Genomic DNA, 72089 nt, shown 5'->3' on the forward strand with positions numbered 1-72089 from the left:
CTTTCATCTAGCCTATAACTTTCATGAAGCCATCCTTGTCGGTCAGACGCTTCGAAACAGTTCTACAAGCGGGTTAGTTGCGGGCGTGCCCGCTTCCACTTTCTGTCCTCAGCACTGTCCGCTTTCTGGGTTGCTGGCGGATGGCAGCAGCATAGTCACGTTGAGGAGTTGACGTAATAACAGCAGGCGACACCTCCAAGTACATTACCGCTTATACGTGCGGGCACAGCGGCCGGTGTCGAGTCGAATTTCGCTGATTCAAAACTCGCTGGCAAGCCCTACGTCGTGTGTTGATGTTACTGGCCTCTATTGATCTACTTACAACTGTATTGTTACGCAACGTCGCAACTTCAGCTTGCAGGTCCCTGATGGTGCTCTGAGATGCCTCTAATTTCAACACTTCTGCCAGGCCTGCCTTGAGGTGTGTGATGTCCTTCAGCAACCTGGTGACGTCGAAGGGTCGAAGGTGACGGGCGGTAACTTGCTCAGGTTCCTTGCCACAAAAGACGGTACGTCGTCAGGATCAGTTACCTTCAGGAGATTTATCATGTCCTGAAGACTTCTCTCTCCCCTTTCTTCCCTCCTGTGGGACGGCATCTGGTCTGTTTTCATCAACACCTCGTGCAGGAGCGTCTTGGCGTTGATGATCTCCTCTCTCTTGAAAGTGGATGATACTGATCTCGTCCATACTATCAATGGCGTGCTGAAGGAATGACATCAATTCATTGGCTATGATTTTTACGGAACTCATAGTCATAATAGCGGTTGCTGTGCAAATCGCGAAATTAAATTATATTTGTAAGTTCAGTGAGCATGTACGTTACCGAGTGCGCTCGGAACTGAACTGGTAAAATGTCACATTTTATGACGATATGGTATATTGACCGGGATTTACTGTGTGAAGTTGTCTATCGAAGCTATAATTTTCAAAAGTTATAAATGGAGGCCCATTAAAATATGTTATCTCGCGTGTGTACGTAGCCTTGCGTACTATTAATGTACATTAGGTGGTATGTTTTATTTATTTGTGAGAGTCTGTCGGGAAATAGTTGCATTAGTGCCGAATTTTCACTTCACGCTTCGTGCTTGGTAAATAAATATAATCTGAAATATGACTTCTACAATTGTAGAATGCGGTGAGAATACTAGATGCTACTCATGATTTTTCCTTACATTCTTGAAATATAACACTTTTTGGAGAGGATAGTTACTAACCATTAGAAATTTTATTTTTATTAATTCTATTACACTTTAAATTAAATGAAAACAGTGATGAAAATTCAATTATTAGAAATCGTCGGACTTCTTCGGTCGAAGCGTAGCGGATACTTCATTGTAAGTGATCACCGACTACGATGTTTACTCGCAACACCAGATAAAACGCATGTGTCACAAAATATAGTTAGAAGTATAAAAAAATGGAATTTCGTCACTAAAACTTATAACAGAGTTATTCAGGCACCTTGCTGATTCGACAGGTGATCCACAGTCTGATACGTACGTCTGTCAGAGGATAAGTTTGACCATACAGAGAGGTAACGTTACCAGCTTCATGGGCACCTTACCTGCAGGCTGCTTTCTAAATTATATATACGGTAAATTTATAAGTAGGCGTTATTTTGCTGAAATCCATAACTATCCAAATGTTTTGAGTTTTCTTGAGTGTAAATTCACCTAATATTTGTCTTCAAACTATTCGAAACGTGTACGCCTCTACACGAGACATCCTTGGCGGAATTAACACACAAGAAAACTCAAAACCTTTGGATATTTACTGTCTATAATATATTTATTTTTATAATTTAATAAATTAAATTTTATTTTACTTAACATAATAGTTATGTTTAGTTAACATTATTATTTGTAATAAGTAGTTAAAACAAGAAAACTGTTAATTTTGTCTTGGTGCAGAAGTAGTAATAAGTCTTAAAAATCCACTGAATAGTATAACAAGAGCTCTGGTTAATTTGAATTTCAAAAGAGATTCCTTGTATTTTAGTTTCGACTTATATTACTTACCCGGAAGAAACCTCGCTGTTGAAAACTTCATTTAGATATAAACTTTTACTTCGAGAATCCGTCCGGATATTGAAATGAAACTCTCTAGTTTAAATATTGCTATAAAAATTCAAAGCTTAAGTAAGTTGATAAGATTTTGTCGGGATTCGCTTGATTAAATATTTTCTGTCTTCTTATACTCTGATGCGTTAGTATAATATGATAATGTCGATGTCTATTAAGCTGTGGGTTTGACTCCAGTGACATTGCATTTATCTACGTCTACGCATATCTACCAGTGGGACGCTCTTTTGCAAAGGAAGCCGGCTAGATTATGGGTACCACAACGGCGCCTATTTCTGCCGTTAAGCAGTAATGTGTAAACATAACTGTGGGCGTCTGAAGGGCGCCGTAGCTAGTGAAATGAGTGGGCAAATGAGACCTAACTTCTTATGTCTCAAGGTGACGAGCGCAATTGTAGTGCCGCTCAGAATTTTTGAGTTTTTCTAGAATCCTGATCGGCACTGCATTGTAATAGGTTGGGCGTATCAATTACCATTAGCTGAACGCCCTGCTCGTCTCGTCCTTTATTTTCATAAAAAAATATGTGTGCATGACTTCAGAAAACTGACGACTTTTTAAATCATTATACACAGGATTCTGCAACAGAAATGACTCAACAAAAAAACACAAATTTTTCCATTTTATTTAATGGAAGAGGAGGACAAACGTCATACGGATCACCGCCGCCAACATTATCTTGCAACACCAGAGGAATCACAAGAGCGTTACCGGCTCTTAAGGAAGGTGTATGCGCTTTTTTTGAAGGTACCCACGTCGTATAGTCCTGGAAACACCGCACAAGGAAGCTCATTAAACAGCTTTGTAGTACGTGGAAGAAAGCTCCTTGAAAACCACACTGTGGATGACCACCACACATCCGATATATGATATACTAATAAATGGCGTGTCGTGCGAAGCAAACCACTTATTTCATCAATTTAAAAACAGCATAACATGGTGGTATTAATAACAAAAATGTAATTATTTTTACATTCGTTACTAGTGATTCTAAAGTGCTCTATGTAAAATTAACAAAATAGCTTAATAAACAAACAAACATTAATTCATTAAGATAAGATAGTTATAATGATCATGTGGAAACAGCAGGGTGCCGCCATCAACGTTATAATGACAGTCGAAAAGCTATATTCATACTTATTATACTTTCATTGAATTAGAACAAGTAATTTAATTTTAATTAATGATTCACTCACATTCAATTACCCAACAAGGAAGCTAGTCGCGTTAATTTATTGTCATATTATTCAGATGCACTTTTTAATGCCAGTTTTCAATGGACGAGTGTTGGACTTCTTAGGTTATAAGTGATCACTTCAACTTATCAATAAGATTATATTTGACTTCGAGTTTTTGGGAGCTTCAAAAATTATGGGCATACTTACAAAATAATATATTGATAGCTCTAATGTCATGTGCGTGACTTAAGTTGGTCGTATAAAGGCTTTCATTTCAATACCAAGTAAACAACATAACTAGTACTACAAAAGCATTTTACGTAAGCGCAATTAAGCTGAAATAAGAATAGGGAGCCAAATTAACCAGATCATCGTCGTCTACACTCTTATAATATATATTACAGATACATAACAAGAGTATTGTATTTGTTGGCGGTTTACTTTAGTACGATTTTTTATCGAAGATATCCATGACACATCGACTTGGAAACACGTATAAAATTCATCTTTGGTTTGGTTAAAGATGCATCATAGAATGTGTGAAATATTTTGTGCAGTAACTTAGTTTACTTTTGCAAATGTAGGAGCAAAAAGGATTCAGGTATGGGAAGCTGCGTGTCGGTGCAGTATCGGCAGTAGTTGTTACGAATAATCAGCTGCTTTCAGTAGCTATCTTTATTATTTGTTTTCGCAGACAGAGCAGTATCACACCTATATCTGCAGCTGATCTGTCTATCTGGTTCTGCTTTTGGTGCAATGCAATGTGGTTTGGAATTGATACAAAATAAAACAAGAAATTACTCTGGAAAAATTTACTCTGACTTACCGCACTCACTTTGTTGACGAGATCAGTCTCATTCAGTACCCACAAAATAAAGTACTCAGGGCATATAAATCGTGTTTATTCAAAAAAATATATACTCTATCTTGTATTTTACAACAAAGTATAATGTAATAGTTATTTATGCAACTGTTGTGTATTAAACCCTTATTAAAACACGAATGTGGGTATATGATAATAGTATCACACAGGTGTTTTAATATCTAATTAGTGTTTTAATATTATCAACAGTTGCATACAAGACTTTATCTACACCCATAATATGAATCCTCTATAAAAGATTCTGAAACATACAAATGATTTAAGTTTTCTTAAGTATTAATTCCGCCAATATTTGTCTTTAAAACAATTCGAGACGTGTATCAATTGGTATAATTATGGATTTCCGCAAAGTGACGCCTAATTCAATAAAAGATTCTGAAACAGTTAGCTTACTGCAAACGTTAAAAAAGCCAGTCCTAGTAACCATAATATCATCCAAAGGAGTGTTATTATGAAAACGGATGATATAATGTTGTACTGAATTTCATTACAACACTCGATTGGATGTTGTGATGGTTATTAGGACATTGGGTGTTTTAATGTTGGCAATAAGCTGTCATAGAATCATTAATAGAGGATTTAAAGCGTGGGTGTAGATAAATTATATACTTATACTATACGAGTATATCTTTGCATTACTTGAATTATGTCACACATCTGTAAAGGCTTGACTCGTTGACCATGGGGTAACCTAATTAGGAGTCCCCTGTGTTAATGTTGTTAACGCGCCATGGTTTAATGCATGTGTCTCCATTAGCCAACCCTCAGTTCAAACATTCTGTGTAAACTCACAGTTTGCTAAAATTGATTTGTGCGTTTGCTCTGTTAGTACCTCACACGCCAACACGCGGTGAGAAGCTTAAATATATTTTTCTTAAATGTCGATCGAATATTATTGAAGTTACTTAAGATACTTTTTTGGAAGCGTTATGAAAAAAATGATGAGAGTGAAATTTTAAGATGCGCGCGCATCACTGTTGTAACACAAAAGTAACATAGTGAAGTTGTTTCCTAAAATTTTCTGACGTTTGCGACATTTGTTATTCTTTTTGGTTTCGTCGTCCATTATTAGGATAGGTAAAAGGTTCAAGCCCGTACAGCCGTATTCGTTATTTAATAATTAATTGTCAAAGCCATCGTTGCAATATTTTTACAATATTGTTCTTTCTGCAAGTGTAGAATAGCACGAGGAATAAATAATTTTAATGATTTTTGCTTTGTAAGGCCAAAGAAATATAACTTCTTGCGTGCATACATAAGTACACACACACTTTTTTTATATACGAGGGGACAAACAGGCAAGAGACGCGACGACAAGTGGTGAGGTAATCACCCATTGAGATCTGCAACACCAGTGTCAAGTGATGTGTTGTCGGCCTTTAAGTTGGGAGTATGCTTTAAGTTTATTGTATTCATGCTGGCTAATGATTAGACGAGCGTGGTCGAACGGTGAAGAGGAAAAACTATTAGTCGCCATTTTGTATACAACAAACATTCTCGCCTATTTTCTTCTTCATTTTTATACGAAGATCAACATTATTTCCAAATTAGATAAATACCATAATTATTATATTTGTCTCTCTGATTTGCTTTTTGAGACTTTGATTTTTATACTACTATGTTCAACTTCTGCGATCATAAAAGTTTAAAAACATATCATAGTAAAACATATTTTACATGAGATGAATAAATCTGAATTAACAAATTAAATAAAATTAAAATCGAAAGTTACATACAAAATATTATATTTGACCTAAATGAAAAGACAGAAGCAGACCACTATAGCGATGGATACTCTGAAGGAGGCTTTTACTCAAATTAATAGAGGTCAAAATAAAATTTGTATATCTAAAAGGTCTATTTTATTTGCATTCTTAAAATAGAGTTTATTAGATATACAATAATATGTGTATTTAAATTTATATAGTTCATGTTATTCATAAGATATATTTAGGGTATAATTATAATAAAAATAATATCACAAAAAGGTTTCTTCTTAAAATAAAATGAATTGCTTAATAAATTATGTGAATAACGTAAACTTTATACAGTTGGCATATTTTGTTCTGAACTGAATTAATTTCTCATTATGATGATAAAAGTAAACACACAACATGTTACTGATGTGGTTTTGAAAGTACTATAGGTGCCTTGATAGAGATAGATCAAAATTATTTCCAAATTAGATAATATTTGTCTCTCTGCTTCTCTTTTTTTGCTTTTTGAGCCTTAGATTTTTATACCCATAATTTTTTTAAATTATTGTGATGGGTACTCACGATACATATTTTATTAATTTGTAGCCAATATTTCAATCCAATTGCATGGATCACGTGACATCACCTCCCACATGACCTCCATGAAAACTATAACCAGGAGGACCCCACAGCATAAAGATGTTGAGACAAGCCCAGAATTCGATGAAAGAATTGTCTGGACATCTGAGGAGATTTGGGAAAAATATAATATCTTGATGAAAAGTTGTCAGTGACAGAACGAGACGGATAACAAATGATGATTAGGCAAAGATACCACAAGCTTGTATATACTTATCACTTATTTTTACTAAATATTAATACTAGGTAGTTGATGCCTTTCCCCCTCTCACTCGTGAAGTGTAAGGTAACATGAGTCTCGTTGACACCGCCTGCCGTCACTGTTACTGTACCAGCCGTCCGGGAAAGATCTCTTGCGATGATTCCCTGAAAATTCAATAATTAAATGAAATAACACTATTTTATATATTTTATTTTATTTTATTTGGAAAACTTACAGTGTTACAATAACTTAATTACTATACAATAGTGTGAACATTTTACACCATTTAATAGTTTTCGCATATTGTTTCTAATAACACATAGCATAATACAGGTGTATCTTCTTTTTTTTTATACAAGTATTATTTAAAATATGTTAATAATTACATTGGTATTACATTTATTATGTTCAAAGAGAATTTAAACACTACGTTCAATTATGTTTATAGTAACAGTTAGGGAAACACATTAAACCAGTTTATTGTCATTTTTGATCTGATAGAAATTGTGGATGAATTAAACAGGTCAAAATCAGGAAAGCCTTAAAGATTATTTATCTATCTATCTGCACTATCGTTAATTTTAATTGGAAATCGTTGAGCTCTTCTCAGTTTCCGTTAATAAGGCAGCCCCACTGCGGCTTTACGTCTGTAACTATTTACCGCTAGCGCCTTTGTGGTGTTATATATATCTGTCCACTACATCAATTATGTATTCAGGGTGTAAAATAACTAAATCCTAAAAGTGGGGGGGTTGTATTGGATCATGATTCTGAATATATTGGCACTGAAAATCTATATATATATATAAATTAATTGCTGTTCGTTAGTCTCGCTAAAACTCGAGAAAGGCTCAACCGATTTGGCAAATTTAGGTCTTGAATTATTTGTGGAAGTCCAGGGAAGGTTTAAAAGGTGAATAAATGGTGAAAAATGCTGCTAAATTAAATAAAAACAACAAATTTGTTTTTCCTTTGATGTGTCCATACATAATAAGAGAATTTATTGACGCACGGTTTGACAGTTCTGCTGTGAAACAATTTCATTACGACAGCAGGGTGCATATTTTACGAAGTAATTTTTGATGTTATGATATATTATTGACAAATACATATAAAAACATTATTTAATTTATTATATAGACAGAACAACGTCTGTCGGGTCAGCAAGTTTCCTACATAAAAAAATATGTAATAAAGATTACTTTAAATTCTTTTACAATTGAAATCCAACGCAGACCCTTATTACGTAGAAACTATACATTGCATTATATTGCTGGCTAAAAAGTTTACAGTAAACTTTGAATTTTTTTTTCTGTAACTAGAGAACTTTGGTGCTAAAATGCCAATAGCTTTTATTCAGTAATTGGGAACTCTAGCTAGCTTAGTTTAGCTCTATGGAACCCTTCTGTATTCGGAGGTTGTCTGGTTACACCCGGTATATTTCAATATCTTTAGCAATATAAGTTCAGTCGTGAAAAACATTTAAACGTGAGTTATCTGACTATATTGTTTCAAAGTTTTTATAAAACACATGTCTGAAATTGTTTGTTATGTGACAGTGATCTGTAAAAGTGTGTAATCATAAATTTTGTGAAGAAGAATAAGTACTATAATGTGTATGTATGTACTGAACATGTAAAGAACGGCGGATAAATAATTACATCATTTTATGTTCTCATGTAAGTGACAATATTATGTTTTTAATGAGAAATAAATATCTTTAAACCTAAGTGCACACTTTTTTGCAGATGAAATAGGTGATGTTATAGTACTGCCCGGATCAACTCTGCATTTTGAAGTTATACTTCTTTTGGCGCGTTATGAAAAAATTATGAGAGTGAAATTAACACTAAATGAACAGGGTGAAGTTGGTTCCTAAAATTATCTGACGTTTGCGACATTCGTTATATTTTTTTGGTTTCTTCGTCCATTATTAGGAGAGGCAAAGGATTTAAGCCCGTAAAGCCGTATTCTTTATTTAATAATTAATGGTCAAAGCCATCGTTGCAAGATTTTTACAATATTATTTACAAACGTAGAATAGCACGAGAAATAAATAATCTTATGGATTTTTGCTTTGTTAGGCCACAGAAGTATAACTTCTTGCGTGCATACATAAGTACACACACACTTTTTTATGATAGAGTAGGTACGTTAAGGTAGAGGTAGGAGGTAGATAAATGAACGTACTGGTCAGTGATCACCACCACCAAGAACTCTCTCGCTACACCAGAGGACAAAACTGCATGAAAATTTAGTTCTACAACTAAAAATCTTCTCATATTATAAGATGCATTAGCAAACACCAGCATGCCATTTAATTGATAGTTGCTTCGGCCTGCCCAATATAACACAGAGACACAAAGAATTATTGAAGGCCCCAAAATTCTAACCATAGCGCTTGTCACGCGTAACCACTTTTAGATGGATATAATCCAGCGTTCTATCAGTGGTCAACAGTGGTGTTAAAGGTAATGGCTCAAAATTTGTCCAAAAACGGATAAGAGGAGCAGGACGTTCGGCTAATGGTAATTGATACGCCCTGCCCATTACAATGCAGTGCCGCTCAGGATTCTTGAAAAACCCAAAAATTCTGAGCGGCACCTCAATTGCGCTCGTCACCTTGAGACGTAAGATGTAAGGTCTCCAATCGTTAATCCAAGGACGATGAAGGTCATATTAATATTTGGATCGCATTAAGCAAGGTCTCCCCGGATTACATCCGTCTAGAAAAGGCCTTACGCCGAGTAATTTCACATGCTTGCACAAAGATCTTTTTTTATACAGGAAATACTCTATGAAAAAAACCAATAGACTGTCTTTAATTAAGTAGAAACAAGATCAATTTATTGCATCCGATGTTATTTTTGCATGTAAATTAAAGGTCAGCCTATCATAATACCAAAGGAGGATGTCTGAAGGTTACACTCAGACCGTCTGATTCTTTTTTTTTTTTTTATATGAGAGGGGGCAAACGGGCAAGAGGCTCAGGGGATAGGGAGAGGTGAGGCAACCGCCCATGGACATCCGCAACAACAGGTGTGTCAAGAAATGCGTTGCCGGCCTTTAAGGTGGGAGTATGCTTTTTTCTTGAAGGTCCCTAAGTCGTATCTGTTCGGGAAGACCGCTGCCGGTAGTTGATTCCACAAAGTGGCTGTGCGAGGCAAGAAATTTCGAAGAAAACGCGCGGTTGTGGAATGCCAGATGTCTACGTGATGCGGATGGTACTTTGCACGTAATGTCCGATGGTGGAATTCGGCCGCTGGAATCAACCCGAACAGCTCCTCTGAGCACTCCCCGTGATAAATGCGGTAGAAGATGCAGAGAGAACCCACATCTCTACGCAATGCTAGAGAATCAAGCCGATCGGAGATGACTTGATCGTCGATGATTCGAGCCGCTCTTCGTTGAATGCGGTCAAATGGAAAAAGCTGGTACTGGGGAGCACCCGCCCAGAGGTGAGAACAGTACTCCATGTGAGGCCGAATTTGCGCCTTATAAAGTTGCAGGCGGTGGCTTTTAGTGAAGTACTGTTTCGCCTTACTGAGTACACCAAGCTTTTTAGAGGCCAGTTTGGCCTTCTCTTCCAAGTGACCACGGAACTGAACGTCGCTCGATATATCGACGCCAAGTATGCCAATACAGGCTGCGGCAGTTAGAGGAGTGATCTCGAATCGAGGGGATACGACAAAGGGAGACTTTTTAGTGGTGAACGCACAAACTTGTGTCTTCTTGGGGTTGAATTGGACTAAATTTTGTCGGCCCCATTCCGAGACTTTGCAAAGCATAGTCTCGATTTCAGACACAAGTTTGATCCGGTTCTCGTCGACGCTATCCCGGGACATGTTGGCACGGCCGGTGTAGGAAGCATACCCCGTGCTGTCCTCCGCAAAGCAATGAATATTGCTGATTTGCAGCATGTCATTGATATGCAGAAGAAACAGCGTAGGGCATAGCACACAGCCTTGCGGGACACCAGAGTTTATGGGTTTTAAGTCGGAGCATGCACCGTTGATAAAAACCTTGATGCTCCGATCAGCCAAAAAGCTAGTGACCTATTTGCACAACTTCTCGGGAAGCCCATAGGATGGCAGTTTCGCTATAAGCGCTTTATGCCACACCCGATCAAAGGCCTTCGCTATGTCCAAACTCACCGCCAACGCCTCTCCCTTCGACTCAACCGCTTGCGCCCATTTATGGGTGAGGTACGCAAGAAGATCACCAGCTGAGCGACCCTGACGGAAACCGTACTGGCAGTCGCTGATCAGCTGGTGCCCCTCTAGGTATCCCAAGAGCTGGCGGTTGATGATCGACTCCATTACTTTGGAGAAACTGGAGGTGGCAATGGGGCGGTAGTTGGACGGATCTGAGCGTACACCTTTCTTAGGGATCGGGTGCACTAAAGCCGCCTTCCATAATTTCGGGACTACGCCTGATGAGTAGGAGAGCCGGAAAAGAGGGGTAAGGACCGGCGCCAGTTCCGGAGCACATGTCCGCAGCACTATCGGGGGAATGCCATCGGGCCCGCTCGATTTGTGAATGTCCAAGGTGAGAAGCGCCTTAAGCACGGCACCATGCCGGATTTTTACCTCCGGCATATAAGAATCACACCGCGGAATATGCGGTGGTGGTGCACCTTGGTCATCCAGAGTCGAGTAGAACGCGAAGAGGGAGCCCAGGAGATCAGCTTTCTCTTTCGCGTCATGGGCCAGCGAGTCATCATCCCTGTGCAGTGGCGGAATCGCTGGCTGGCAGAAGTTTCCTTGGACAGCCTTGGCCAGAACGCACGAGTTCCCGAGGGAAGGCGTGCAAGTCTCTCGCCAATTTTGCCAATGTGCTTCGACTCGCGTCAGCAATAACTCTTTTGAAGGACCTGGAGGCATGATTGAAGTGTTTTTTAAGTTCGCTGGTATTCACATCCTTAGATACCACCGCATTGACCCAAGCCTGATAGCACTCCTGCTTTCGGCGAGAGGCCATTTTGCAGGAGCGGTCAAACCATGGTTGGGACCTGCCACCGATAGGCACAGAGGAGGATGGAATGAAGAGTTCCATACCTTGCAGTACCACATCAGCATCTCCCAGCGAAAAACAGATCTGCCTCCACGGCTAGCATGCAAAAAAGCACCGCATCTCGTCCCACTCTGCTGACTTATAGTGCCACACGCGGCGACAGCCTAAGAAGCGGGGCCGTGTTAGGCGCGTGATCGGCACGGTGCTCCGGATCAGGCAGTGGTCCGTCGATCCCAGAGGAGGGTCAACGGAAACTAGGTAGCCGTCCGGATGTGAGGTCAACAGAAGGTCCAACAGTGAAGGTGTATGATCTTGCACATCTGGGATTCGCGTTGGCGCAATAACCAGTTGCGTCAGACCATATGCTAAGGTGAAGTCGTGAACAGATCTCACTGCATGATCGGTGGTACGTGAGCCTAGCCATTCGGCGTGGTGGTCGTTAAAATCGCCAAGAAACACGATCTCTGCAGTGGGGATCTGCTCCAACAGGGAATCTGTAGCCATTTGGATGTGTTCGAGGAGCCGGTCAGTCTCTGCGTTACCGCTATGGGACCTGTACAGGCATGCGTAGATTCGCGGATGGTCATCGCAGTCTACACGCAGCCAGATGATGGATAGGTCCTGTCCTTCAAGAAAACTCAGGCGTCGAGAACAGACATCCTCCCTGACGTAAACGCACACGCCAGCCCGTGGTATAAAGGACTGTTCCAAATTATACCCCGGGTAGGAAAGGTAAGATGAATCAGCCAGGGAGGATATCTGTGTCTCGGTTAAAAAGAGCAGGGCCGGCTTCGCCGTCTCCAGGTGAAAGTGGACGGCATTTAAATTTGAGCGAAGCCCCCTGATATTGCAAAAGTCCACAGCGAGTGTGGAGGAGGGTGGTTTGAGCCTCCTGCTCTGTTTGCCCCGAGTCAGCGCAGATTTGCCCCCTCCAGAATACGCGGGGCAGCCTGGGCAACCACTGTTAGGTACAGGCGCTAATTGTGGACGCCCAGGGACGGATTCTCCAGGGCTGCATAGCCTGGTACCGTCCTGGAGTAGTCTCGTTTTAGTCTGTGCTGCCATTTGTATTTGGAAGGGGGGGTGTAGGCCTCCGGATACACCACTCACCGGACGAAACACAGCGGCATAGCCGCTATTTCACGCCGGTTTCGAGTGGGGGAGTGGTATTTCTCCGGGCGTGCCGGCCCAATTCTGTTGTGTCCGTGAGGACCCAACATGGCACTACCACTCCTACTCTTACTAAAAGTAAAGCCATAGAATATTAACTATAGGGTAAAATGTGTTTGTACGTGTTTTTTGTCATAAATAACGTAGAAATAAACTAAAATGCCTTAATTAGGTAAGTAAATATAAACTCAGAAATATAATATACTAGCTGACCCAACAGACGTATGTTCTGTCAATAGGAAAAAATATGATGTAAGTATTCGGGTATACAGCGTAAACGTGTGTAATATTATTTAATTTGTTAAAAATGAAACTAAAACGTATTTCTGAATGATCCATACCCTTCACTCTTGTTCCTTGTTTGTACTTTGTAGTACGCAAGACGGTGCGCGCGGGGGTTCGTATCACATCAAACCATTATTTGGAGTAAAAGATTAAAATATCTAACTTGTTTAAAATGATAAGGAATAATTTTGTATTTGTTTAATCATATGTTATACTTAAGTGATAGACGTATGCCATCGCGGACTTTTCTATAGTCCTATATATAAGATGTTCTACCATACATTATTTTTTTATATCCCAAAGGGTTTAGAGAGCGTTTTTATTTAAAGCTCCCCGACGGCCTACTTTTTATGCGAACCTCCAACAAATATCCTTTAAAAAAATGTTATACAAAAATAAACAAATCATATACTAAAACGTTGTTTTTGAGTTTATCGTGAACAGACAGACAGACGTGGCGGAGGACTTTGTTTTATATTAAGTAGTGATAAAACGAATAAAAAAAAATTACATCCATGGATCATGAGGAGAGGTCATATCACTTCCGAATTGGTTTGAAACTGTGGTTATAAAATCTCATTTTCCAAATTGAAGAATTTGAATTGTAAAAATTTAGTATTAAATTTTCATGGAACTGTCCATTCTGCGGTCACACACAAAATATATTAACTAATCCTTACTGCCTACCTTTATAATCCGTTGTTTTGGGTCCGTATACTTATAATCCTTATCCCGCTTTATAAGCGGTATTCCATTATAGAGAACTTTCTCTGTAGATATTAACAGATTATTCACTCTAGAACCGACTACTAAGTCGTAGGCACTGTTGATGTAAATACAATAGACAAAAAACGCTAAACACAGCACACTTCTCATATTAACAAGATAATACATACATCTTCAGCTTAGCAGAGTGACTTAGTGATTGAACTAACGTAAGCAATATACATTATACATAGCTGTTCAACCTTGTAGGAATATTATGTAAATATGTCTGAGATGTTTTGTTTTTATTAGTCAGATCGTAATAATATATACTATATCTTGAATTTGTATATCTTTATATTATATGTACGACGTGACGTGTGGCTTTATTCTACATCATAATTTTTAAGTGAATATATTTTATTTATTTCTCAAGCCTGTGTTCGTATTAATGGTGCCTATACGGGCTGGTTTGATATCTCCAAAGGTGTCAGACAAGGTTGTGTAGCGTCGCCTTGATTGTTCAACCTATTCATGGATAGATGCATGAATGATGTGAGAGAAATACAATGTGGAATCAATATGGAAGGGCTGTGTGTTAAGTGCCTCTTGTACGCCGATGATCAATTCATTTTTTCATCATCGGTAAATGAATTGCAACAAATGATGGACTGCTTGAACGGGAGCTTTAAAGAGAGAGGTTTGAAAGTAAACGCAAGAAAGATGAAAGTGATGGTATTTGAGAAGGATGAAAGGTTGACTGAGTGTACTATCACGATTGAAGATGAAAGGGTAGAACAAGTTACAGAATTCGTATATTTGGGTAGCATGTTTACAAGAGACGGAAGATATGAAGGTGATATTGAAAGGAGAGTGACTGCGGGAAACTGTGTGAACGGAGTGCTGCATGCCTTTATAAACAGTCAGACTGTGCCAATAGAAGCGCGAATGGCTGTACATAATGGATTGCTTGTCGCCACGTTAATGTATGGAAGTGACAGTTGGGTATGGCAGAAGAAGCATAAAAGCAGAATTAACGCAGTTGAGATGCGATCACTGCGTAGTATGTGTGGGGTAAGACTGACTGATAGAATTCCGAATGCGGTAATACGAGCGTGCTGTGGTTTGAAAGAGGATGTTGTGACAAGGACTGAAAAAGGAATGCTGAAATGGTTTGGACACGTGGAGCGAATGAGTGAAGAAAGAATGACGCATCAAATATATAAGGCAAGTGTGTGTGGGCAAGTCGGTCACGGGAGACCTCGAAGAATAGTCGTCGACCAAATTGGGGACGTTTTGAGAAAAGGAGAGGTCCGAAGCACCCGCAATTGGCGAGCATGTATGAAAAGAGTAATGAATGTAGAGGAAGCGCGTAAGTTTTGTAAGGATAGAAGCAAATGGCATTCTATTGTCTCTGCCTACCCCGACGGGAACAAGGCGTGGGTGTGTATGTATGTATGTATTTTATTTAAACTTTCCATGGAAACGTTCTCAATTGATTTATATTGAAGAACTGTAACATATCATACTGCTTTTGTTTTTTACTTGGTTTAGGCCATGTATATGTCGCAGGGATATGATAAAAACAGTGATATGTTCATATCTCATAGGATGTTGAAATAACAATACGGATTTATTATTTCTCGAAACAAATGTAGTGATTTGACCAAATGCCAAATTTTTTCCGTGAAATGACTAAAAGTAATTTCTTTGTTTATTTAAAAGGTGTATTTGGTAAGACTTAGACATAATTTTGGTAAAAATATAGTATCGTGTTGCGTTTTTAATGGTGGAGGGGGGTGAGAGGGGAAGGGGGGGGGGGGGGGAGGGAGATTCTCTTGAAAATCAAATTAATGTAACCTTACCTCAAAACAGGTAAAAGTTTCTCTTAAGGCCAAGTAGAAGGCCAATATTATTAAACCTTTCGTGGTTTTCGCTTCGTGTCGCTCGCTTTTACATCCTAAGTTCTTCTAGTCGCGTCACTTATTGTCATGTCACGGAACCAATTCTGGCATTTGATCAAATCACTAGATTTGTTTATACAAATGATAAAATCGTGTTGTTCTTTAAACATACTCCGTGAATTGACCAAATCTCTGTTATTGTCATTTCCCTGCGACATATTATATACCGTTTAAATCTGTTTTCATTGGAAACTCTTAACATACAACACTATAACTGCAACCCATTCACGTGTTACACATTCAATTAATTGTAATTCCAGTTTAATAGCAACATTGCGACCATTTCCTATTAGAACATGTATTTAATTATGATTGTTATCACTATCGTAAATGGTAACATAACAAAATACCTTAACAATGGCCAATGTCCTTATACGAGCTAACAATAGGGCAGGAATATAAACTAAGCACTTAATTATTGCAACATAGTTTTATTACGTGAGTTTACATTATGTTGACACTGTGAGCTTTTAGCAAAACCTGTCACGTATGAGTCTCAGGCAAATGTGCATTTTCCTCCTAAATATAAGATGGCAGCACTAACAACCATTTATATTGTGATAATATTTCAAAAGTATGGGGTTTTAAGTTTTTTTTTTTATATTATTTTGATTATGTAGTAGAAATATTTTCGAGTCACCTGAATTTAAGTGTTTAGCGCCTAAAAAAATTACTAATAATAATAATATTGTCACACTCTTACACAAATAATCTTGCCCCAAACTAGGCATAGCCTGTACTATTGGTGTGCAAGACATCGATATATTTAATACAATATACTTACTTAAACATACATAAATATCCATGAGTCAGAAACAAATATTAATATTCATCATATAAATGTTTGCAACCGGGATTCGAACCCGGGACCTCAGCTCAGTAGGCTGGGTCACTAGGGGTCACAATAGGGGTCGTCAATTAAGAAAACAGAAGAACTACAAGAACAATGCCGGGTTTTTAAAGTAGACACACTTTTTTAAGTTAAACATCATATTATGAATGGTGCATTCTAATACAAGGGTGGAAAGTTGCTTATAGCAATCGAATCACCATTAACAAGCCGAAGGCGAGATTTAAATGTAACAAGTTTGCAATAACCTAAACACCAGTTTACCACACAATGTTTTTAAATACAATTGTGAGAAATATTGATGGCGACAAACTTTCAGAAAATGGCGTATTTTTGCAACTTGAATTTTTTGCAACGAAACTAGGCAACCGTAAGCGTATACAGCCTATTCGGTTTTTGACAACTATTCCGACATCGTCTATTTAGTGTATAAGTATCAATCTAGTATAGTGTAAAGTGATATCTATATTCAAGATATTCATTTAGCAAATAACACTGGCGTATCTCGGCTAACAATGGCTAAAAATATTCAAAGAGTGACAAGAAAATATTATGTGCTACGGGAACGATGTCTGGTCTTCTTTTTCCAAACATAATATAGATTCAGTACATTAATATTATTCAATCAGCAATAACATTATATTATAATCAACAACTCAACTATATTGCTATCTTGCTTGCATGCATGCTTTCTCAAAAATACAAATTGAATTTAAAATTCATTTGAGACAAAAATACGCATATTTGCAATTCATTACATATTTTTTGATATAAATTACTAAATTTAGAATTCACAATAAGTGTAAGTGAATATTTTTTGAATTCACTAAAAAAACAGTTTTCAATGTGATTAATATCAATTCGTTTTTTTTTTCACCAAATCAAATGCTTCTTTTTAGTACCGACTGAAGTTGAAATGAGATTACTAAATCAAAAAGAAGTCTCACTGTAACTACGAAAACGTCCCTAAAATAAATTAAAAACTCATCTTGTACTAAACCATTCGTATTCAATCTGATAGCTCCATAATGTAATTCACCAATGCATCACAGTCATCCCGGTGCCACGTCATCGCTTTGATCTTCCCCCGACTTTTTGCACATGTTTAATGTGACGACAAATATCTCATGCATCTCTTGTTTGATTTTATCTCGAGCACGACGCACTTTAACGTTTAGATGTGTCATTAGTGAGATCACCCGCAGGATGTTACAGACGCGAGCTCTGTGTGCTGTTATTGTTCAATGCTTTATGTTTGGGTTCCGTATCTCCAAAAGAAAAAAAAGGTTAAAATATAGTAATAAGAATATTATTGACACGCTCTTACACAAATTAACTTGTCCCAAACTAGGCATTGCCTGTACTATGGGTACAAGACAACAATGCAATATACTTACTTAAAAAAACATCCATGACTCGGGAACAAACATTAATATTCATCATATTATAAATGATTGCACCTATCGGGATTCGAACCCGGCACCTGTAGCTCAGTCGGCAGGGTCACTAACCACTGGGCTATAGGGATCGTCACTATGCGTACTTCATAAAGGCGGAGACGACATTCGCGTCTGCCTTATAGCCTAAACACATGATCGGATTTGGTATGGCCATTAAACGGCGTCTGGTAGCGGACCATATTCGAGATATGTCGCACTGTCCATCGCACACAATTATTATTTACTAGCTGACCTGACAGACGTTGTTCTGTATATAATAAATAAAATAATGTTTTTATATCAATTTGTCAATAATATATCATAACATAAAAAATTACTCCGTAAAATATGCACCCTGCTGTCGTAATGAAATTGTTTCACAGCAGAACTGTCAAACCGTACGTCAATAAATTCTCTTATAGAAATTATGTATGGACACATCAAAGGAAAAACAAATTTGTTGTTTTTATTTAATTTAGCAGCATTTTCCTATTTATTCACCTTTTAAACCTTCTCTGGACTTCCACAAATAATTCAAGACCAAAATTAGCCAAATAGGTCCAGCCGTTCTCGAGTTTTATCGAGACTAACGAACAGCAATTCATTTTTATATATATATTTAGATAAGATATAAGATAAGATATATAAGATAAGATAAGATACCGTCCGGACCGTACCGAGTAGGACGCCGGACCAACTGGTGCGAGGCGCCCAGCGGATCATCCGATGCTCCGGTCGTACCAAATCGACAATGTGTTTAGCTAACTTACCCGAGCGAGTGTTTCTAGCCGAGTTTATAAATAAATAAAAGAATTTAAAATTAACATTAAATACTTAATTACGTCTCTTGAAGCTGTAAAAAAAATCAAATTTTCAATTTAATAAGTTTTATTTAAACTTTTCGTTTTCTAATGAGTTTCTCAATATAACTGATTCTATTGAGTAACCATTAATACTAAGTTTCTTTTCTGTCTATTTATTCCATTGTTTTTTCTTCGCAATACACATTTTTACTAATTAATTTTAATATATTAGTCCAGCCTTATTATTAAATACCCATATTGACATCGTGACATCCAATTTAAATTGGATTTATGGTGATATTAGCTGACCCAGCAAACGTTGTATTGCCGATATTAAAATCGCGATACAAAAGTAACTGTTGATCGTAGATGGATGAAAATTTGAAGTTGTATGTATTTTTTAATACTGACAAATATAAAAAATAAAATAAAAAAAAAGTTTACCGTGGACCACCCTTAACATTTAGGGGGATGAAAAATAGATGTAACACCGGGACATGAGAATTTTATATACTAGATGATAACATAAATTTGCCATCAGATCATCCTTTATTCGTATCAATCTACCAACAGCACGGGTGTTAAATTCAATTAAGTTACATTTGACCTCACACAAGATTAATAAGACCATTCAATAGTGAACATTTTAATAAACCCAATCAAATAGATACGGCGATTTGAGCTTTCTATTTTATCACGTAAATCAAAAAGTGATCCCGAAATTCAATGAGTAGGTCACAAGTTGTCACGGTACAAGATAATTAAATATTCAAAATCGTGTGGCATGTTAGTTATATTACAAAATTAGACTTTTCAATATATTCAATGTTATTTCTAGTAAAAAATATATTTTTTTGAATTTCAATAAACTATTAAAATATTCAATGTTTAATTAAATTATTTGGTAGGTACTAGATAGGCCCCTCCCATGTTATTTGAGAAAAGGTTCAATCTATTCAAACAAACGTACGCAAGCGACAAGGTATCCGCTTCAAGTCAAAGATAGGACTTGCAAAATTGTAAGTTAGAACTGCAGATTGTTATTTCACATACAACACACATTATATATGCCATGGAATAACTCACAGCCTATATCGACCGTCTAGACCTTAATACAGCAAGTGAAGTGAATCGGGATGCGAAATTGAGTAAAACTCATACGTCGCCTGCAGGCTAGAAGCTTCTATTTGCATTGATTGAGTCAAGAGCGGGCTACACAATGCAATATCAGATGTTGAGACGAAAGGAATTCATTGACAGGTAGAGATGTTTGAATAATCCAACATGGCTGTCGATATCCTGTCTACTACTCCCTTCATTTCTATTTAGATAACAAGTTAATTCGCTATATCTTATCTATTTACTATATAATAAAAAAATACAAGTATATACATAAAAAAAAACTAAAAAATACGCTTTAGTTAAAAGATAATGATGATACATGAAAAAATTATATAAATTAACAAAAATCTTATTTTTCAAATTGAAAAATGGAATAATTTTATAACATTAACGTATTGTCATCGGTCCTTGATAAATCTACGAAGTTTGAATGAAATATGGCCGTTTAAAGTGGGTCGAAATCGCGTCCAAATTAGTTTGGTTACACACAAACATACATACTGGTGAAGCTAATAAAAATCGTAAAAAATATTCATTTCATACCAATGTGAAAAAGAAATTAAATCTTATTTGAAAGAAATATGCTTCCCTGGTACTGAATTTTAATAAAACATTACCTGAGACTTTAAAGCATACGAAATGTTGTGATAAAAAATGGTAATCGGATATTGTTTAAATTCTATTATCACGCGAGTTTTAATTGAAAATTAAAATGTTATTATGTTTAAATTAATGCTTCTGAATCGACCCAATCAGTAAAGGCGATCTTTTGATAATATTATCACCTCACAAGTACGTCAACACAATATGTGAAAGACTTACTAGGCCACACCGAAAGCAAAGAAAAAATTTAAAAAATTGATTTTTTTTTTTTGTTACATTTTAAATATATGTTAGAATGTAACGTAAGGCTTGGCTCCTATTGAGCTCCTACAATAATATTGATTTCAATGAACACGAGTGAGAAGATCGCCAATTCCATGGATTTACAATAAAGAACTAGACTACATATTAACTTATACAAATAACATTAAAAAAAACATTCAAATTAACACTTTATTTGTTATGTTCAAAAATTCGATACGCTCATTAGAAGTAGTAACACTAACGAGATGGACTTAATTTAAAAGGGGTACTTACCTAAAATACGACACTCCATCCTGTTTAAGTTTGGATATTATGCTGTTATTTGGACAGTTTTTCACTGAACACTTTTTCATTGCGTGGCGTTGCATTCAAAGCGCGGTCGAAACACAATTAAACGAAAACTAGTTTGAGTAGAAACCTAGTAGAGTTTTGCTTCAGACAATTTCTGAGCGTGATTGTGAGTCTAGATAGTCTAATGGCTTCGACCGCCTAAAGAAAACAAAACGATTATCTGCTTTTTGCCTACAGATTTTACCACCGTCTAAACCAAAGCAGTAAAACACAGACCATTTATATAATTGAGATGATTCTGAACCCAAAACAGTCCCCTGTATCTAAAAGTGAATTGATATTTCCTTTTTCCGTCCAATACATGCTTAATTGCGTTTCCGGCGGTCCCTCATTGTTTGAACCTCATACGTGATGCATTTGCATTCTATTATTAAATTACAATCACACAAATGTACTACTAACTAGATATATTGCATTGTACGATATATTTAATGTGTTTTATATCCTATCGATAATAGACAATAATTTATAAAAAAAATTTATTGAATTAGGCGTTACTTTGCGGAAATCCATAATTATACAAATTATTTAAGTTTTCTTTAGTGTTAATTCCGCCAATATTTGTCTTTAAAACAATTCGACACGTGTTTCGCCTCTACACGAGGCATCCTCAGGACGTGTTGTCTTCTTCTTGGCACGAGACTCGTGCCAGATTTTGGCGAAATATTGGCGGAATTAACACTAAAGAAAACTTAAATAATTTGTACAATAATTTATAGTTAAATCATGAGTGTTGATATAACTTGGTGTAGATGTTATTATGTTTTAAATTAATTAGAAACTTACTGTTACCCGTGACTTCGCCCGGATTTACCAGTGTACTTGCATTAACTTCTGCTACATGAATATAATATAAAACTACTAATATTATAAATGTGAAAGTTTGTAAGAATGTATGGATGTCTGGATATATGTTTGTTACTCTATGATGCAAAAACTACTGAATGGATTTTAATTAAACTTTACAATAATATAGCTTATACATTAGAATAGCACATAGGCTATAATTTATAAAGATATAGTGTGAATTACCAAAAAAATAATACGATAAGTGTCAGTAAGTAGGAAAAAAATCTGCAATTTGCGAGGTATTCAAGTGGCACAAAAATTTGTAACAGTTACAAATATTATAATGTATAATTCAGTTGTTTTTCACACTAATATTATACAGGAAAATGTTTGTTAGTGTGTGTGTATGTTTGTTACTTCTTCACTTCTATTTAAAAAGAATTTGGTATGCAGGAAGCTGACATCCTGGATTAACACAAAGGTTTCATATGTGTATATACATTATTTATATATAAAAATAAATAAAATCAAATATCGTTTTCTTGGTGAACGCTGCGAAAACAGTTATAGATAGAACAATAAAATGTTGTAAGGAATTATAGAACTTTAAAATATCTAATAATATCTGAGACACACATATTTATTACGACTACTAAGCTACAGAAACTGCTTTTGTGTTTTAAAAATTAATAAAATGCAAGATTGTTTTTAGTTGGTTTTATTGACAGTCACTTCTTCTCACTAAATTTAATTACTCCAACATATAGAACACTTAATGTACATAATATTTGTGCCTTAAATCAACGTAATTAATTGACGTAAAATTTTCAGAAGATTTGAAGTAAAGTAATAAAGTTATATATTAATGACAACTTCTCAGTATTTAAACTACTTAAAAAATACGTATTACATGAGCGCTTAACACGTTAGGATTTATCAAACTTTTTTAATACTCTACACAGTAAATATTTTTCTAGATTTTCGTACTTTCTCCATTTTCTTACTACCAAACTATGGAATGAGCTTTCACGTTTCCTTCAATAAAAGTACGTGAAACCTTACCGGGCTACACACCACGGCCTATTAAAAGGTGATCACTTAACGATTTGTCAACTGACCCGTACGTTTGTATAAAGAAGTCCCCTCTCACATAATAATAAAGAAACAAATATGACAATGATTTATTACACCTATAAATAATGATTGAAACTGTAAAATATGTTAGCGTCGTAGAGCAAAAGCTATTTGTAACCGAAATAAAATAATTTTTTAACCTTAAATTTACAACTGATTCGAGTAAATTGAACGCATTTCGAATTGTTATTCATTATTCTGTCGCTGTCCATGACAATCTGTTTCATATTAATACATACTTTAACTGAATACATTTATTAAGATATGTTGTGAACTTGACCTGAAGTTTTATTTATTTCGGGACATGAAGATAAGTATTATAACTTAGTATTTCTTTCCTCTTTGATAAGTATTAAAATTTTTGATAAAAACATCAAAACATTAAAAGCATCAGTGGTGCAGTTTTCTTAAATGAAAATAAGGGACGAAACGATCAGGACGTTCAGCTGATAGTAATTGATACCCTGCCCATTACAATGCAGAGCCACTCAGGATTCTTAAAAAAACCGAAAAAATCTGACCGGCACTACAACTGCGCTCGTCATCTTGAGACATAAAATGTTAAGTCTCATTTGCCCAGTAATTTCACTAGCTACGGCGCCCTTCAGACCGAAAAATCCTTCGTAACTTTGATTACAATCTAATATTAAGTTACAAAACACCATCCAATTTTGTAAGCCCATACTGGCTCTCATCTTTCCACTTTGTTCATCACAGAAAATATGTGCTGTGTATGCTGATAAAATATAGCAGTTTCGCCTACTGTATTATATTTTAAAAATAATAGATAGCCTTGAATAGTAGGATACTATATTAAATAGTAGTGTTGACAACCCTAGTGGTGCAATAGATAGAACTGTTGACTCTCACCAAGGAGCCCCCGGTGCGATCCTCACCTGCCAAAATCCAATGTGTTATGTTTATTAGATGCTCTTGTGATTCCTCTGGTCTTACAAGTATGTGGTGATCACTTTCTATCAGGTAACCTGTATGGTCGTTTGTCCTCCTGCCCCATAAAAAGATCTATTATTACGTATCAAAACAATTCAAGAGCGAGTCGCATTAGAACGCGAAGGGTTCCGTTCATCTAGAAAAAATATTATGGTAATATAGTGTTATGGTTATTTGACATTTCAATTAGTACCAACATTTAGTAATGATAATATTAATAGAATAATTTATAACCTAAATTTATCATATTTTTATTTTGCCCAAACAAAGGGAAAGGGCTACCCTACGACGGGAGGGAGGTGGTGAATGCTCACGCATACCAACGCAGCCTAAGCCTGAGTTTCTTGCGCCCATTCTTCTCAGGTCTGAGGCAGTCTCTTTTGAATGGGTGGTAGTTTATGACGTTCAATAAGTGATTTTAAATCCTATTTTCAATAAAAAAATATTTGAATTTGTATTTGAATTTAAGTCTGCGTTGGTTATGTGGGACTCACGTAAAACCTACGTGCCTACCCACTAAACACCACCTGAGGTTGGTTTTGGGCAGGTGCCCTCTAAGCCTTCATCGAAGGCGACCTTCTCTTGGGGAGAGAGAGGCGCAAGCGGCACTTCCTATGGAGTATCCGCTGAGATCAATATATTTCTAGTAAGTGTAATATTATATAATCACATGCAAAGTCTTAGTGATGTCACTTTATTATGATGTTGGTAGCTTTGTATTATTAAGGTTGGTAGTAGTGTAACTGTTACGAATTGATCTCAGCTATTGGGCACTTCTTGTTGGGCAGTCGAAAGTATCGGACGTGCTGGCTGCCGGTCACCCGACTGCCCTATTGTTATAAGTCATGGAGTGTTACAAGTTGTTGACTATAGTTAAATTATTGAATATATATTCTATTCAAGTGGTTCGTAAAAGTGTTTTATTATACTAGCTTATACGAACTTATTTTATTTAGGAACCCTTTGACTACTGTCACTACGTAGGCACTGAGCAAAGTTACAGGCACTGAATAGAAGCATGGCCGTATTTACAAAAATATAAGCGCGTATGCCCGTATGATATCGTATCCATGCCTCGTTATTATAATTATAATTCTTGAATTTAAATATCTAAAATAAAACAATAATGAAAACGAACATAAAACTATAAAGATTATTTACTACGTCGCGTGCAGGTAACATTGGAAAAACCAATTTTATTTTCACTAAAGCAACGTGTTTGCGATACGAGACCGCAGTTAATTATATCGTTAATTTTAACGTAAAACTCATGTTTTGTTTTATGGGTGCGACGAAACCAGCAATGAAAATCAATAAGTAGCCATTTAAGTGGAAAAGGTGCTTTAGATAAAACTGTTGTACGATTTTGTTTCTTGATAAGTTGTTAAGTTATTCTATGAGAGTTAGATGAGATTCATAAAATCAATATTTACATTCCTCTATTACAAATATTGAAATAACAAGATTTATGACCGATGTGTCACTCGGACGTTTGGCTGAGTTGGTAAGAGCGCTTGGATGCAATCCGAGAGACGCGGGTTCAAGTCCAGGATTATCCATTAATCTTGGTACAAATTAAATTTGTATATTTATCCCAGAAGTAAGGGACACCACTTAAAAAATAACAAACTCTTGAGATTAATATAAGTTTGCAAAATCATATACCAGCGAACGGATAGTTTTTTGCCGGCAAATATTTTTAATTAGCAAGTTGACCTTTCCGGATATCGTCTTCAATTTCGTAGATTTTAATTTTAAATTGTGTGATGAAAAGATTCCCTAAGTTACTCCGCAAAACGTGAGGTATCTGTCACCTAAAGTTCCGTTAATACCAGTCCATTAGTTTTGAAGATAAATCGGAACAAACAGATAGATTAAAATTTAAAACACTGATATTCTGGTCGAAACTAAATTCATATTCATTCTAAACATTTGAACTTCAGACATATGCAATCTTCGATATGACTGTCTGATATTTGAGAGGAGACTAAAAACGGCTATAACATTATATACAAACCAAAATGCGTTCACTGATATAAACCAAAACAATAACGGCCGTTTTCAATATCCTATCTATCCTTAGTTAAACTTACTAGAGGTACACAAATCTATCGTTTTACGCTTACTTAAAGTTCAATAACGTATATGGACTATAACTATATTGGACATAACTATGGATAGATAAGATCTTGTCATTAAACGGTGACAGCAATGTATCTGTCAGTTAAACTAAGGATAGATAGGTTATTGAAAAAGGCCGTTAGTCACATTAACCATTGTGTATGTGATCAATTCCTGCTTTTCATTTGCAATTCTATATATTATCACTACTCTTAAATTCAGGTATTATAATATTACTAGCTGACCCAGCAAACGATGTATTGCCGATATTAAAATAGCGATACAAAAGTAACTGTTGATCGTAGATGGGTGAAAATTTGAAGTTGTATGTATTTTGCTATTATTAATGCTGACTCAAAATCAAACAAATTTAAAAAAAATGTCAAAAAAGAAATAAAAAAATATATTTAGTGTCTACCCTAATTAAATAACCCTTAACATTTAGGGGGATGAAAAATAGATGTTGTCCGATTCTCAGACCTACCCAATATGCACTCAAAATTTCATGAGAACCGGTCAAGCCGTTTCAGAGGTGTTCAAAGTTTAACACCATGACACGAGAATTTTATATATTAGATATTCAAGGCCAGCTAACCTCAAATATTGCCCAAATGAATATAAAAATAATACATTTACCTCATATCAGATCGTCAATTATTTATTTCCGTGAAAACTGCCAGAGCTAGCAGTATAAACTCTGATACATAAATAGATCCATTTCACAGTGGTTCCTTCCACAATAATGCAAAAAACTACTCACAAAAATATAAAAACTTATAATCTATATTTGTTTGTAAGCGTATTATTATACTGCCGTCCTTTAAAGAGTAAGTTACACCGCGCAGGTGATAAAGCAAATCCACGTCAAGATATCGCTTGATATAAAACCTTTCCTGTTTACACAAAAGCAAAATTAATCCAGCTATTGTAAAGGTATTAAGCCTTTGTTAATCGTATTACAATGAAATACACGCGACTGAATGTTATACTTACAATATATAACGGAGCATGCAAGTGTAGATTTTATTCGATGGAGGATAGAGGCCTTAATTGAATATAGTGAATATTTTTATTGATGTCCTGAAAATTCGCGTGGCTGTAGTCCGTAGCAACACGCGAACCGGGAAACTATAATTTCGAGTCGTTATAGTTCCGATGAAGGTATTGTTTAACAGTAAGTTATGGTACTTTCTATGTTAAGTTATTAACTTACATAGTATCTTGCAATAAAATTAAGGTAAAAGTTATACCAAGATTTACCAAATGTAAATGTTTCTGTTTTAAGTTATATTGTTGAATAACCACGATTATTTGTGATTCCTAATTTTTTTTTAAATTAAAATATTGTGAATTACGTTTAATTCCAAATCTTATTCGATATCAAATCGAATCAAATCAAAACAAATTTATTCATGTATGGTCACGGAAATGACACTTATGAGTGTCAATAAAAATAATTTTATGTTGATCTAATGAGAAGAAGTAGCAATAAACTCATTGCCACTCTTTTAAATCAATATTTATATTTTCATCATTTTACAAATTATTTCAATTACAATATAGTATGTAAAGTGATGCAACAAAGATACTAAAACGTCAAATAGTCAATGCCTTACATGAGTATGTCAAAAAAGTAAATGTAAATTTATACAAAATAAAAGTACAAAATAACTTTTAAGAATCTGAAGCCGAGCCCCAGGATCATCCAGCCTCCACAAGTAGCGTCCGTTCACGAGCATGACGCATGAGCCAGCCATCGCCTCCATCAACCATATTTTAGGGAAGGGGACGACCCGTCCCATGTCGCCGCCACAAGCAGTGACATTTAAGCGAGCATGACGCTTAATATATTGCTTTTGTAATGCAGTATGACAAACAAGAAAAAATCCCACAAATATATAAATCATATATTTGTTTGTTTTATATATTTTAATAACCAAATTTAATTTCACTTGTACCAGAATTATGAAATATATGGGATTAGCACCCGCACCCTTCAGGCTACGCCCCATCACTTTAACCACAATGCAAACCCTCCAAATGACGCATTATCGAAATCTCAGTATGATTGTTCAACTCTCGAATTGTAATAATATCCACGTAATACATTCTTATAATAAAAAAAACGATATTCAATTTTCGTGATGGCAACCGACTGAACACTGAAAATATATTACATTTAGAAGAATGTACTTGCAGTCTTTAAGAGACACTCAAAGGTTATGGCTATATACTTAATGACAATATTATTTTTTATGGTATGTGCCAACAAATTCTTACATCGTAAACAAGACATGTAATGGGCCGTCATTTGGCTTCGCTCTTCGTAAACGGCCAAATACGATATTCAAATTTAGAAAAAGTTGCTTCTAGAATAATGTCGCAAATTCTAAAAATAGTCTTGTATGTGAGTCAGCAAATTACAAGTAGGGTTCACTTGATGGCAGATAAGCATCCATTGTGCTCGAGAATTTTTAATGTGGTCTAAATCTATACTTAATATTATAAAGCTGCAGTGTTTGTTTGTTTGTTTGAACGCGCTAATCTCTGGTACTACTGGTCCGATTTGAATGATTCTTTCAGTGTTGGGTAGTCCATTTATCGAGGAAGGCTATTGGCTATGTTTTTTTTTTCAAAATTAGGGATCCGTAATAAAATTGCTATTTTGTAACACAAGGTGTAAAATCGAAAACCTATTTTTGCGTGCGCTGCAAAAACTATTGACAATAGAACAAAATGATGTACAGGCTATAATCTAGGCAATATTTTATTACTTATAAAACTATCGCGTGAATTATACTTTATATGGCAAAACAACGTTTGCCGGGTCAGCTAGTTTATGAATATAGCGAGATTTGCACATGCAGCTATAGAATGTACACCTCTGGCATTCTAACGCAAGCTCTGTTATTAATAAACGCGAACTAAAGTTATACCAAATTTAAAACTTGTCGACTATAGAATGAAATCACAGGGAGAAGTAATTTTAAACTTGGAGTAACACTTTTCACTGTGTTTATTAATAAGACAGGTTGGGGTCTTAGCATGTTTATTCGACTCGCCAATTGTGGCGCCATCATCTAGATCAGAAAATAACAGTACCAGTGAACAAAAAAAACAGCTTATGTGTATGAAGCTTGTTGAGATATCAGAAACATATTACTTTTTTAATAATAATTTTTTTTCGGTTAATCTAAATTTACGCCTAAGAATACTGAAAATTTATTGAATTAAGCGTTACTTTCGGAAATCCATAATTATTCAAGTCACGTGTCAGAATTTCACGAGTCAACATCTCCTGAGGATGTCTCGTGTAGAGGCGAAACACGTGTCGAATTTATTGAAGGCGAATCTTAACGAAAATTACACCCAAGAAGGCTCACAAATTCAAATTCAAATTCAAATATTTTTATTCAAAATCGGATTTATAATCACTTATTGAACGTTAAAATCTACCACCCATTCAAAAGAGACTGCCTCAGACCTGAGAAGAATGGGCGCAAGAAACTCAGCGGGCTTTTTTTTATATAAAATATGGATTACAATGTAATATCGTACAATAAACATTAATAATTAAAGAACCTGAGGGTGTTCGCTTTAATCCCAGTCCGTGGTGTCATTAAGAAAATCGTTTATGCTATAATAACCTTTCCCACACAAACGTTTTTCAACAATTCTTTTAAATTTCGTAACATATTTGTTTTGTACATTTTCTGGGATCATATTGTAGAAGCATATACATCGCCCAACAAAAGACTTACTAACTCGACCCAACCGAGTAGTAGGCATAACAAGTTTATGTTTGTTCCTTCACAACAATTGGATACTAATAATATTGTTTTATCATGGTGATTTTGGTTTGGATACAAGGCCAAAATATCACATTGTTATGGGTGTGCAAAATTTAACGTTTCACGTTAACAGACACCGTTACATAAAAAAAAGCATGCAAGCAAAGAAGTATAAAAGTTAAGGAAAATTAATCTTAATCTGCAAACAGGCAAGGCAAGTACACCATCCTGTAAAACAATAGTGAATCGGCTTAGTTTATTGAGGCTAAAACCGCACCTAACATCGCGAAGGCGAGGCGGTATTAGCGAGTCATTGTTTTGTTTACATTTACACGTCAGCGAATATTTGCCAAGTAATTTAAATAACATCTATTGAAGATCATTTAAAAAGTAATATAAACACTGCTTTATATATATTTTATCATAAATTACAATTCGATATATAAATTATAATACCCGAAAACAAATAACTAAACTTTAGCTTAGCAGAATGTATGTAACGCATAATTTGCACACATATGAAGGACCGAAGATTTAAGAATATTTTAATTACTCCGGCCTATTATCCATATAAAGATCACTGGATAATTAACGCATTAAAAAGTAAACATTTCTCAGAGCTCGTACTACTATATGACATAGCTACACTAAAATTGCATTAATTGTCAGTGAAATAAAATGTTAGAGCTTTTTTTATGAAAATACGGGACGAGACGAGCAAGTCGTTCAACTGATGGCAATTGATACGCCCAGCCCATAACAATGCAGTGCCGCTCAGGATTCTTGAAAAGCTCAAAAAATCTGAGCGGCACTACAATTGCGCTCGTCACCTTGAGACATAAAATGTTAAGTCTCATTTGCCCGTAATTTGTTTTTCGTATTGTTTTGTGGACCTTTTATTGTGGATATTTAGACCTAATAAATACATATAAAACAGAATAAATTCGGTACAGAGTAGGCAATCGTTGTTATGTATGATAATTATACTTATTGATTCAGCAAGGTTTAGTCTATGTAAGCCTGTCACCAGTGGGAGGCTCCTTTGCACAGGATGCCGGCTAGATCATGGGTACCACAACGGCGCACAGTAATGTGTTACAGTACATTACCGTGTTCCGGTCTGAAGGGCGCCGTAGCTAGTGAAATTACTGGGTAAATGAGACTTAACGTCTTATGTCTCAATGTGACTAGCGCAGTTGTAGTGCCGCTCCGAATTTTTGAGTTTTCCAAGAATCCTAAACGGCACTGCATTGTAATGGGCAGGGCGTATCAATTACAATCAGCTGAACGTCCTGCTCGTCTCGTCCCTTATTTTCATAAAAAGACGTTCATCCATTTATTAATCTATAATATATAGATGAGCTCCAGCGAAGCCTTTCCGTGGATAACTTGTAAGTTATAAGTATGATAGGCAGTTTTAACCACCGTGACGTGGCTACTCTTCTCACTACTCATGTGGCACTCGAGGTTCGCTCCTAATGAGGGAATCCCTCAACGGTTAAATACACAGACATTTTAAAGAGGGTTGAAAGTCATGAGATGGGTTTAAAATCAAATCAAAGTATTTGCTGAAAAAATACCCAAATAAAAATATAAATAAACTGTAATATTTTTAAATTGTAACAAGATTAAAATAATGATCGATTTTTTATCGAATGAATGTTTTTTTTTATGTTTCTTATCGATTGATGCAGTGCTAACTCATTCATCTAATAGATGAGTAACATTAAACTAATAAAAACCATAAGAAAGTTGAAATTAATTTTTTGCATTCAAGTACTTGATAGAAACGCTTCCTTCGATAACATTTGTTATGATGAAAATGAAAATTTAATAAATAATAGCTTTGACATTAATTTTTCAGACCATAATATTGGCGGAATTAACACTCAAGAAAACTCAAAACATTTGGATGTTAAAATTTTAGAGATGGACGTTTTGTTCGTTAAGCGTTATATTATATATTATGAGGACTAGATTTACACTAGCTTTTGTAATTATATTCCACTTTAATATGATAATAAAAATACTTTCAATATTAGAAAATTATTCGCATCTAAGACTATGTTGTCAGAAAGTACTTTGTCAAAACTACTTTTCTCAGGAAGTGTCATTATAAATTAACTTTCAAAAGTTCCCATATTATTCGGATTATGACAGCGCAATATACAAGAAGTGACTCGTCAATATTGTCACTGATAACTCAGATTTTGTTGTTCATAAATAGTTATCAATTTTTTTCCTTAAATATATAATCATTTTATAATATCTTAAGTTATAGTTTAGCTGGGTTGACATAACTGTTGTTGATTTTATGTATTTCTGATTTACTTTATCATATAATAGAGATATATCTCTTTGGTGATTTGCATAGACAATATAATTTATTTTCATCGATAGGGAAGCTGTAAATGTTGAATTATAAGAGTCGAAATGAGCCTCTCTTTCCCCTTATGTAATGCTCAACTATTCAGATTTGGTGGTAAATGGTATAAAATAATAATAATACTTCAAGCCGGCCCACATTCTAGCGCTCTACAAAGCACAGGTCCGGCCACACATGGAGTATTGCTGTCATCTCTGGTCTGGCGCACCCCAGTATCTGCTCGATCCATTTGACCGCGTGCAACGTAGAGCAGCTCGAATTGTCGGAGACTCAGTGCTCTGTGAACGGCTGGATCTCTTGGCGTTGCGTAGAGACGTCGCTTCATTGTGTGTCTTCTACCGCATTTATCACGGGGAGTGTTCCGAAGAGCTGTTTAACCTGATTCCTGCCGCCGAATTCCACCTTGGCACGACACGCCACAAGTTAGGATTTCATCCCCACCATCTGGATGTGTGGCGGTCCTCCACAGTGCGGTTTTCAAGGAGCTTTCTCCCTCGTACTACAAAGCTATGGAATGAGCTTCCTTGTGCGGTGTTTCCGGGACAATACGACATGGGTACCTTCAAAAAAAGAGGGGAAACTTTCCTTAAAGGCCGGCAACGCTCTTGTGATTCCTCTGGTGTTGCAAGAGAATGTGGGTGGCGGTGATCACCTAACACCAGGTGACCCGTACGCTCGTTTGTCCTCCTATGTCAAAAAAAAAATAATAATATAAAAGTGATAGAAATGTATATTTTGCGGGCTAAATAGTATTTAACTTATATTTAATATCGTGTTATAAAAATACTAGAAGAGTAGCTTAACAAAAAGAATGAAAACTATTTTCTATTATCCCAATGTGCGAAAGTTTTCTTGGACTCATATTCCATTGCAGTACCCAAGCCATTGATTCTCGACAAGTGTCCATCAATTTTGCCTTTTTAAAGTAGGTTTACCCTTAAGAACTGCCATTATCCCTTGAGTAGTGCGAAATATTACCCGGGAACCTATCGTAAGCGCCAATATGATATAGTGGACCCTTTTATCGGCATTTCGAAGTCTCGGAAGTTTCGATTTGAACAAGGGTAGATAAGGAAGGAGGCTCATAATATTCAAGCAAGGGAGCGTGAAATTTTGTAGATTCGTTCGCTTCAGATCTCTGATAATATAATGTCTTATTGCTGCCTCTTCAGAAATCCCCAGGGGTTGTTTCTAATCAATTTAGATTTTAGGATGCCGTCCTATTTGCTATATACAATTTTTTATGTAATCTTTTCAAAAATCATCTACGTGGTACAAATGTAAGACACATTAAAAAAGTTCTTGACATTTTAACAGCATGAAAGAATGAAGAAACTTTTGATTGCTAAAAATATTTGGAATTAAATATTTATAATAGCATAAAGTACGAAAAATTAACAGAAGTACGTCAAGAATTAAAATTTACCAGAATATATTTAACAGAATTAAAAATTTAAAAATTATGCTTCAAATTCTCTAATTGTCACACCTATACTATTTATGAAGCAGATTTTCATAAAATAATTATTCAAGAAGTATACCCAATTCAATTTATATCTATTTATTATAAATAATCATAATCTGCAATATCCAATGATATATACGAAACATAAAATATTATTATAACAACGTATTCATTTGCAACAAATGGAGTGACATTGAAAGCTTTCCATTCCCCTGGGTCCGTCTGGTTTCGCTTTTATCCCCAAATGCACCAATTAGTGGTCTGAGTAAAAATGTAGCAGAACTATTCACCTCTAGGGGACGGGAGTGTGGTCCCATGTGGTTTCTAATGGCGTTTCTTTGCTTAGAGGGTAACTAGCTTTAGTTGCACATGGATCGCTTGTTATATCTTGGAGTGGTGTAAAACTATGGACGTGCGAAACAAATGGTGCCCAAAAACTCAATGCTGTATTTATATTCTTCTCTTATTTTGCATTCTTATAACACAATTTACGTGGTCTATCTAATACTAAACGAGTTGGGACTGAAAAATATTAATATTAATAATATTAACACACTTACACAAATTTTCTTGCCCCAAACTAGGCATAGCCTATGGGTACAAGACAACGATATATTTAATACAATATACTTACTTATACAAACATAAATACATGTAAATATCCATCACTCGAAAACAAACACCTATATTCATCATATAAATGTGTGTAACAGCTCTATTTTTTAAATATTAAAATATAATGTAGTACATAGCGCAAAATACAGAAACACACAATTAACTTATATAACGCATACCTGTGTATGTTACCCGCTTAATTACAAAAAAACCTTAAAAGAAAAGAGCGAGTTTCAATTATATTTATATCATAGATCGTATTGATAGTATAGTATTTAATAAAAAGCAAATAAAGAAATAATTTTCAACTAAACTGAACAATTAATTATAATTATTAAAATTTGTGCATTATTTTTCTAGCTAGCTAACGATGACTTTTATTTATGTATAATTTTTGAAGCTCTATGGGAGTCTTCTTCATATATAGAGGATTAACTTATTTGTTTGATATAGTACTTATTACGTTTTGTAAAAGGGTGTTTGATAATATAATATTTTATGCATAACAATTTTTTGTAGTATATCATTATAGTGAATTTGGTGCAATTTTGCACTACATTCTTGTGACATCAAAATATATTGTAATAAGATAGTTGATTTGTATTGTAGATAATTTCTGCCATGAAGCAGTAATGTGTAAGCATTACTGTGTTTCGGTCCGAAAGGCCCAGTAACTAGTGAAATTACTTGGCAAATGAGACTTAACAACTTCTGTCTCGAGGCGAATAGCGCAGTTGTAGTGCCCCTCAGAGGTTTTGGGTCTTTTAAGAATCCTGATTGGCATTGCATTGTAATGGGCAGGGCGTATCAATTACCATCAGCTGAACGTCCTGCTCCCTTATTTTCATAAAAAAATGTAAGAAGAGGAAATAAATAATTGAATCTCAGTACATTAAGAAAGGTGTACTAAATTATGGAGAAAAGATTTCAACTTATGGCTTAGAGATAAGAAGTGTTTATAAGATTAATTGGTTTAAAAAATAGATTACATGTCAGGCACAGGTACTTAAGTAAATAAAAATCGTATGTATCGTTAATCTCCAGAATTTATTAGCTAGATGTATCTCAGGACGCCAACACGTTTTCGATGTATTTATTGCTTTCCGAGATAAAACTAATGTCGGATTTTATCCGTGTGGTTTGGTTTATCTGTATATCTGTTGCATGCATATTATATGGTTCATGAATCTGTCATGATCTTTATTTTATTCGAATCTGTTGACTGCTTATAGATTCAAATATTAACAATAAATTCACAAAAGTTTATTTTTTATGAAAATAAGGGGATGTTCAACTGATGGTAATTGATACGCCCTACCCATTACAATGCAGTGCAAGATTCTTGTAAACCCAAAAATTCTGAGCGGCACTATCATTGCGCTCGTCACAGATGTTAAGTCTTAATTGCCCAGTAATTTCAATTTAAAAAAACACAGTAATGTTTACACTTTACTGCTTCACGGCAGTAATAGGCGCCGTTGTGGTACCCATAATCTAGCCGCCTTCCTGTGCAAAGGAGCCTGCCACTGGTAAAATAGTCATTTGTTTATACGGTTATTATTTATATAAAAGCAAGCAGGTAGCGATTCTCAACCGCCAAGTGTTTTTAATTTTTAAATTCATATGCACGTTCCTTAGATCATTTATATGTCTCGACTCTAGATAGACTATGACAGCTGTGAAATCGTCGAAATAATTGAGGTTGACAGCTAACCTCTATTTTGAGCAATGTACGCACTGAAAGTGACATACAAATCGCATGTGTAAGACGTAGCTTGTCACGCACACTAAAGTAATAAACTTGGCCTATTTTCATCGCTTGTCTAGCAGCAAAAGGCTCTATTTAGACGTATAAATTATTTAAGGTACGTTCATTCGCTGCTATATAGGGTCCGTAACGCTCTTGTGATTCCTCTGAGGTTAAAATAGGGAATGGGCTGCGGTGGTCACCTACCATTAGGTGACAGGTATATGTATATGCTCGGGTTTCTTTTTTTTGCATTAAAATGATTTCATAAAGATTGATAATAATTTTCTGTAAATTTTATATTGTGGTAAAAAAGCTTAAAGAATTTTTCTTCTAAGAGTGTTAAGTTTTTTGGGCTAAGTACTAAAAATGTCAAAAAAAGCAATCCATATAATATCGCTTCTGCCATATGTCAAGACTGTCCGTTTTTCTCAAAAAGCTGTACCTTACGTTGTGTGAATCTCATCCACGGTAATATCGAAACAGTACTAAATAATAATCCTCATTTGTCAACAGTTGTTCGTCACAGTTCAAAAAAATTAAAATGCATGTAGTTAAACTTTCAAATATAATTTTAAAAATTAGTAGCAGTGAGATAACTGGACAAATGAAAGTCTCATTCGGTCTGAAGGGTGCCGTAGCTAGTGAAATTACTGGGCAAATAAGACCTTACATCTTAGGTGACGAGCGCAATTGAATCAAGTTCTTCAAGACGAGTTTTTCAAGAATCCTGATCCTCACTGCATTGTTATGGGCAAGGCAGGGCAATCAATTAACATCATCTGAACGACCTGCTCGTCTCGTCCCTTATTTTCATATAAAAAAATAATGTAATTTAAAATTCCTCAAATATAATGTTATTTATAACTCCCTACGTTTGCCTCACAACATTCTTAAAACTCTTAATTTAATTAATATAACATTATTTTCTACAATTCAAAATTTGATTTTCCCACGTAAGAGGAAGAAAAAAAATATTTTAGTCTCACCGAAGTGAAACTCAAAAAGAGAACCAGTATATCAACGGCATCGCTAATAAAGATCATCGTGTAATACAGAAAAAGATTTAATAAAGGAGTAATTAACATTATAAGATCTGTATCTCAAAATAAAGGAACCGATGTTACTATGCCGTAGGTAATTTTCTTTGCTATTTTAATTAAGCGGAAATGCCTGCCGACGCGAATAAATTACCATCATTGTGACATTTCTTATAGCTCATTTCTATTCGATGAACAGGAAAATTTCGTAATTTTGAGCTTAAGAAAGGTTCTGATAGAACTGAAATGAAGGCTTTGATGAATAACATTTTGTTGGGTAATAGTATATTAATTAATATCAGTATAAGTCGACTGAAAATCTTTATATTAAAGATTATTTAATTTTGAATTTGTCAAGAACCTGTCTAAATTTTTTTAATTTCTAATTTTATTAATGTAATTATAATATTTCTAAGAGGTAATTTTTGGTTGATTTACTGTGACATTATTTCATAACATTGTCCACATTATTCCCAAATTTCGTTATCATCAAAATATATTTTAAATATTGATATGACATTTTGTATATTATATCCAATTGTTTAGGTGAAGTGAAGCGCGCAAAACACCAGCTAGTATATACATATTATATAAATTATATATTTATTTTTAAATATTAATTATGATAAAAATATTTCCTCCTTTAATCTTGAAATTACATATACGGCATTTATTATTGAATAGAACTTTGTTTTTAAAAATGCTTTTACATATTAATAAATTCTGTGAATTCAATGAGATCACACAACTTCGTTGAGTGTAGGTATTTGTTATAATAATTATTGGTTTATTTTATTTAATCATTGGTTTATAAAATTCACATGTGAATATGAAATACATTGTAAAAATATTTTAAGCTCTAACAATATCTGAAGTATTTCTAATATCAAAGTTTAATTTCTCCAACCTTCAAACAATCAATATGTGCTCCGGACCATGTGGACCTTGCGGAGGTTGCTGCGGTGGCTGCTGCTGCCCAAACATCATCATCTACACGTGCTGCACCAAGATCTGTCAATTCCACCAACCGAGTATCTCTAAAACATCATGGCTGATTACTTTACTCGGTCCAATTCCTAGTATTTGTGATTGTTTTGTCAATAAAAAAATAAATAAATTAATTGGTAATAATAAATAATTAATCTTCATCATCAATGATGAATCCAACCTTTCTTCCAACCACATACAAGATAGTGGTATTTAAGGCTATGGCATTTCTAAACACTTTAATCCACATCTCCTCTATTAATTTGTGCAGTAAATCTACCTTCATACATCCTCTCTGCATCATCAAGCCAGCTTAATACTGTTAACCTATAATACAATAATTACGTCGCGGTCGATTTGTCAACGCAGAATTCATGACTAGACAATAAGCGGTTAGCAATCAAATAAAATAAATAGGAGAAAATGTTATTTGATAATGTCATGTTATGGATGAGCATGTATCAAATTTAATTTATTGAGGTCAAATTCAGTACCAATTTTACAAATAAAATTCCCTATTTTATGGATGGATGACTTATGTGTCAAATATAATTTATTGTGGTCAAATTCGAAAGTACATGTAACAAATTAAAATATGGGAGCATTTCGAAAATACTGTTTAGTAACATCAAATTCATTGATACATTTTACAAAAAAAATATCTACGTAGATAGATGACTATGTGTCAAATATAATTTCTTGTGATCAAGTTTAATACTACATTGTACTAATAAATATACGTAGATGGATGATCATGGGGTAAATATTATTTATAGTGGTCGAATTTAATACTACATTGTAAAAAGTAAAACACGTAGATGGATTATTGTGTCAAATATCATTTATTGTGGTGTAATTCAATACTACATTATACAAATGAATATACGTAGATGGATGATCATGGGGCAAATAATTTATTGTGTCCCAATTTAATACTACATTGTAAAAAGTAAAACACGTAGATGGATGATTGTGTCAAATATCATTTATTGTGTTGTAATTCAATACTACATTATACTAATAAGTATACGTAGATGGATGATCATGGGGCAAATATTATTTAATGTGGACCAATTTAATACTACACTGTAAAAAGTAAAACACGTAGATGGATGATTGTGTCAAATATCATTTTTTGTGGTCTAATTCAATACTACATTATACTAATAAATATACGTAGATGGATGATCATGGGGCAAATGTTATTTAATGTGGTCCAATTTAATACTACACTGTAAAAAGTAAAACACGTAGATGGATGATTGTGTCAAATATCATTTATTGTGGTCTAATTCAATACTACATTATACTAATAAATATACGTAGATGGATGATCATGGGGCAAATATTATTTATTGTGGTCCAATTTAATACTATATTGTAAAAAGTAAAACACGTAGATGGATGATTGTGTCAAATATCATTTATTGTGGTCTAATTCAATACTATATTATACAAATGAATATACGTAGATGGATGGTCATGGGGCAAATATTATTTATTGTGGTCCAATTTAATACTATATTGTAAAAAGTAAAACACGTAGATGGATGATTGTGTCAAATATCATTTATTGCGGTCCAATTAAGTAATACATGATACAAATAATATTACGTAAGTACTAACTATCATAGGGTTGAAAATTTCACGAATCCTTGATAAATCTCAGTATTATTCAAAATTACTATGTGTGTGTATACATAATATGTTCATTTATTGCCTAAATTAAATGATTCAAATATAACTATATTTATATATATATAGGATTTGATATCACTTATTGAAAGCCAAAAACTTCCACCCATTCCAAAATGTTAGCCTCACAGAAGAACGGGCGCAACAAGCTCAGCGGGTTTTTTTTCATAAAAAATATGGTTACAAAGTAATATCGTACAATTAAACTTATTATTTAATAGCCTGAGTGCGGTCGCTCCATTGCCAATATGTGGTATCATGAAGAAAGTAATTAATGTTATATTAACCTTTTCCACACAAACGTTTCTTAACAGTTCTTTTGAATTTCGTAATACATATTATTGTTTATATTATAAGCATATTAGATTATAAGCAAAAACTACACCTTAATTATGTTACCTAATAGAGATCGGTGATTAGTGATAATGTCCCCTAATTATGCTACTATAACTCTGCAGAAACTGTTAAGTATATTATTTAAAGTGTATTAAAGAGTTTTTTTTTTCATTTATTATTGCTATTTGATTAAGTTGTAGGCGGATATATATGAGTTGACTCTTCATTCAGATCTAGGCTGTTCATAAAAGGCATTAAAGGCATTTAATATCTCAAAATTGATTCCTTTAATATTAATAATTTTTTTGATCTCATTTCTAATATACTAGATACTACTACCGCTTCGAAAACAAATGGCGCTCTGAGAGAGAAGAAGCGGCGCAAGAAACTCTCCCAGCATTCTTTTTTTGTGCTCTTTTCAATAAAAATATACAATATTGTACAATCATTTCTATCGCTATAAAATAATCAAAATCTAGTCCCAGGCTGTCCGATAACTTAGATATTCAGGTGTGGGGTAGGATTTACGACAGAGCCATTTTTTTAGTACACTTTTAAATTTATTTGTAACCTGCCTGAGCAGTGGCTGGGACTTTATTATAAAAGTGTATATATATATACATTTATAAGTGTATACATTTATAAGTGTATATATTTACAAGTGTATACATCTTATTCCGAATCCATGAAAACCCAAATAGTCTTCAGATCACGGCTGTCACATCAACTTTGTATTGAAGTGTCGTCCCCACCGTATGTTTAGTACACTCGAGGGAAATTTCCAGATTGCTTGAACCTTGTTCATGTAATGTAAACCAAACGAGACATGAACCGACAATGTATGGTCAAGATAAACAATTTCAACGTCGTTTTATTGTTCCTTGTGGCTTTTGTTATTGAATATTGGTTGCAACGACCAACTGTGTACAAAATATAACTGGTAAATACTGGTCTTGTATCTATTTATATATTAATAAAGTTAAACTCTTAGATTATGGATTGGTCTCCGCTGCGCTCCAACAAGATATCGTAGGCGTAGTCGCAAAGTGCGGTAACTTTTACTACGCCCAATTGGGCGTACTCGAGCCTGTCTCGAATAATGTGTTACGTTGATGTGTCATATGTTCTGTTAAACTTTCCTAATAATTAATAATAATACTACAAGAAATAAGAAAGACACTGGGATTTGGTAGTGCGGTATCTAGTTGGAGCGCAGCGGACACCAATCCCTGATCTAAGGTTAAACTGTGTCAGATAAATTTAATAATTATTGAAATATTTTAAATTTAATTAATATTGATTTGACTATTTGTTTATGAATGTTGTAATGTGAAACTTTAAAATGTTTGTTTATCTCTTTGTTCTCAATCATATTCAACACTGGACTGATGGATCTGAGTTTTAGTTTTTGTCTATGATAAGTAGGTAACTTTTTTGATGATTAGAAATGACGTGAAGAGCAATACAGTTACCTGATGATGGCAAGAATGATTCTTAAAAACCCAGAATTCTGAGCGGTCTCGCAATTGCTCTCGTAACCTTGATATTTAGCCACTTCTCTGTAATCCAGTAATTTCACTTGCAGATTATTATCAGATTAAGTATATAAGGACTAAATAAGAATAATTTAATTTAAATACTCAAAATTATGGCCTCAAGATTTATATTTAAATGTTAGACAGCTAAGTAAAGGCTGCTCATAAACTTGATATTATTATAGATATTGCTTTGCCCGAATTTTATGCAAATAAAAATTGATATAGAATCTATTCTACATTAACCATTAGTAAATAAATCATAACTTTAATTCTAACATCTATTAAAAGTGTATTCACAAAAAAACAAAATGCTTAATTACTTTAAAACAATATTTGTTATTTTAAAGAAATTAAAAATGCGGGACTGGAACCCGTGACCTCTCGGGTCTCGTCTGTGCGCTCTTACCAACTGAGACAACCGTTCGAGTAACGCATGGATCGTAAATCTTGGTAGGTATGTCTTGTTAAACCATACAGACGCAAACGTTCGGAAAACTCTCTAAAAAACAATAATATTGAAAAAAAAAAATTAACAAAATAACAACCAACTTCAAAAACACTATTCCAAAACAATAGATATAATATGCACTAAAAAGTATAAAAATAATTGCGTATTTTTGTACAATCTAATTCTAGTAACGATTATTATTATTTTTGGAATTGGTTTCCTCCCGCCGCGGCGCCGCTTTCACCTCCTCGCGTCGCACGTGCGACTCAAGCACACCTCACTTACATATGAAGTTACAAACCTATCTTGGCTGACACCGACTTAGAACCTTCTCCTTTTTTGAAGTCGGTTTATAAAAAAAGAAATCATTTAACTCGTTAAAAAAATTGGACTTAAGACTTCAAATTTATTAACTATTCATGGTTAAAATGTATTGATAATAATCACAAAACAAAAGAGACCATTTTAGTTTTTTGTAGTTGTTGCGCCGTCTATTAATCACTAAGTCTGTTACACACATCACGATAAATAACGCTTTGTTTTAGCCCGAACATGTGACATTGATGAAACTCTACGTTAAATATAAACTACATCGTAAAATGCAGAACAAAATCACTGCATGCACTATAAAATCGACGATAAGCCGGCTTTTTCATTTCATTTTATCGCTGTTTAACTATGTAGACGTTTTTATACTTGAGCTCAAATCGGTCGATAGCACTGTTAAACTTTATTTCAATTAAGAATTTACATATTTGTATATCAATTCAAATTAAAATATATTTATTCGAATACTTATAACTATATTTACAGTAATAATAATAATATTGATACACTTTTACACAAGTTATCTTGCCGCAAATTAGGTATAGCCTGTGCTATGCGTTGCAAGACAACGATATATTTAATACGACATACTTACTTAAACATACATAAATACGTATAAACATCCATAACTCTGAAACAAACATCCATATTCATCATATAAATGTTTGCACCTACCGGGATTCGAACCCGGGACCACTAGCTTAGCAGGTAGGGTCACTCACCACTCGGCTATACAGGGTGTCCCAAAGCTATGGGACATGAAGGGAAAGTACCTTAAATATCGAAGATAGGCTATTTTACTGAACGAAGACTTTATGTTATTTTTAAAAGTTAGTACTTCTGCATTCAAAGATTTTCTAAAAGTTACTTGCCTCGTCTGGGAATCGAACCGACTGAAATAAAAAAAAACACCCCTACTTTTATAATGCCAATCGAAAGAATGGCCAAAAACTAATAACTCTTCTTAAGTAACATGGTAATTTAAAATAAAGGAACAACGTAAAATGAATGTTTTCCTACTTGGATTGGTACGAATGGACCGATTAGATGGCCGGCCAGATCCCCGGACCTTACACCATTAGATTTCTTCTTTTGGGGATACGTGAAAGATATGCTATACAAAAAACGTAAAGTAACAAACAGAATTGTGCCATATCATATCGAGTATTCACCATAAAATGATAAGAAAATCAACAGGCAGCATACTCATTAAAAGATTGGCGATTTGAGTAAGACAAGAGGGATCACATTTTCAGCATTTAATGAATTAATTTACAAAAAAATACCCATTTAATTGACTACTCTCTTTTAAAATACTATATTACTTGAGAAGAATTATTAGTTTTTGGCCATTCTTTCGATTGGCATCATAAGAGTAGGGGTGTTTTTTTTACATTTAAGTCGGTTCGATGCCTAGACGAGGCAAGTAATTTTTAGAAAATCTTAGAATGCAGAAGTACTAACTTTTAAAAATAACATAAAGTCTTCTTTCAGCAAAATAGCCTATCTTCGATATTTAAGGTACTTTCCCTTCATGTCCCATAACTTTGGGACATCCTGTATAGGTCGTCAATGTATAGAACACTATGATTACATTAAAATCAAACTATCATTACTGAGAGGCGTACCAAGAATACTGGCAGCATTTCCGCGTTGGAAAGCTAGGCTGATCCGTTGACCGAAATAGCTGCCAGCGCTTGGGTTTCCAGTAGTCCTATTGAGGCACGGAGATAGTACTTTGTATATTCTCCGCGACTCTGGGCCTCTGGTGTCTCAACACCAAACGGCACAAAGATGTAAGACATGATCTGTTTTGATTTGTTAATAATAAATTTATTCAAATTGGGATTTAAAATCACTTATTGAACCTCAAATATTGAAAGATTGTGCCTCAGAGCTGAGAAGAACGGGCGCAAGGAACTTAACTTTAATACAGAATAATAAAGTATCAAATAATAAAGCTTATTACAACATAGCCTGAGGGCGGTCGCTCCATTCCCAGTCTGTGGTATCATTAAGAAAATCATTTATGTTATACTTACCTTTACCACACACGCGTTTTTACCACTTTTGTGTTACAATGGGGCTAATGGAAATCAAAGCAATAGTAGTTTCGTGGATCAGCCCTCTGCCAGACTTACTAACTCAAGGTGAGATATGTAGAGCGTATTTAGTCTTTGCTCAGAATTTACTTACACAAAACTTAGCTGAGTATGATAAAACGCGAACATGAATTTAACATTGGGCTGTCTCAGCATGAGCTCAGCGTAATTTCTGCTGTCAAATGACTATAAAAAGCGAAAACAAATATTATGCTAAGCTTATACACAGCCAAGTTTTACGTCAGTAAAGTCTGAGCAAAGTCTAACTACTATCTATAGATCTTAGCGTAAGAGCTACAATCAAATAACTTGATTATTTAATACCGAACCGGCCCCTTACCGTTAGCTTAGGTTAGGTAGGTATGGAATCCCCTGAGATTTATAGGTTATCCAGGACTTTAAGTAAGCCCTGAGTGTTAGTGAAAATGAAACATAGATTGAGTGTCCCTTGAATTCTGCTAAAAATCCTTCAAGATTTAGGGTTGGAGAGCAAAACAGCCATTATTTCCAGTTTTTTCAAAATACCTATCCATAAAAACGGTAATAATCTCTTTTCATTCCATTATACTATATATACGATTAATCTTTGGTAAAGAGTTTAAATCTGTGAAAATAAAGCAGTGTGAATTAATTTTTAAACATGGTTTACCTACAATGGTAACCATGCGCCCATTGTATAATACCAATATTTTTCCTAAATATTTATTTATTTTAGCAAATAAATAACATCAAACAACTGTTCAGTTCAATACAAAACAGACCTATAAATAATTCAGTAAACATAGCAGAATTATGTCCAAGTTTTCGGTCTCACCACAGGAGTTTCTTTCATACAATTTGTATTGATCGAATCTTGAACATTACGACTCTGTATGTGGTATTGGTTAACTGAATTATATATCTATGGGCGTGGCAGTACTTATTTTGTCTCATTGTTACACATCAGTATAAAATTTCGAGATATTCCTGTTTATATGATCTTTTTTCCTAACCGCCGCGCCGCTGTATCTATACAAACTAGTAGGCTCCATAAAATACACATAAAGGTGTTACACACACTACAGTATAATGTTTATTTTCTTTTTAGTTATTATTTTACTACGTACCAGTGATAGTAAAACATTTCAATAATTCTCTAGTATTATCCGGATTATGCATTGATTCAATGAAATCATACGGGGCAACAAATTCTTGTTATTTTATATTGACATACTTTTACACAAATTATTTTGCCCAAACAAGGCATAGCAGTACTATGGGTGTTAGACAACAATATATTAAATACTTATTGAAGTACAATATAAGCATCCACGACTACCAGGATTAAAACACTGGTCCTGTAGCTCATTAGGCAGGGTCAATAACCACTGTTAAAAATCACCATTGATCATAATATATATAGGGTCTCCAAAATACCTCGATCTTGGTTTTAAAGGAATCCTTGATCTATCTAAATTTGTTAGTAAGATTCCAATACCAATAATCTTAGTAATCGAGTACTTGTATATATCTCCATATTGTAGAAATCATACATTTGCGCGTCGGCCATCTTGGATTTTATAAATTTTTCCAAATTTGTTCTCTACCTACTTCGAGAGCTTTGAAAACGATATCCATATTGTTGAAATCATAGATTTGCGCGGCAGCCATCTTGGATTTTAAAAATGATCCCAAATTCGTTCTCTGCAGCCCCGAGAACATTGAAAACGATATCAATATTGTTGAAATCATAGATTTGCGCGATGGCTATCTTTTCCTTCATCTCATTCCAATTAACGATATTCTGACAAACTTGGAAATGAATCTGTTTCCTTTCATAGCTTTCTGTCGCTGTCATTCTTTATAAGTGGACCCAACCGCATCGCGCTCCCTTGGGAACTCATAAAAATTTATAGCCTTGACAATGGATGTGCAAAATTTTATGATGATCTGTTTATTAATTACGGCTTCATAGCTTAGTTTAGGACGGTACGTCTATATACCATGGGCAGCAGGAATGGAAATGTAATATTTTTTTACATATTTGAGATGAAAATATTATGCTCTTTGGTTGAAGGTTTCTAAGTCTTTAAATACAGCATGGGGTCTTTACATATCAACTTGTTGGTATCCCGTGGAGAGAAATTATTGTAAGTAATATTTAATATCGTTTAAGTGATTGCGGCAATATCGAAGGCTTTCATCAGGACAATTCCACGTTGTTTATACTCCATTAAAATATTATATCCCCTTAATAATACTCATCAGCTTTTTATAAGTCAATTATAAACCAGTTTTTGTATAATTATATAAATATTCTTCTGTGTTATTGTAATGCATGTTTTCTCGTTATTTTTTTCTCTTAAAGAGTCAAATCAATGTGGATGATTTTTTATGTACTTTTTCCAGAGTTCTCAGGGTAATAGCTCACGATGTAAATAATTGTTACAACAATTTTGGTTGTAGTTTTAAAAGAATTGCAACGATAAGCCAACCAAGTCCTTATATAATATGTGAAACTTATTATTTGACATCATATATTTAGACAAAAGGGCCACAATAAGGACCTTCTTTCAAAAATGAGGTGAACATTTCTCATTATGTCACCGTCCGGGTAGGTGTGGTGTGTATCCAAATTTTTACAAGAGAAAATAAATTTTTTTGACAAAAAGTTTCAAAAATTTAAGCATAGTTTTATCAGTTTTCACAATTCATGTATGCTTATTTGCAACACCATAGAAATACCTTTTTTTTATAAAAAGCACGTGACATGTCAGTTGAATTGTACTACGGAAGAAAGAACTCTGAGAATACCACATATTATATAAGTAAAAAGCTACACAGTTGTATAGATTTCGTTCATTCATTTATCTAAAGACAGATATTGAAAATGGCGGTCCTCTTATTCGTCTCTCGCTCACATTGTCGTATATTTTCGCACGCATTTGGAAGGACAACATAAAAAGTCCGCCATTCATCTCATGTTGACTGTAGCTGTCACGGGTTTTTGTAATAAAAGTCATCTATTCTGCTGTTTTTGTTACGTTTTATTGTTACTTTATTGTTATTTTCTGATATCTTCATGATGCTATCTTGCATAGACGCGACTAACGGCCGTTCCCAATATACTATCTGCAGATAGAGATAAATTACTACCTTCTACTGTCAGTTATTAGCTGTCAATAATCTGAAGCTGTCCCAATATACCCGATAAGTCATTCTTATCGCCTTACATTGGGACGCGTGAAATGCAATCTCCATACGAACTTCTATCGCTGGTAAGCTATACGTTAACCTATAGACAGACAGCGTGTACGGATAAGGTGAGTTACCGTCGATAAGTTTATTGGGACAGAAAAGTCAACGATAGTTACGATTTTTATCTCAAGTAAGAGATAGATTGAATATTGGGAATGGCCGTAAATGTATTTATATTTCTTTTTCTCTTCAAGTGGCCCTAAGGATTAATTTTAGTATGTAATTTTACTTTTGAACATGATTTTAACCAAATCTGGTGACACAAGTAAAATTTATAACTGTATTTAGTTCTAGCATTATTATGCACACCGTACAGTTGTAATATAAGTTGCCATTTTCAATCCCTATCTTCAAATGACTGTGTTATATAGTACACCAACTAGTAAGACAAGTTCACGTACGAAAAGCAATATGTAAGGAATTTTCGTAAGCATTCCTGTTAGCTCAGGTACGACATCAAGCATTCTATGCTCGCAAACGAGCCTTTAACGCTTCGTTGGTCCACACCGCTGAAAATTTTCGTCGCGGAAACTGCCATGTTATTACGGAAGGTTGGTCTTGGCGTCTCGGTTGGAAAGGGGATGAATTCAACTAGGAAGGCAATTTCCCCTTTATGACGTGCTATGGACGTGCTATGCCGTGTATTAACCAGACGGTGACCATGCGTTTTCGATATTGAGTTTTATTGTCTATTATACGTATGGGCCTGTGTTTTATTTAAGTGTATAAGGTTTGCGTGTAACTTCTAGAAATTAGAAAATAGTTATCAATTGTCTTTATCAGGAATTTGCCAGCTAATCTGTTGATTTTTATATGTATATAAAACCCAATTTTTCGCTAATAATGAATCTTTGATGGTTTTTTTATTATGCTTAATATAATACATGGTGCAATTTTTTATAATAAGACCACACCTTTAAGTGAATTAATAGCAGATGCAATTTAATTTATTTTGATATCTTCGCCAGCTAATGTGAATGGATTTTAATTAGATTATTTGTATTTTATTAGTGTTACACATTTATTTAAAAAATACTTTCCTCAATGTTGTTTTTATCGGTAATATCTTTATTACTCTTCTTGTGCTTATTTTATTAATATTAATATATTATTAATCAAAAATAATTAAAAATTAACTACTTAGCATAATATTGAAGGGCATAAACAAAATGAATTGATGGTCACAGCACAACTACAGATTAAATTTTTCTTTATTCGTCTCAGGTTCATGGATAACATTGTTTTAACGGGATTATATTTTAACATGGATATTACAGGTAACTTGTTAATTTAATCTTCTTTCTGTACGTGCCGCCTTTATAATACTTAATGATTTTATTAGACATTGAGCACATTTTTTGAGTTTATATAAAATATATGCATTTTCTTATAATAGTGAATAAAATAATTGTATATGAATTAAGTTTAAAATATTTTTTTTTGATAGTGCCATTCAAAATAGACTGCCCCAGACCTGAGAAGAACGGAAGAATCTCAATAAAGGTCAAACATTATTTGATTTTTTTCCTTAGCAACACTGACGATATCTAGAGCCGGTTTTTTCCTTCGCTTATACTGAGAAAACTACTGAACGGATCGGAATAATACTTAGACCATATGATGCGGCGTGTTTCGAAGAAGGGCTTAGTATATGATATATTGGTGATTACTTATGAGGAACCTATATTTTTCGGAGTTAGAAATACCTGTGTATTCGCAAAACAAATAATTATGTCAATGACATTTCGTTACACATGACAATAATTCATACAATGAGCGGGCGCGGGGTACTTAATTTATATGGCAATACAACGTTTGCCGGGTCTATACTTGTAGTAAGTATATCATTGAAATTACAATTCACGCGTCCCAATATATGGCGATAAGAATGACTTATCGGGTATATTGGGACAACTTCAGATTATTGACAGCTAATAACTGACCGTAGTAGGTAGTCATTTATCTCTATCTATAGATAGTATATTGGGAATGGCCGTAAGAAAAATGCGATTCACTCGATTGTATGAAACGTGATGTCATTGATACATTGACAGGTGACGGCTATAATCCTGTAAAAGACTATTTCAAACTTAAGTCAAATAACTGCACTTGTCGTATTTAATTATATTTCAATTTTTACTAAGGCAAACCCGCCTCTAATTACGTAGTCTTTACAGTATTCTTATGTAGTTTTTTACCAGTGGGAGGCTCCTTTGCACAGGATGCCGGCTAGATTATGGGTAACACAACGGCGCCTATTTCTGCCATGAAGCAGTAATGTGTAATCATTACTGTGTCTTGGTCTGAAGGGAGCCGTAGCTAGTGATATTACTGGGCAAATGAAGTCTCATTTACATCAACGTTAAGTCTAACGTCTTGCTGTTTTGGTTTTGTCTCAAAGTGACGTGCCGCTCAGAATTTTTCATTATAGTTTTGTAATAAAATATGCATCTTATAAATAATTTGAAAAGTATTTCTTGTTCACTTTCAGTATCTTATAACGAAACAATATCGGGGAGAAAGCATTTATGTTCACAGACTAAATTTTGGGGTTGTTCGTCGTAATATTGTCGTTCCCTTCACGAATGCTCCAAATTCCTGAAATGTCAGAGGAGACCAAGCATGATGAAATTAGGCGCCAATAATTTTACAATGAAGACACTTTCGTAGACTAATAATATTTTATATTACTTTATTTTATCCGTGTTTGTTTTTTTTTTTTTTTATGAAAAAAAAAGGGACGAGACGAGCATGACGTTCAGCTGATGGAAATTGATACGCTCTGCCCATTTCAATGTAGTGCCACTCAGGATTCTTGAAATACCCAAAAATTCTGAGCGGCACAACAATTGCGCTCGTCACCTTGAGACATAAGATGTTAAGTCTCAATTGCCCAGTTATTTCACTAGCTACGGCGCCCTTCAGACCGAAACACAGTAATGTTTACACATTACTGCTTCACGGCAGAAATAGGTGCCGTTGTGGTACCCATAACCTAACCGGCATCCTGTGCAAAGGAGCCTCCCACTGGTAAATAAGTCTGGTATAAAGAAATCTGTAACAAACGCCAATTGAATTGAAGTAAATCACAGTAACTTAAACTGACGAGACTAAAAACATGAGACGCAGATAATGTTTTATCTTCATGTTTTTAAATTTTAAGTAAGAAGTAAGGGTCCAGCATTATAGCTTTCGTAAGCTTGCAGCTGTCAACATGGCTGCTAAGTATCTAGACTGGTTGGGTTGAAGCCTAGACCTGCAATGCAAATACTTTTGTAGATTCTTTTGAGATTTCGTGCTAACGGAGAATACTACCCGGAATGTTTTGAATATATAGGCATTCCAGCGGATGGGTAGAATCCTGGAGGTGTTGCAGACCATCAAACGAAGAAACTTGGAACAAAACAGGACGAAATTCGTTGAGCTGATGGCTTATCTTCAGTAGGCTAAGTGCGTTTATACACAAATAAAATTTGAAAACAAAATTTTATGAACGATGCGGGACTCGAACTCACGAGCTCTCGCGTTCCGTGCGAGTGCTCAGCCAACTGAGATAACCGTTCGATTGGCGTATCGTCATAAAATCTTGTAGGCTTTGTTCATCTCTCAGGTTGTGGCTTCATCTACAGGATCTACTTTACGATTGATAACCTGTTCAACCCCAATATTTGCATATTAGGAAATTGACTTGAGATGTCGCTCTTGTAAATCTAAACAATTTGTTATGTTTTAAAAGTGATAGCCCTCACTTCTAGGATTAACACACAAATAAAATTTGAAAACAAAATATTATGAACGATGTGGGACTCGAACCCACGACCTCTCGCGTTACGTGCGAGTGCTCTGCCAACTAAGATAACCGTTCGAGTAACGTATCGTTGATAAATCTTCGCTATGCTTTGTTCAACTCTCAGGCTGATGCTTCATCTACAGAAAATATAAGGTCCAGTTGAACTAAGCCGCAACAAGACGTATGTAAGGTTCCTAACGGGAATCGAAGCTGCTCACTGTTACTTGATAAGCATATACTTGAATAAGGGGTCGTGAAATTATGAAAAAAGCTAACCCTTCATGTCCCTGTAATATTTATACGGTGATAAATAGCAAGGATAAGATGAAACGACTCTATCGCCGCGCTGTACAAACAGACAGATATTTGTTTTCATATTCCTCCCCTTCTCGTATTATTTGCCAGGTGTCTTTATGTCATGTTTATTACCTGGACTGGTTTAATCCGCAAACGGAACAGCGTATATATTATTTCGTATGAGAATGTTTCCTTCTACAAAATTATTATACTTCCAACGAACGATAGCAATTATGAATATCTTTTTTTTATAAAGATTAAGAAACAAGATGTCCACTTGAATAATCATGATGACGGTGAGTGACGGGCGTTTTCATTATCCGATCTCTAAATTTGGTATAGTTTGTTTTCTACTGTAATCCGTCAATAGATCTTGAATTCAAATTTCAATATGTCAATCTTAATTTCCAAATACTTAAAGTTTAGAAAACGCTAAGTGTCTTATGATTAATCAGTTTTAAATTTAATTTAATTAAAATTAAATTATTACTATAAATCTCTTTTTTTAAAGCATGGATTTTATTTACTATGATAAAACAGTTATATGTCAAATTGTATACATGCACTAGCTGACCCAGCAAACGTTGTATTGCCGATATTAAAATCGCGATACATAAGTAACTGTTGATTGTAGATGGGTGAAAATTTGACATTGTATGTATTTATTAATGCTGACTCATAATCAAACAAATTAAAAAAAATTAAAAAAAAAATTTAGTGTGGACCACCCTTAACATTTAGGGGTATGAAAAATAGATGTTGTCCGATTCTCAGACCTACCCAATATGCACTCAAAATTTCATGAGAATCGGTCAAGCTGTTTCGGAGGAGTTCAATTTTTAACACCATGACACGAGAATTTTATATATTAGATTATATTAAATAACTCATCCGCTCATCCAGGACTAAAACCAGATATTTTAAAGTATTGTTTTTGCTTTATTCAATAGACATCTATTATGATAGATAAATTATATTTTTTAAACCTTAAAAACCTTAACTTGAATAAAGTTAAATTAATCATAGACGAATTAAATTCTCTTTTCGACCTTCTTTAAATTGGCATACCAAAACCGTTCTAAAAAGTTTCTTGAGACATTCAAGAAACTTTCCGCCTCACCTAGTTACTTGTGGAAACAAATGCCAGCTGATGTATTTCCGAACAGCATCACAGTATTATACTTTTCATCAGGTCGTCCGTTAGCCATCTCTAATAATAAATAACCTCTAAAATACTAGAACGTATAAACTACTATTTGTGTCGTATTATAAATAATAGAAACAAAGACAATTATTAATAGAAAAAAAACAGATTCACAGTTAAATTAACAATTTGTCAATAATATTGTTGTAGGTGTAAGCATATCAATATCACACACATATCATAAACTTTTAAAATAACTACAAATAACTGATTTAGTATTTTTTCTTTACTTGTGACATGGAACCTTGTTACCAATCAATTGTCATAATTTTACTACAGTAGGATATTCCCCATAGATTGTTTATTAGAAATACCGTCCCTGAGGACAGGAGGATTGGTGTGCAAAGAAATCATTTCTTTAAGAGATGCGGTTCCGATGATGAATTGTGATTGTCATTACTTATTAACCGTTTGATATGCAAAACGGCACCAGTCATCGAATTTATTTGAAAAACAAGCAGTACTCGTGACTTTGTCTTCTGTATTTATCATCAATATAATTGTGATACAAGTACAAAAAATATATTAAAACGCTCCGTTACTTTTTACTGGCGAAAATATTTAAAGTACAGTGTGTCTATATACACAATGAATCAGTCTATTGGGAAGTAATAAAACAAGTCGTTAAATACATTTATTGCCCACGAAAACTCCCAAACTAGTATAAACAAGTGATTGACCCACATCTTGTATCAAAGGAGCTCTGATGCTTAGTTGGCAAAAACATTTCGAATCGCTACAACTTTTTTCCCTAGATGCCGACCGTCGCGTTCCCTTGGACGGTTCAACAAATAACCGGCCTTACGGGACTACCGAACATTTCCTTGTTAATTCCAGATACTGCGTGAATTATTCTTGTTTGTTTACTAAATTTCGGTGTGAAATTATGACGTTTTGAATCGTGTTGTATCCGAGGATGAATAAAAAGTAATGCCAAATAAAAACCAGTCATGTGTACAACTCGGAGTCATTAAAAAGAAACGATACTAAGTAAAATGCCAACTCCTATAAAATTTACATATTTTATCCTTGCCTTTTGTAGCGGTACTAGTAATGCACACACTTTCAAATTTTCAGTCTTGCACTATGGTTTATGAGTTACAGCTCGATTACAGACGGACAGACATAGTAACATTGGTTATCCTTCAAGTGAGGAATCCTTAAAATACTCCCAGGTTAATATTTATGATATTTTTGCTCAATTTTAAGTAGGCATTATGAGTAACATTTGTAATAATAGCGAATAATTAAAATAAAATCATGCTAGATTTGATAAGATTTGATTTGATTTATTATTATCTGTCCAAGTAGGCTTAGGTCTTCTACACATACAAAAACAAGGGATAAAGAAAGCCACCTAAAACTCTCCTCTCTTTTGTTCGTTAGCTTTATTTCTAGATGATAGATAGATTCTTTTATTGGTAGATGATGGGTACCACAACGGCGCCCATTTCTGCAGTAATGTGTAAGCATTATTGTGTTTCGGTTCGAAGGGCACCGTAGCTAGTGAAATTACTGGGGGCAAATGAGACTTAACATCGTACGTCTCAAAGTGACGAGCGCAAGAATAGAGCCGCTCAGAATTTTTGGGTTTTTCAAGAATTTGGAGCGGCACTTCATTGTATTGGGCAGGGCGTACCAATAACCATCAGTTGAACGTCCTGCTCGTCTCGTCCCTTACTGTCATTAAAAAACGGCATTACTATATAAGCCTATTAAAGGCTTACTTCTTAGGTTTTTCTCATTTGCATCAATTCTGGAAAGATTCATCCCACTTCTGATTGTGAAATTGATCTTGGATGATAATTATGCCCTTTCCTAACACACCACATTCTCCTTGTCAACTCACATCCATGCTCCATGAGCAAATAATGACGATCTATATAGCCCAGTGAATAAATATCCCGGATTCGAATTCCGGTATGGATTCATGGATTTTATTATGGAATTTATATTAGTTATTTATGTATGTTTAATCAGAAAATTTATTGACATAGGCGTTATTTCGCGGAAATCCATAATTATCCAAATTTTTCTAGTTATCTTGAGTGTAAATTCCGCTAATATTTGTCTTATAATAATATGGATATGTCTTTGGATGTGTTTAAGTATGCAGATCGTTAATTATATCGTTGTGTGACACCCATAGCACAAGCGATTAATAGTTTGAATTTGTTTTATTATAAACTACCTAAGCATTTCCTTTTCGATCTTTTTCTGTATGTGTTATAAAAAAAGCAATACATATAAATACAACGTGTCAGTTGAACCAAACCTTCCACGACAAAGCACACAAAGACAATGCTATCGTATATCCAGTATATGCGTGTGTGTCTCCAACAAACAAAGTGAACTCGGCCCAGCTTCATTAAGCTACACGTATTACCTGATATTGCCACCCAGGCACTAACAATAAGCGAAAAGGGAAACAAAGGGTCGGAAATCCTAACGAATCGTATAATATAGTGTCTCACCGTATCAGCCGGCCGATGCTTTATTTGTAACTACTCGTATAGTTAAAAGGGTTTTACTTTGTCCGTTTTTGTGCCTTTAGGTACGCCATTACGAGAATAGATATATATTAGTATAGTAGTTATTGGGCCATTGTCGTAAATATCTTTCGGTGTGATATGGAGTTTCTGAAATGTAAATCTTTCGGGTTATTAAGATTTATAGTCGCAGTCTTATGTCGCCAATATAAATTATGATACAGTAAGAGTTAGAAGTTTCATACAAAAAAAAATGTATTTACGTAATAATATTACTTCAAAAGTCTTAAAGGTCGTAGTATATTTTGACTTTTTTTTTAGTTTATTATTTTTTTCGTGTGGTTTTGAATACTTTTGATTACATAGCATCAAATTACTCTAATCTAAATGAACGCGTTTCTGTGATAAGCTGGTCAAAGTTCTCCACAAAGATCGGTCCTGCGCTGCCCTTATCCAGCTATTCTGGCGATCGTGACCAGATTATCAGTCCTACTATGTGTGGGAGGAAGTCTACGTCTACGGTCTTGTGGGAGGCCTACTAAGTACGTACGTGGTCGCTATTCGAGGCCTTTACTGCCCTAACGACCATCTAACCTTCGAGCTATGTTCCTGCCCTGTCAGTGACGGACTAGTGAAATTTAATATATTTTACTTACAAATTATGAAAATAAAAAAAATTACTAAAAATAATTTTATAAAATCTTTAATCTTACTTCAAGACTTTTTCATGTAATTAATTTTGTCTTTTATTTTTTTATTGATGAAAGAGCAAAGTGTCACTTGGAATCTGCTATTGACTAACTTATTACTGCGTTATTTTAAAATAATTTTCGCTGATTATTTTATCACTAGCAAATAAATAAACAAAAAATTAAGATTAAGTCAGCTCATCTCAATATATATCATATATTCACACCATTCTGTTTTTAACCGGCTACAAAGCGATATTTCAATATAAAAATATGTAATTATTAATAAAAAAATAATGTATACTTTAAAAAAAATATTATTACGAAAAAATATTGCATCTATATACTCCGAAATAAGGTTATTTTTGAATAGAAATAGAACCAGGCATGAGGCTAATTCTCTAGTCATACCCTTATCATGCAGCAAACAAAAACATTAGATTTAAATTATCTTTTTAAACATAACTTAGTGTATACCTAAATGACATGTTCTGCAGATTGCCCCGGCCAGAATACAATAAATGAACAATAAATTCAGATGTTAACCCTACACCTGCGCCGCGGTCAACAGGGCCCGGTCGTAATTCAACAGAATTGCACCCGGAGGCAACAAAATACACCAAAAACAAATTCAACGCTCATTGCTTATGGAATTCATTAATATTACGAAGGCTTTTGTTTATTAACAAGTTCATTATCAACTGTCAAGTGAGGGAATAGTATAAAACAGGAACGTAAATTAATGTCACTATTGCTGTAGGAATATCGTAAACATCGTTTGTCATTAGAACTAGCTATAGTCATAGATAACAATGAATTGAGTTTTAGGTAACCAGATGTAAAATATGTTTTCCTGGCCTTAATCTTTACATATAAATAAAAGAAACAACTAATAAGGTAACGTAACATAATAAAGACTCCATTTCATTATTAATATACAATACTGAGATTGAAATCATAAATCAATTCATCGTGATGTATTTTTGCAATTAATTGTTGGTTTGCGTTTCTGCGTTCAGAAATTTAGTTCTAAGTTTGAGCGGATTGTAATTGTAAAAAATTTCTTCAGGCATTATGATCTCCTATTATTTTTTACAAACGTCTAGACTCCAAGCGATATGCATTTAATTAGTCAAATTACGGGTTAATTGATAGGCTTCGTTACATGGAAAGGCTTGTAATTAAATTAATTACTTTAAGGGGTTACTTTACGTTTACCTGACATTCGATACTTCAATTGTGTCAGTATTTACCGTTGCCACAACAGGCCTATGGAGTTCCGCAAGGATTTAGATCTAATTGGGGACGCAAATAATAATAAACGTACGTGTAAGGGTTAGCATTTGCTTTTGATAGAATCGAATTTAATCTTGGAATTATGACGTTAATGAATCGATTTATTGATCGGTTTTCTAATGGTGCAAAATGTTATGTCGTAATAATTTAAATGTTCTTGTAGTACTAATTTGTATTAGCTTTAGACTATTTCCTCAAAGGGTATAAATATATCCCCAATAGTCCGGTCCTTAGTTGCGCTTAGTAGATTTATAAGCGGTACCTTCCCACAACCTTTTAAAGATATATTAATGGACTTATTAATTATAGTTAGTACAATAACGGTGCTTTGTATTATTTGCAGACTATACAGAATAATCAAAATACACTTTCTTACGAATTTTTTTATAGATAATTGTGGTATGTTTTTATCAATTAATATTTCATTGATGGCTCGATTGCATAGTCTTGAATAAATTATGTGTCTTCTACCGCTTTTATAAAGGTAAATTTTCCAATAAGCTGTTGTCCTACTGCTGTATTCTAAGATAGAAACACACGTCATAACTATGAACGAAGACATATATGGACGTGTGACGCTCCTGCAAACTGAGAATTTCAAGGAGCTTTCTTCCAAGTACTTACATACTGAGGAAAGGAGGAAAGACTGCAGTATTCCAAGTTAATACTATATTTGTATATTCAAAAGAGCGTGTACACCCGAAAGGCCTGCAACGCTCCTGTTATTCCACTTTACAAGAGAGATGCGTGGCACCTTAGTATCACTTATGAACAACTGATCCGTAGGCTTGCTCGTCCTATACCATAAAAAATAGAGAGAGAGAGGAGTAGACAGTAATTTGACGCATTATTTCATAAATTATCTTGCCCAAACTAGGCTATACTATGGGTGCAAGACAACGATATATTTAATACATTATTACTTACTTGAACATCCATGAATCGGAAACAAACATACATATTCATCATATAAATGTTTGCGCCTACAGGGAATCGAACCCGGGAATTCTAGCAGGGTCACTCACCACTGGGCTATATGGGTCGTCAATGTAACCCAAGATAGACCGTCCTAATGGATTTTGTTATGACTGGCGCAAATTAATTGAGATCTGGTTACACGCTTCATTACCATCCAGTTTCATAACAATGACAGTGTCTTCATTTTGTCATACAGACATCGAAAATCGTTTCAAGAAAATCACATGCACTTTCCATCTGAAACGGAGATGTTCAATTCAAACATGATATTTACTTTAGATTCGATCACATCTTGCAATAAAATTGCAACTTTATAGCTACTAAAAATTTTAATGGGATGAAAGGGTAAGCGAGCACAAGAGTCACTCAACAATTTTTAATAATAGATTTTTAATACATTCAATGTTCTAACAGAAAACGTGTCTTGGCAAACAACGCAACATGAAGTAGCGCTATTTGTATTTAATTTATTTTGAAGTAAAAACTTTGGCGTCGATGTGATTTTTAAAAAGGCATAAAGGCATTTATTTTCTCAAAATTGATTCCTTTAGAATTCTTTTTGATGTCATTTCTTATACTACTAGATACTACTACCGCTTCGGAAACAAATGGCGCTCTGAGAGAGAAGAAGCGGCGCAAGAAACTCTCCCAGCATTCCTTTTTTTTTTGCGCTCTTTTCAATAAAAATATACAATATTGTACATTCATTTCTATCGCTATAAAATAATCACAATATAGTAATATCAATAAAAAATAATCTATCTATTTATGTCGATGAAACGAAAAAGCGACAGTAAAAAGAGACGGATAGATAAATTCATACGATTTAACGTGGAAGAAAAGTGTTTTGGTACCAGGAGATCATAGTTGAAAAAGAGTTAGTCTTATGTATTACACGAGTATGCCTTAATATATTCATGCGCACGACGTATTACTATATATACATAAATATGGTAGCGGTGATAGTAATGTCTTTCATAGCAGTGGAAATTATTGTGTCATCCTTGCAACATATACCAGGACTTCATATGCAGTTAAGAGGTTCATGCACAATGCTGGTTTCACTTCTGAAATGTGTACTTTGTACGCATTCATTTTTTTAGTAACAAGGCTTAAAAAAGAACCTGTTTGATCATTCTGTACAAAGCTCTTTGACTATGTTAACAAATAAATTAAAATGATAAAACCCATAAAATACTTAATAAACTATTTATGGAACTTCTTAGCCATATTATTGGTATCTTCTCTCCAATTAACGGCACTAAATATATGGCACCCTAAAGCATAGTTATCAGAAAGTATACAAGCGAAACCTCCTTCATAAACGAGATAATACGACCTATTATAAAAGGCAGTCTTCAACTAATTTATTACACTGCCTCGAACCTCACCCTTACTAATCCATACTTATTAAGGATAATGGTAAACCGAACATGTTTTCGTCTTTTATCTAATACCATAAATATTACCTATCACATTGTGCCAGTAGCCTAAGGTGTCGAAAATACGATTTTTAAATTACGTTTATTGGTGCTCGGCTATCATTTTAATGAGGTAAGTAAGAATTAAATCGGTTCAGCTTTGGGAAATGGGAGGCTTTATGAACTAAATGATAGTGTCGTAAGATTTAACGATGTTATTGTATAATAGTACAGTTTTTATTGCTCCAAAATAAAGAATTCGTGTATCTGTAATGAATAGCAGAATGTTGGATTTCGTAGTGGTATTTTAAAAATCATTCACGAAGGGACCTATCCGCGAATATGTATAATTACAATATACATACAAAATATTAAATTTAAAAATACAAAAGCCATAAACACCTTAAGGCTCATGATAAAACTGCCTAAAGAGCAGTGCGCATTGAAAAAGCCGAATTGGCCGTAAAGTTAAGAATATTTTATTTAAAATCTTAATATTCACGAGGATGAGAAAATAATTGAATAAGACAGAATAGAAATGATGAGAAGTGAAAACGGTCGGCCCTCAGCCATGTTTAGTAGAAAGTGAAAGTATAACAATATAGAAGTACCAGAGGTATTACATTGTTTTATTCTGCAACGATCCCGCGTGTGAGGGAGGACTCACGCGCTACGGTACTACTATACCATTTTCGACTTATAATAAAGTATATAAATAAATACTATATTTTAAAATATAGCATAAAAGCAGAATTAACGCAGTTGAGATGCGATCACTGCGTAGTATGTGTGGGGTAAGACTGACTGATAGAATTCCGAATGCGGTTATACGAGCGCGCTGTGGTTTGAAAGAGGATGTTGTGACAAGGACTGAAAAAGGAATGCTGAAATGGTTTGGACACGTTGAGCGAATGAGTGAAGAAAGAATGACGCATCAAATATATAAGGGAAGTGTGTGTGGGCAAGTCGGTCGCGCGAGACCTCGTAGAACATTCATCGACCAAATTGGGGACGTTTTGAGAAAAGGAGAGGTCCGAAGCACCCGCAACCGGCGAGCATGTATGAAAAGAGTAATGAATGTAGAGGAAGCGCGTGAGGTTTGTAAGAATAGAAGCAAATGGCATTCTATTTTCTCTGCCTGTATATTTTTTGTGTTTTTTTTTGTGCGAGGCATTGAACAAACACGTATTACACTTTATAAACGAGACTTTTGTACGCAGTTGTGTCGGCGTAGAATTTGTTTATTCAGAGATTCTAAGGACTTTAAATTTTTGGAATTTGACATAGACGCATGTTACCTTTAGCTCAGACTATATCCATACAAAACTTCGATTCGTTTAACTATCCGTTAAGACGTGATAAAGTTTCTCTTATTCTTAATAAACGTTAATGTAGCTGTATTATAAAATAAATTCCTGGTGATGCCTTTATTGAAGGCTAGCCGGAGGGATTTTTCTCTCCATGCACGGGATAATCCCATCGAAAATCGAGTTACTGAAATTGATTTAGGATAAAATGTGATTCGACTTTAATGTCTTTACACTGATCAGGTTCTGTTTTACAATTTAATCTCTTAGTTAAGGAGCCGTACCTATCTCCTAAATAAAAAAGAAACATATAGGTCACGTTGGTATTAAAATAATCACGCCTCTGAATGTACCTAATTAAAATATACGCCCATCTATTTATTTATTTTTTAATTTATTTATCAATGGGATCAACCAGTGATTTGACATAATTAATGTTTCTTAAACTTTTTACAATTTACATGCATGTATATACAAAGTACATGCACAGGGTATGCAACATCATTTAAATGTAAACACTATACACTAATCTAAAAGTGAGTTAAAACAGAAAACAACACCAGAGAAAAAAATATTATACATAAGTAATTTAAGAGTCTGCAATACCTTATCAATTGAGATTTGTTATTTGTTAGATAGTTAGGGAAACAAATAATAAGTGTTTTAATTCCAACTTGATATAACAAAAATCTTAATCTAAGCTTACTTAATTTCTTTTTTAAGTTCTGTCGTTTCCATATTTCACGCCAATTTTGAATTTGGAACTATTGTATAATTGAATGTTTAAATTTTGACTCTCAAAACAGTTGAAAGTATTAGGATTAATGATATTGTTTAGTCACAGCGTCAATTGGAATCTGTCAGGTAACGTACGAAAATGAATCTTTGTAAGGAAAATATTCGTGCAATAATTGTCTACAACTTTAGAATAGGCCTGACACGGCTTCAGTGTTTTGAAGAGCTAACACCTGTGTTCAGTGATGAAGCCCCATGTCTGCGGACTGTCGAACGCTAGTATTTAGAATTCCAGCGTGGAAATACTAGTGACAAATCTCGCGAAGGACGCCCAAAATCCGGCTTCACTGAAGATAACATCATTGCTGTGAGACAACTAATTCTCGAAGGTCGTCCTGTGACGTATCGGGAGACAGAGGCTCCATTTGGCATCTCAGGGACAACCATTTTGAAGATCTTGCATGAAGCGCTTGGTGTGAGAAAGCTAGTTTGCCTTTGGATACCGCATCTGCTTTCGAAAGATCACAAGGCGTCCCGCGTCATATCGTGTAAGAAAACTCTGCTGTGGAGAGTCAAATCACGTCTATGACATCATCAGTGGTGACTAATCTTCTATCCATTAAATCTATGCCTACGATTCCAAACAACAATCTACAATCTGAGTCTTTCAAGTCGAGCCAAAGCTCACTAAAGTTGTTTGTTCTCGAAGCACTTTAAAGATGATGGTGGCCACGTTCGTTGGAAAAATCTGCCATGGTGCGACTATTGCACTTGAAGATCGTAGAACGGTTAAAAAACTATTTAATAGCTATTTGTGGAGGCTTTTAATTGGCCCATATGTAAAAATGTAGATATGTATTTGTATCGATAGCTGTTAGCCACCTTATGAAAATAAAATAAAATACTTAAAACTTGTAAAATTACGAGTAAACTGAAGGCTTTACTACCAAATAATCAATACTTCTACCCCTTGAAGCGATTGTCAGGTCTGATTAAGGGTATAAAAATAAATGGAACGGCCAAGAGGGAACGTCACAAGTCGGAAGGAAAAATTCTCCCCATTTTCGTAATTGGCTCCTTACTCATTATAAGCTTTTGCACTGGAAGTCACTCCTCTTAATTAATGTAAATTCATCACTGACTAAATAGACTTTCTTATGGCCAAGGATTTTTGTTTTGTATATTTTAAAATGGCAAAAATATGTACGAAAATTTGTGTATGACATCACAATAACAGGAATATAGGACGTAGCATTAAACACTTTACTTGATTAATTCAATAAATGAATATCATCTAGTAATCTTACCCTAATTTGCTGAGCCTTAAAATAAATCAAATTAATTAGTATTTTTTTTATTATAAATTGATAAAAAAAAACAGTTATTGTAGAAATGTTAGTTGTTTGTGTATATAATATTTTAACGGACGCTTTTAATTTATGTTGTCATGCTAAATTTATAGTTTTAATTTATTCGCTAAAATTAAGGTATTTTATATTTTCTGGTAAATATAGCATAAGGCATTACCCGAAGAAATCAGTCGGGGGCAAGTGTGATTCCACTACTGGGGTATATTGAGGCCCTCGACTAAATGTAACATTCTCCGCTTGGTGCACAATGTAAATGTGTATATAGTTCGTTTTGAATGTTAAAATCAATTGTATTTTTCTTATTTGTAAAATTTAGGATAGCATGCGAAGAAACATAATAACAGTTTCATTTACATTACAACTAGCTGACTCGACAGACGTTGTTCTAGATATTAAAAAAAAACTGTTTTATATGAATTTGCCAATAATATTTCAAAACATGAAGAATTATTTCGTAAAAAATGCTCCCTGTTGTTATAATGAAATTGTTTCACAGCGGAACTGTCAAACCGTGCGTCACTAAATTCTCTCATAGAAATATGTCCATACAAAACAAATATTGAAAATAAAAATAATTATGGGTCCCAAATCGAAATAAAAACTATCCTATCTCTGAAGTTGGACCAAACTGCACTCCATGAAGTAATCCCCATTAAAATCAGTTCATTAGTTTAGGAGTCCATCGCGGACAAACAACGTGTCAAGTAATTTATATATATTAAGATAATTCATTTGTGTAGGTATTTGTAGGTAAAGCATATTATTTACATGAACGCGCTTATTATTACGATATTACTGCAATATAGTAAAATGAACAGATGATAATAATATGTTGTTTTATTTTCAAGTCGACGACTATCTTTAGCCTTAAAGTTGTCCTTTAGCCTAAAATGTTCACTTCAAATATCCTAAAGTCTATAAGTACTTCTTTACTACTTAAAATGTTACTTATTTTTATCGAGAAATTCTTAAATGATTTTGTTTGAGCATACAATTTATGTATGTATGTGAGTCATCGCTTCACTAAATCCGAGCTCAAATAGATTAGTACAATAAACCTATGATAGAGTTTACGATTTATGGCTCCCAGTATCACAGCATCAAAACAATATGTCATTCGCATCCGCCAGGAATAGTATACGTCACTTCACCTGCAGATATTTGTCAAAACTCGCACGAAACAAACATATACGTGCAGTCAAAGAGACAGCATCCACAGGATTTCCAACCGTAACACTTAAAGTATAAGATCTATCCGCAACAATATACATGAATTGTATTGCACAATTTATCATCGCTTCCAATCTATATATGTGATATAAGGGTCTCTATTATTTGTAAACTTTATAGCAAATATTTGATACTTTCTTGAATTATTTTTGTTGGGCGTTCAATTTATGCCAGTGTGACAGTTAACTTTACTCAAACAACACAAAATTGTTCAAACTTTTATTTATCTTGACATCTGTTTGCGTTAGAAGATTTTTAAATTCCTGCCCAACTTTTATTTTTAATGCCTGCTAAGTACAAAATCTTTTATAGTAGTGAATTAAGGCCGGTTGTTTCACGCTACGAATACAGATACATTACTGTTAACTGATGTGTTGACCATAACAAATACTTTTGTCAAAATATTTCTATGCTTAACGTCACGGACGAGTAAAAAAAGAAGGACTCCGCGCGGTAATATTAACAAGTGAAGCACCTTTATGCTAGTGTGTGTGCGGTTACAGGGGGATACTATTTACACAATTTTTTCTCCCTTAAATAATCATATATGGCCACAAATACTTTTATAGTATTGTTTTTACACTTTTTCACAACGCATGACAGGCGGCCGTTCGGCTTGTATTGGTGTAACTGTGTGCGTAGGGCTTTGTATTTACACGTTTACCGGCTTGTTTTGGTGCGTCACTGTTATGTAAGGTGACACGGAGTTCATGTTTTACTCTTCCGTGGCTTAACGTATGGTACTGCTGCCGTTACAATTCTATTTCAAATCTATAAATGATACGTAGGTAGATATATAACTATATTTAAAGAGTCTACCTGTAAATTTCATAATAAGAACAAATCACTAAATTCATATAGTTTTTAAATATTTACACGGTTCCAACTATTCTATTTCTGTCTATGTGTTTGTTCCAGCTAAGCTTCCACCGACTGCACTTACTTCGATGAGACTTCCAACGGTAGATAGCTCATGTTATAAGAAGTATTCAGGCCGCTTTTTGTTTTTTCAATATTCATTTAGATTCCACACAAAAAAAGAACATGTCAACGAGTTTACTAGCGGGAAATCAACATCAGCTTGATATTAACGCCTGTCAAAATCACTTTAGCTGCTCTGTGGTAGTCATAATGTAAAAAAAAAATTGTTACTCTATGTTCATATAATTCCAACCTACTGTTGAGATTAAGCTATTCAGGACAATTATAATAGTTGTTTTAAATTAATTTATCTCATTGTATTCACGACAAGACACTTTGACAAAGGCAAATTTTGTATTTATTACCCTAAGCTATATAAAGTAATTTATGAGGTTCTATTACTTTACATCAAACATGTAGACGCGCTGAGTTTAATGTCGCGTGATTTCGAACTCTTGAATAAATCGAATGCACTTCAAATCGCAATTGGATCACGTAGCGAGTTCGCTTCCTGGAATGCCCGCACCACTTCGGAGGACTGGGAGGCTACCTGCCCCGGAGGGTGTCAGCAGTAATTTACGACCCTAGATAACGAGGACTCACAGCGGTCTTATCGACTTCCCTCACTTTTTACTCCCTCTAGTACCTTTTTTCAACAGCAAATCGACTATCACGGGAATTGTTATCGACCAGAGACAATTCGCTTTCGAGTCGAGTGCTTTTAAACTTTTAACTCTGCTCGCACAAGTGGAAACAGATGTGGAATTACTTTGTCGTTTCCTTCATATTTATATAGCTTCAAGTTACTCCTTAAGTCTTTATTCAAATGTCTGTTATAAAATTTTATTTTTCCTAGTTCAATTTCATTGCGTCATTTTAAACACCTGCTGTAGGAAGAATTTTATGGCTTCTTTTACTTTTAAGATGCGCGCTCGAATTTCGTAATTTTGACTTGCTTCTGCGATGAATCCTTAAGTATAGGTCGTAAAGTTCACGTGGCCCGTATAGAAAGATTTGTAGATTTACTGCTAAAGCAAATCGTAAATATTTTTAGGAGTCTTCAAGTTGATGACGTAAATAAACATTATTTGTGCAGGCTTTCTATTTTCTCTACTATACTGTAATAAAACCAAAAAGAGGAGACATTTGTGTTTTTGTATGTATGTTTGTAAAATATTTTCGCACAAAATCTTCTAAACCAATTTCAAAAATTCTTTCATCATTAGAAAGCTGCTTCTTCACTGAGTGACATGCGCTATATAACATTAAAAAAAACAGGGGGGAGTAAAAATTCAATAATATAACCCAAGGTATAAATGATTAGTCATAAAAATCTGTCATGGCATGCGCTGCGGAAACTATTGATGATGGAACAAAAAAATGTTCTACAGTATTATAGAACGTATCAATATCTTCAAAAAAGTCCAGTACGCCATATGTCCAACTACTGTACTTATGTCACTATAACTACTTTTTTACATTTTAAAATATTAAAATATAAGTGCCGACAGTAATCAAAGCATATTATTCATACCCCTGTTTTAAACCTTATACCATTAAATTATATTTTATTAAAGACTGTTTCAATACTTGTAAAATATTTTTTAAATTATTAAAATCGGGCATTCCATTTAAAAGATATTACGAATTTCAAAATGTCAATCTGAAGAAAACAATAAAATAATAACTACATGAAATAAAACTTTTATGGTAACAAAAAATAAATCTATAGTCCGACTGAATAGACTTTCCACTACAACGAGATCAGTATCTAAGCGAATGAAACCGCGGGGTATTACTAGTATAAAATATAAAACGCTATTAAATTAGTTTCTATTAATTACTTCAATGAAGCATTGTATTTGTTGGCAAAGTTAGGATAGTAGGAATTATCCTTATCAGAGTACATACCGTTTACGTGCATCTTAGAAGATACGACTTGAGTACTTTTAAAAAATGCGTGATGTATAATATAGGCTGACAATGCTGGTGTTATTTCTCTGGTACTGCAAGAGAACAACCAGTTATTTTTTTACCAGTGGGAGGCTCCTTTGCACATGATGCTGGCTAGATTATGGGTACCACAACGGCGCCTATTTCTGCCGTGAAGCAGTAATGTGTTAGTATTACTGTGCTTCAGTCTGAAGGGCGCCGTTGCTAGTGAAATTACTGGGCAAATGAGACCTAACATCTGATTTCTCAATGTGACTCAGAAATTTTAGGGTTTTTCAAGAATCTTGAGCGCACTGCATTGTAATGGGCAGGGCGTATCAATTACCAGCAGCTGAACGTCCTGCTCATCCCATCCCTGATTTATATAAAAAAATATAGAGCATTAGCGGTGGTGATCATATATTGTACTTCCTTTTCATTGGTTTGGGAATGGGCTATCATATGAGTGACGCAATCCAGACACACCTCAAAAATCAGCAATTAAAAGTACCGACTGCAAAATAACGTCTTGCAGACTTTAATATAACAATGTTTAGTTCCTTTTCCATCGCGTGGGTTTAATCAGGTGACCGTACGATCGTTTTGCTCGTTGTTTTATTCCCTTCAATAAAGGTATCTTATTTATGGTGTTACTTCTCTTTACAGTTTCCGGTCACGATTACATATTTAGTCTCGATGTGTGCGAGAACTTGTATGGTACAAGACCCAGAAGTGAAAAAAATCACATAAAAATACCATATTGTTTAGATATTAGAAGGGTAGTTGAGCAATTTTTCACTTGAGCGGCTATAGCTCCTCAACGATAACTCTTAAAAAATTTGAACCGAATATAATGTTTATATATAATTTGAAATGTCCAATAAAAAATTTGGAAGTTGCTTCCCAAAAATAAACTTTGGAATTTAAAATCTCTGAATTTTCAGCGATAACAACGTTCTTCCTTTAAAGAATTAGTAGAATTAGTATTTTTTTTTGTAAACTTAAACCGAACAATTATTCAATTTAACATGTATATTGTGAATAAACATAAGAAAACCAGTAAAATAAATGCGCATTTGCACATGATCAACTCAAATATTGTACTATTTGTAGCGTTGTTGTATTGTAGCGTTTAAAATCCAAGTCAGTCCTCGCCTTAAGTCGAACCATTCGAGAAAAATTATTACATTTATACCGCACGTTTTGAATAATGCTGAAACCAGAGACGATGTGAATCCTACGTAATAAAAGAACTGCCTAAGGAAAAATTGAAATTTAGTTTAGAATGAAACGTGCATTCATTTGACATAAGTTTAAAACAGTAATATCAATTAGTCAACGAAGTGAATTTGAAAATGTAGTGGATTTCCGCTATATCCGTCTTTTTACAAGATTATAGCCGTCATCTGTCAATCTATCAATGACTGCATGTTTTATACAATCGAGTGAATCGCTTTTTTCTTAAAGTTTTGCTAGGCTGCCTGATATTGTTATTTAAAATACAAATAACACTATTATTTAAAACAAGAGTTTTATTCCCACGCGCCGACTTATACCGTCACTAGTATTTTGAAATAAAACAAAGTCATTGAGCGAGTCTCAAGGCGCCAACAAACCCTTTCCGACTGAGAAATGGAGGCTATTTCCTTAATCCATTTCTTTACTTCCACAAACTAATCTACTATTAATAATTTACTATTAATCTTTGTATTGTTCGCGCTCGTGGAATCAAATAAAAGGGAAAATTCTTTAAAATATTAGCAGTAATAGGCACCTCTTTTATAGTTTGAATCTCAGATCATTTCTCAATAGACACTGACAGCTGTGAAAACGTCGAAAAAAATTGAGGTTGACAATTAATCTTTATTTTAAACAACAACACCATTATTGTGTTATTGTAACACACACCAACACAAGGTGACATACAAATCGCGAATGTAATACATACCTTGTCACGCACACTAAAGTAATAAACCTGGCCTGTTTTCATCGGTTGTCTAACAGCAAGAGGCTCTATCTAGAGTCTAGACGTATAAAATATTATCTACGGTTTAAATATACCAAGAAACAGCTTTCCTGTGTATCTAACAATTCTATTAAAGTTTACGGTACCTACTCAACTTTTACAAAAAGCAATTATTCCTTATATATAAAATTCTCGTGTGTGTCCCAGTGTAAACAACTTCAGTCGGTTCACCGATTTGTTTTATTTATAAATTATGTGTTCATACCGGGTAGGTCTGAGAATTGGCCAACATCTATTTTTCAAACCCTATAATGATAAGGGTGACCCGACCCACTCCTAAATATTTTTTTGACAATTTTTTTTTATTTTTATTTTATTATGATTTCGTATTGAAAAATATATTTTCAAATTCAAATTTTCGAACTTCTGCGATCTACAACTATTTTTGTATCGTGATTTTATATTATTCTGTTACATCCACAAATCCACTATAGGGTTGCAAGATGGCAATTGAATACAATAATTATTGTAGTACGATATATTTGGTAGGTCTGAGAATCGGTTGCATCTATTTTTTATACCCCAAAAATTTTAATTAATTTTTAATTACTTTATAATATGGCAATACAACGTTTGCTGGGTCAGCTAGTTATATTATAAACTAGCGGACCCGACAGACGTTGTTCTGTTATAAAAAAAAACTCTTTCGCATGGAATTTCTTTAAATCCGTTCTTAGCTGATCTCTACTCGGCGAAAGGAATATTTCTACCAAATTTCAAGTCTCTACGCCTTATGGTTGCAGAGATATCGTGATGAGTGACTATATACGTGGAAATCTCTTTTATATATAGATTATATACATTTATGGGTAATGTTCTACGCCTATAGGATGTTTAAATAGCACTGCTTAAGAATTCTTCTAAAAGTAAAGTGCTCGGGGTAATATAATTTTTATGACATCAAGATCGAGGTGACTGCTACCGGCTACGTTTGTATAATGTTAATCTGCCAATTCTTGGAATATAAAATAATAACTCATAATACGTTATATTGTTCCTTGAATAATAACGAATGCTATTAGTTTAAGTACATTATGACACATGTAGCATCAATTTCTTGAAATGTAAATTGAATGACGAACATTTATATATTAACTAGCTGACCCAGCAAACGTTGTATTGCCGATATTAAAATCGTGATACAAAAGTAACTGTTGATCGTAGATGGGTGAAAATTTGATGTTGTATGTATTTTTAAGGCTGACTCATAATCAAACAAATTTAAAAAAAAAATGTCAAAAAAATTTAAAAAAACATTTTTGGCGTGGACCACCCTTAACATTTAGATGTTGTCCGATTCTCAGACCTACCCAATATGTACTCAAAATTTCATGAGAATCGGTCAAGCCGTTTCGAAGGAGTTTAACTACAAACACCGCGACATGAGAACTTTATATATTCGATAACTGATTCAACAGACGGTGTTCTGTCAATAGCAAAAATGATGTACCTCAGTATTCGTGGAAAAATGTAGTCATAAAGTGGTAAAGCCATCGAAATTAATGATATTATAATATGGAGTAATAAAATGATAAGGATTAATATCGCATTTGTGTAAACAGCTTTTACGAAACCGCTTATTTTGTTATAAAATTGCCAATTTTTGAAGTATTAAAATGGATATAGTATCCTTAAGAGATTTTTAAGGACTTTTCTATAGCAGTATATAAGATGCACAATTCCACCATACATCATTTTGTAATATCTCAAAGTGTTTCGACAGCGTTTTCGTTGAGCTCCCAGATGGCATATTTTTTCGACACCCCAATAAATACCGTTTATGTTAAAACTTAACAAATTATATATTAAAACATTTCTCGAGAACCAGGCTTTGTAGTGGTGAAAAAGGCATGAAAATCAGTTTTTCACGAATAGACAGACAGACGCGGTGGAGGACTTTGTTTTTATGATTATATTTTGAAGGATTAAAATCCATGCGATTTTAACTCAATTTTGTCAGAAATTATTTAGAATATATAATATTACTTTTATTCCCTAAGTTTGTGATTGCCTTTACAATCAATAGTGGCCAGTAACCATTATTTGAATAACTTATTTATTTATTAGCGATTTATCTAGCCCCAAACTAGGCATTGCTTGTATGGGTGCCAGATAAAAGTATATTTTAAATACATATGCACATCCATGACTCAGAAACAAATCTTCATATTAATCATACGAATGATTGCACCTACTAGAATTCCAACCCTGAGCATAGAGGTCGGGGCTACCCACCATGTCAATAAGGTCGTTATTCGTCAATGAAAAGTAAATAGACAGTAAACAAAATACAATGGCATGATAATTTCTAAGAAACTATTGATGAGCTATTCAATGTCTATGTTGATACATTACTAAGCGTCCCTTGTTACACAAATTTAGTAAATAGTAAAACATATTTAACCATAATTCCCTTTACATTAGTCACTGCAAATATAATACAAACGA

The 72089-nt window shown here is 34.3% G+C and overlaps 1 long non-coding RNA gene and 1 other non-coding gene across 2 annotated transcripts; both read right to left on the bottom strand.

The window, feature by feature from the left end:
* Positions 1-6672: 6672 nt before the first annotated feature.
* On the bottom strand, positions 6673-27034 carry LOC126965820 (uncharacterized). Its single transcript, XR_007729610.1, has 2 exons — positions 26879-27034; positions 6673-6842 (listed from the first exon to the last, which is right to left on the bottom strand). It is a non-coding gene; the product is annotated as an uncharacterized LOC126965820 (long non-coding RNA).
* A 24714-nt stretch (positions 27035-51748) lies between these two features.
* Positions 51749-51821, bottom strand: Trnay-gua (transfer RNA tyrosine (anticodon GUA)). Its single transcript has one exon. It is a non-coding gene; the product is annotated as a tRNA-Tyr (tRNA).
* Positions 51822-72089: the final 20268 nt, after the last annotated feature.

This window comes from Leptidea sinapis, chromosome 8 (assembly GCF_905404315.1).
Source record: "Leptidea sinapis chromosome 8, ilLepSina1.1, whole genome shotgun sequence".
Lineage (NCBI taxonomy): Eukaryota > Metazoa > Arthropoda > Insecta > Lepidoptera > Pieridae > Leptidea > Leptidea sinapis.